Below are 72,089 nucleotides of genomic sequence, written 5' to 3' on the forward strand. Positions count from 1 at the left end.
CGATCATAAAGCGGTTACTGCATCGATGATTTCAGCCGTAAATAGAAATATTAAAAAAGGTAGGAAGATTTTTCTGTTTAGCGAAAGTGACAAAAAGCAGATTACAGAGTACCTGACGGCTCAACATAAAAGTTTTGTCTCAAGTACAGAAAGTGTTGAGGATCAGTGGACAAAGTTCAAAACCATCGTACAATATGCGTTAGATGAGTATGTGCCAAGCGGGATCGTAAGAGATGGAAAAGAGGCACCGTGGTACAACAACCGAGTTAGAAAACTGCTGCGGAAGCAAAGGGAACGTCACAGCAAACATAAACATAGCCAAAGCCTTGCAGACAAACAAAAATTACGCGAAGCGAAATGTAGTATGAGGAGGGCTATGCGAGAGGCGTTCAATGAATTCGAAAGTAAAGTTATATGTACTGACTAGGCAGAAAATCCTAAGAAATTTTGGTCTTATGTCAAAGCGGTAAGTGGATCAAAACAAAATGTCCAGACACTCTGTGACCAAAATGGTACTGAAACAGAGGATGACAGACTATAGGCAGAAATACTAAACGTCTTTTTCCAAAGCTGTTTCACAGAAGAAGACTGCACTGTAGTTCCTTCTCTAGATTGTCGCACAGATGACAAAATGGTAGATATCGAAATAGACGACAGAGGGATAGAGAAGCAATCAAAATCGCTCAAAAAAGGAAAGGCCGCTGGACCTGATGGGATACCAGTTCGATTTTGCGCAGAGTGCGCGAAGGAACTTGCCCCGCTTCTTGCAGCGGTGTACCGTAGGTCACTAGAAGAGCGTAGGATTCCAAAGGATTGGAAAAGGGCACAGGTCATCCCCGTTTTCAAGAAGGGACGTCGAACAGATGTGCAGAACTATAGACCTATATCTCTAACGTCGATCAGTTGTAGAATTTTGGAACACGTATTATGTTCGAGTATAATGACTTTTCTGGAGACTAGAAATCTACTCTGTAGGAATCAGCATGGGTTTCGAAAAAGACGGTCGTGTGAAACCCAGCTGGTGCTATTCGTCCACGAGACTCAGAGGGCCATAGACACGGATTCACAGGTAGATGCCGTGTTTCTTGACTTCCGCAAGGCTTTCGATACAGTTCCCCACAGTCGTTTAATGAACAAAGTAAGAGCATATGGACTATCAGACCAATTGTGTGATTGAAGAGTTCCTAGATAACAGAACGCAGCATGTCATTCTCAATGGAGAGAAGTCTCCCGAAGTAAGAGTGATTTCAGGTGTGCCGCAGGGGAGTGTCATAGGACCGTTGCTATTCACAATATATATAAATGACCTGGTGGATGACATCGGAAGTTCACTGAGGCTTTTTGCAGATGATGCTGTGGTGTATCGAGAGGTTGTAACAATGGAAAATTGTACTGAAATGCAGGAGGATCTGCAGCGAATTGACGCATGGTGCAGGGAATGGCAATTGAACCTCAATGTAGACAAGTGTAATGTGCTGCGAATACATAGAAAGATAGATCCCTTATCATTTAGCTACAAAATAGCAGGTCAGCAACTGGAAGCAGTTAATTCCATAAATTATCTGGGAGTACGCATTAGGAGTGATTTAAAATGGAATGATCATATAAATTTGATCGTCGGTAAAGCAGATGCCAGACTGAGATTCATTGGAAGAATCCTAAGGAAATGCAATCCGAAAACAAAGGAAGTAGGTTGCAGTACGCTTGTTCGCCCACTGCTTGAATAGTGCTCAGCAGTGTGGGATCCGTACCAGATAGGGTTGATAAAAGAGATAGAGAAGATCCAACGGAGAGCAGCGCGCTTCGTTACAGGATCATTTAGTAATCGCGAAAGCGTTACGGAGATGATAGATAAACTCCAGTGGAAGACTCTGCAGGAGAGACGCTCAGTAGGTCGGTACGGGCTTTTGTTAAAGTTTCGAGAACATACCTTCACCGAGGAGTCAAGCAGTATATTGCTCCCGCCTACGTATATCTCGCGAAGAGACAATGAGGATAAAATTAGAGAGATTAGAGCCCACACAGAAGCATACCAACAATCCTTCTTTCCACGAACAATACGAGACTGGAATAGAAGGGAGAACCGATAGAGGCACTCAGGGTACCCTCCGCCACACACCGTCAGGTGGCTTGCGGAGTATGGATGTAGATGTAGATGTAGGTGTAGAATTTCGAATGCCAGAATTTAATTTGAAAAAATTTAGACTGCAAAATAAGACGTTCGTCAGCTCCAAAACGAGCAAAAATTAAAATTTTTTAAATGACTGTAATGACTTCAAAATCACGTGAATATCGTTTGGCAAAGACAAAACAGCAACTTGAAAAAATCCACAAGCGATAGCTTACATTTAAAAGCCACCTGTACCATGGACGCAAAACGTTAAATTGGAATGGAGTGATGTTATTTACCTTAATGGTCACCAGTAGTAACCAATAAATCTCGCGAGTTTATGGAAACTGTATTGTGTTATTAACTCTTGATAATACTGCCTGATTGAAAACATGCTTAATCGTGACAAAAACTGAATATTATTCTTTACTTATCACTCTGAAACTGACTGCTTTTCAAACAGAAGCAGTAAAAACTTCCATACACTGGAACAACTGTTTTTCAGTAATAATGCTATGTGGACAAATGCGCGTAATGTCATTTACAAAACAGAACATAAAATTCTAGAGCTACTATGACTACATGAAAGCCAACTTGCTTTTGTAATGGAATGTGAATTTCACTTCAAATCATTTTTAATTTCAAATGATTGTCTACAGCAGTAGTGTAATACTATACGAGCAATTATAGTTACTATGGATTATATTACAATACTCACTCGATTGAAAATAAACTGAAAATTTAAGTAGATTTCTCTTTTTGTGACTATTTGTTTCTCTTGTGACTTTCTCGGAATTTATGGTGAACCTGCTAATAGTTAGCGATTTGGGTTAATGACGTTTCTCTCGACAGATTCGTTCTTTAACGAAACGCACTATAACGTTCCAAAAAGCTAGTATGACGCTGGTATGCCTATCACGCAGCTACAAAATACTGGCTGGATCTTTGTGATGTGCTGCTTTGGTGCGAAGTAGTACTTATTATGAGATCCATTATTGGCAATAGACTTTTCTTGATTAGTGAGTGGCTTGAATAAATTTGGGGTACATAGTATTCTTCATTACAAAATATTCTTGCGTATATACAGGGTGTTTCAAAAATGACCGGTATATTTGAAACGGCAATAAAAACTAAACGAGCAGCGATAGAAATACACCGTTTGTTGCAATATGCTTGGGACAACAGTACATTTTCAGGCGGACAAACTTTCGAAATTACAGTAGTTACAATTTTCAACAACAGATGGCGCTGCAAGTGATGTGAAAGATATAGAAGACAACGCAGTCTGTGGGTGCGCCATTCTGTACGTCGTCTTTCTGCTGTAAGCGTGTGCTGTTCACAACGTGCAAGTGTGCTGTGGACAACATGGTTTATTCCTTAGAACAGAGGATTTTTCTGGTGTTGGAATTCCACCGCTTAGAACACAGTGTTGTTGCAACAAGACGAAGTTTTCAACGGAGGTTTAATGTAACCAAAGGACCGAAAAGCGATACAATAAAGGATCTGTTTGAAAAATTTCAACGGACTGGGAACGTGACGGATGAACGTGCTGGAAAGGTAGGGCGACCGCGTACGGCAACCACAGAGGGCAACGCGCAGCTAGTGCAGCAGGTGATCCAACAGCGGCCTCGGGTTTCCGTTCGCCGTGTTGCAGCTGCGGTCCAAATGACGCCAACGTCCACGTATCGTCTCATGCGCCAGAGTTTACACCTCTATCCATACAAAATTCAAACGCGGCAACCCCTCAGCGCCGCTACCATTGCTGCACGAGACATTCGCTAACGATATAGTGCACAGGATTGATGACGGCGATATGCATGTGGGCAGCATTTGGTTTACTGACGAAGCTTATTTTTACCTGGACGGCTTCGTCAATAAACAGAACTGGCGCATATGGGGAACCGAAAAGCCCCATGTTGCAGTCCCATCGTCCCTGCATCCTCAAAAAGTACTGGTCTGGGCCACCATTTCTTCCAAAAGAATCATTGGCCCATTTTTCAGATCCGAAACGATTACTGCATCACGCTATCTGGACATTCTTCGTGAATTTGTGACGGTACAAACTGCCTTAGACGACACTGCGAACACCTCGTGGTTTATGCAAGATGGTGCCCGGCCACATCGCACGGCCGACGTCTTTAATTTCCTGAATGAATATTTCGATGATCGTGTGATTGCTTTGGGCTATCCGAAACATACAGGAGGCGGCGTGGATTGGCCTCCCTATTCGCCAGACATGAACCCCTGTGACTTCTTTCTGTGGGGACACTTGAAAGACCAGGTGTACCGCCAGAATCCAGAAACAATTGAACAGCTGAAGCAGTATATCTCATCTGCATGTGAAGCCATTCCGCCAGACACGTTGTCAAAGGTTTCGGGTAATTTCATTCAGAGACTACGCCATATTATTGCTACGCATGGTGGATATGTGGAAAATATCGTACTATAGAGTTTCCCAGACCGCAGCGCCATCTGTTGTTGAAAATTGTAACTACTGTAATTTCGAAAGTTTGTCTGCCTGAAAATGTACTGTTGTCCCAAGCATATTGCAACAAACGGTGTATTTCTATCGCTGCTCGTTTAGTTTTTATTGCCGTTTCAAATATACCGGTCATTTTTGAAACACCCTGTATATTGAGCCCACATACTTGCTTCCCATTTATAATTTGCCTGGCCGTATATTGCAACATTTTCGATGCAAAATACTCTGGCATTTGTCTGTTCCACACCACCGATGCTTCGCAACTGCTTCTCTGCCTTCACCTCTACGATTGCGCGCACTGGCACCAGCGATGTGATTGTTACAGAGAAACGGTCGGCAACATTTATATAAGATAAATGTCTGGTGCAGTTGTTAGATCGGTTAGTGCTGCTACACTGGCAGGTTATCAAGATTTAAGTGAGTCTGAACGTGGTGTTGTAGTCAGCGCACGAGCAATGGGACACAGCATCTCCGAGGTAGCGACGAAGTGGGGATTTTCCCGTACGACCATTTCACGAATGTACCGTGAATATGAATCCGGTAAAACATCAAATCTCAGAAATCGCTGCAGCCGAAACAAGATCCTGCAAGAACGGGACAAACGCCAACTGAAGAGAATCGTTCAACATGACAGAAATGCAACCCTTCCGCAAATTGCTGTTGGCCCATCAACAAGTGCGAACCATTCTACGAAACATCATCGATATGGGCTTTGGGAGCTGAAGGTCCACTCGTGTACCCTTGATGACTGCACGACACAGAGCTTTACGCCTCGCCTGCGCCCGTAAAGACCGATATTGGACTATTGACGACTAGAAACAATAGCCTGGTCGGGTGAGTCTCGTTTCAAACTGTATCGAGCGGATGGACGCGTACGGGTATGGAGACAACCTCATGAATCCATAGACCCTGCACGTCAGCAGGGGTCTGTTGAAGCTGGAGGAGGCTCTGTAATGGTGTGGGGCGTGTGCAGTTGGAGTGATAATGGGACCTCTCATACGTTTAGATACGACTCTCACAGGTGACACGTACGTAAGCATCCCGTCTGATCACCTCCTTCCATTCATGTCCATTGCGCATTCCGACGGATTTGGGCAATTCTACTAGGATAATGCGTCCCGAATAAACACTTCCGCTGGCCACCAAACTCGGAGGGTTCCCCAAGCACGTGAAATAACGCTTTGAGCAGTACCAGAACTCCTGGGCTACACTCATCACACTTCGTCCTTCACCCAGTTTCCCGAATATTCTTCCTCGTGTGAAACCATCCAAATGTTTTCTACAGGCTATGCTGTGATGAAGAATACCACTACAGTGCACCGTAACTGCTCGCTGGTTGACACACCCTGCCTTTTCCGTTCCTTTCTGCCTCCTGTTGCGGGGCGCTACAGTGGGGCCGACCTCACACCATGAGACGAACAGCTTTCTGTGCACGACTGGAACACCTCTGGCAAAATGCTCCTGCTGTTTCATTCATTTCCGCCAAGTTGTCAATATGTTATATTACTTTATCGCGTCCTCAAGTTTTGCAGAGTAGTGTAATATTCGAAAATAAATTACCAGTATGTATGAAACCGAAAGTTTATAAACCACGTGTACTGTAATTTCTAAGATATGCTGTTGAGATGTTGAAATTAATTGCATAATCTAAAGAAAATTAATACATTGATTGACACAAAAATATGAAGCACTCAGGAGAGAACGAAACGAAATGAAACTTCCGGGATCGGGATGATATCTAAAGTAATTTCAGTGACTACAGAATCTATGCAAATTCACAAATAACTTGGCTGTATGACCACCGTTATCAGAGTGACTTTGCATGCCTCTGCCCTGGACACTTCCAATAGGTCGGTTATGAATGACGTCATAAAGTCGTTGTTTTCTCTCCTGAGGGAACTGGCCCACAACTGGTACTTCATATCCTGGAGCTGAGCTGTTTCCAGACACGTTCTGTCGAGGACAGTTCATGAGGTCTTGCTGGCCACAAGAGTACTACATCATCACGCTGATAGCTCATAGAGACACGTGCCATCAGTAGACGTGCATTATCCTGTTGAAAAATGGCACCAGGATACTGTCGCTGGAGAAATAACGCGTGAGGACCCGGGATGTCCGTGAAGTACTGATGTGCCGTCAGAGTACTATCGATAACTACCAGCCTTGACTTGAAGTAATACCTGATGGCTTCCCATACAACGACGCCAGGAGTAACACCGCTGTGCCTCTCCAAAACATCCAGTTTTGTGTTTTGGGTGCTTCACTCTCTTGTCGGGCAGTATATTTGTGTAAGGAGTAATGCAAAGAAATGTCGTGAACGACGAGAAAGAATAGTCTGCTGCAATTAGAACCCGCCTTCCGAGAAACGTGCATTTCTTTCAGCTTTCTTCATACTTATGCTGTATTTTTAGAGCTCTCTGTGCAAAATTTTAACACTTCTGTAGAATTTCGCAAAAAAATTGTCACAATTCTGAATTTCTCCCCAAGATTTCTAAAGAAAACGCCATGACAGTTTTTGTGAAGATAATTGTTTATGAGGTAATTTTAATAACGTGGGACCCATTTCACTGACATGAAGCGTTTCGATCGGAAGCTGAGCTTCGATGCTCTAGTTATGATCGGTGCATGTCGCTACAAGACGACACACTTACTGTCAACTGTCTTACGTAGCCAACTGCTCACAACTTCAGCAATATGCAGTTTGCCATTTTTCGTCTACTTATTGTATTGTACCACAACAACTTTAATTTAATTTTATGTTCTTTGCTGCAGTTAAGTACCGAATTTGAAGATAACTATCTCTATGGTGTTCTTCCGCGAACTCCGATTACTTTAGTGTTCACTGCATACCGGGATTTGACAACATTTAGCAAGAGATACACTAATTCTTTTTCACAGAGGAGCTCAGGTGCGTCATACAACTCAAGCATCTTGTATGCCTTCATACGTTCATTGTCATGGTTGGTAAATGGGAATGGGGGTAGGATCTTCTTCGCTTTGAGGAGGTAGACGAATAACCGACTCACGCAGTTAAATCAATTAGTTTACGTCGGTTCAAAAGACATACATTTACCAGTCATAAATGATCAGAAATGATCTCTTAGATAAGAGGGTGAACGCTGTCCTGCACCCCACTTATGGTGATGCAGCTGCCGGAGACTGTCGTTTGGTGAAGACAACTGTGGACAGGATTTGTTGGAGGCGAAGAGAGAGAGAGAGAGAGAGAGAGAGAGAGAGAGAGCTCGGAGGAAGATGGAGCACTAAGAGCTTGGAACTTGAAGCTGTCTGCTATCTCATTTGCTTAACAGCCTAAAATATAAGTGTATTTTTAGACACAAATAACATTTTAAACGGCTAAATTAATGTATTTAAACATCAGCACAGGAACCTAACGTACAGTGTCACAATTATTGAACTAAATGAAATAAAATCGTCATAACTTCTGAACGGTTTGCGTTAGGACATTGAAACAGCACGGTTGGCCGCGGGGCATGATGGGAATTAGTATGCGCATGTATGGTTTGATTCAGTTACGAAGCCCGCTTTCATTTGGATGGCTTAGTCAGTTACCAAAACTGGCACATTTGGGGGACTGAGAATCCGCATTTCGCTATAGAGAAGTCTCTTCACCCTCGACGGGTGACTGAGTGGTGTGCAATGTCCACTTACGGAATAATTGGTGCGATATCCGTTGATGGCACGGTAACTACCGAACGGTACGTGAAGGTTTTGGAAGATGATTTCATCCCCATTATCCAAAGTGACCCAGATTTCGACAAGATGTGGTTCATGAGAGACGAAGCTCGACCTCATCGAAGCAGGAGAGTGTTTGATGTCCTGGAAGAGCACTTTGGGGACCACATTCTGGTTCTGGGGTACCCAAAGGCCACTGGCATGCGCCTCCATTGGCCGCCATATTCTCCGAATCTAAGCACGTGCGACTCCTTCCTGTGGGGCTATACTAAAGACAAGGTGTGCAACATTGACTCCAAAACCATTGCTGAGCTGAAAACAGCCTTTCAGGAGGTCATCGGCAGCATAGATGTTCCGATACTTCACCGTGTAATGTAAAATTTCGCTTTTTGTCTGCACCACATCATCGCCAATGATGGCAGGCATATCGAACATGTCATAACCTAAATCCGAGTACCAGTAGTTCCGTTTACATGTTGAATAAAGTGTCTGCATGTCGTAGTTTGTAAGTAATTCACGTTTTTTTCATACAGTTCAATAACTGTCATCCTGTAAGATTAATTTGATTGAGATGTGCGTTTAATAAATTCCATGGATGAAAAGCCTTGCATCCACCTGTATGTTGTCTCAAAACTATTTATGCCTAAATAATTATGTTAAAATGTTCTTAGCTCTAGGAAGCTGGTGTGATTTTGTGATGTAGTGAACATGTGTCCCTCGTTATTGCAATAACCTCACGAGCTATTATCCGCACAAAAAATGATATTAGGGTTTTCTGTAGAAATTTTGAGAAGCTATTCAGAAGTGTGTTCACATTTTCTTCCGCAAATTGGCAAATAATTTTTTTAGAAGATGAAAATTTTCCTGAATACTGTCGTTTTCTTCGCGGAATTTCGCAGAACAATTCAAATTTTATAGCATATCTATCAAGAACGCTGAAAAAAGCGTGTTTCACTGATGTTCGATAACAACTTCATATGACTAAAAAGAACAGAAAAATGAATAAGGGGGAAAGACTTGAGAATGCTATATAGAGTGCTGTGAAACTGAAATGGGTGGATATAGCTAGACGGACTAACGGATGATGAGCTGAATATATTCTTTGCTGGAGTTCACGGGGTAGTGAACAATATAGAAGACAGCAGAAAACAGGATTGACAAAATTGTGTGCAACAATATTAAGTCTGAAAAGGGCATAGTCCAGCAGTGGATGTATAATGACAGCCTATTTTTCTTTCGTGTCTTTACCGACGTCGTAGGATGAAATGGTTCAAATGGCTCTGAGGAATATGGGACTTAACATCTGAGGTCATCAGTCCCCTAGAACTTACGGGTCGCTCGGTTCCAGACTGTAGCGCCTAGAACCGCACGGCCACATCGGCCGGCTGCAGTTTTTGTACGTTCTCCTTACTGAAAGCTACGGTGCCAGCAGATCTTATTATTTTGAACTTTCTCTGTATTAATTTTTATTCATTCTACGAGGGCTGTTTCCGTTATCTGTGCCAAAATGTTGTCTTCATAGCCAGCAGAGATAGGGAAAACCAATTACAGGCTGTATTGTGGGTGATCAAACACTTCCCACAGAAAACGCTGCAAGAGCATCGACATTGCCCCTGCAGAGTGCGGGCGAGAATTGCCATGAAGCAGGAAACGGATGACAATTACGTTATGTGGGATGCACGACAACAGGCGTAATCTCTCACGAGGCCCTCATACTTGGCGGGTGACACTATTTTGAAGGCATTTTCAAGTGTTCACTGAGCGCTCAGAACTGAAGAGAGCGACATGACCTGATCCACAGGCACATTAGAGACAGTGTTCAATACATCTGTGCAAAGCTTCATCGGTTTTTCACTGTAGTTTCTATTTCACACCCGATCGCTCCTTACTTTCCGTATAGCTCTCGTATATTATCTTAATATCCCTTTAAGTCTTTCTCAAAATACAGACTGAGCAACACTGACGACAAAATTACATCCGTGTCATACTCCTCTTTATGTGTTTGTATATCGAAAGACTCGAAGAAAATACGCTGGCCGACGGCAAAGAGCAACTCCGCTCGGCGTCTCGGGACAGTAAGGCAGCCCAGCCTCTGCACGTACTCGCGCTTCGCTTCTCCCCACCGCGGCCGACAACCTTTCAGACGGGCCAGGCGGTGGGGTGGCGGGATGGTGGGTTTGGTGTCGCGCGGCTGTGCAAACAAACCTCTGCGGCGCCGCGCGGCTCGGCACAAGGAGCGGCCGAGAGGTTCCTCTTCTGTTTTGAGGTCGTGTTTGTCACGGCTGACATCACGCTCGAAAGCGCGTGCTTACAGACGCAGCACAGGGTGCCGTTCCTCGACCGACGTCACCGGCTTCCAGCCTCTTGTCTGGCGCAGCGCACATCTGCTCCGCAGCGCCCCACCTGCTCATTTGACAGCATTTGCTTAGGGCCTATCACTTCCGGATTCACTAACACCAACTACGTTCTGCAGATACACGCTTTAGCGCCTACTGGCTGATTCAGACAAGATTTTTTTTTAATCTAGAAATCACAAAATAATAAATCAAATTAATATTTATTTAGATAGGTCAAAATAAGAAATGTTTTTCTGCGAAGCTATAAACATACACTGTCTGATCTGAAATATCGGGAAACTTAGTAGCGAACATTAATATGGGGTGTGTTCACGCTTTATCTTCATGACGAGTTGAACTCTGCTGGGACACTTTCAGTGAGGTGTCTCAATGCCTGGAGAGGAATGACAGGCCAGTGTTCCTCAACAGTCGAAATCAGAGAAAAGACAGTGATGCTGCAAGCTGGAATCTGGTGCGAAGTCTTCTAACTTATCACAACTGTCAATGTAAAGACAGCTTTAGACATAAATTTTTACTGCCTTGATCGTGTGTAAGTACACTGGATCTTTAGTTTCGACAGGACTAAGCTGCCATCTTCAGATCTGCAAAGCTACAAAAATTAAAAAAAATATTTACACTGTTGTAGCTGTAATCGTAAATTAACGATTTTACATAAGTTCTTTTAGACGTAGCCACAGAGTACAGCTTATGAAATCACACTGTGCGATAAACCGCACGTTTGTTTTCGTCCCATCGTAACGGACTGCGAATTTGAAATACAAAAAAATTGGCTCTGAGCACTATGCGACTTAACTTCTGAGATCATCAGTTGCTTAGAACTTAGAACTAATTAAACCTAACTAACGTAAAGACATCACACACATCCATACCCGAGGCACGATTCGAACCTCCGACCGTTGCGGTCGCTCGGTTCCAGACTGTAGCGCCTAGAACCGCACGGCCACTCTTGAAATAAAACAAAATTACCTTTACATAAGTTATACAGTAAACGTCCAAATGCAATACATCCTTAAGATAACATTATCTCATAATAAAAACAGAACAGAACATTAAAAATATAACTGTCTCCTCGTGGCAAGACGGAGTCATACAAGCGAGGCACATCAAGAAGTTCCGCATGTGTCTGGCTTGGCTGCTGGCTACACACTGCCAGGTACCAGTCAGGCTGACAGTAATACAGAGGAGTACCACCAGATGGCAGCAATCTCATGAATAATAATAAATGTTTTCTAGGTTTTTTGTAAACGTGTGTATATCAGTATATGAAAGAATGCAATACGAATCATTTAAAATGAAAAATAGTACAATGTCAGTCGTATAAAATAGAAAATACAATAGGTAAAAACATTTTGTCAATTTTTGGGATCGGAAAAATTATTTCGAACAGGACGGTTAACATTAAACAGTTGTTGCAGGCTGACTGAACGAGGTAAATGGGACACATTATAGATAACAGAATAAATATCTTTCATTTAATAGGACTGTTGCACAAAGCTTACTTCTATCGCTTGTACTATCTTTTGCTAAACTTTTCGTCTCACGGAAGACATGATATTAAAATTGCCAATTGATAGCATCGTTTTACAGGATTCTTTAATTGTAACACATTTATCGAACACAAAACGTAGCATAAAAGTAATAGCATCTTGGCAAATTAATGAATATCAGAAGGAACATGCCATAAACCGAGCTCTAGGTTATTAATTTAAGGTGGACACTTGCGTATTTCACAATGAGTGCATACATATACGTTTTCTGATGCAGTGATAATCCTACGAGATCTAGAGTAAGGAAATAGTGGAAGACAATTTTCAACTGGTATTAATTTTATTTGCCGATGACAACATCACTCGATGTCTAACTAACAACTGAACGGTGTGATTTTCGAGATACAGATATACAATGACACTTGCTGGCTTTGTAGGGCCATACGTAGATTAAGTACACAGGGAAGTCAGAAAAATGGCAGGTACAAAACTACTAACATACAATGTATTTTACATACTAGAGTTATGACATCAATATCTTGGTAAAACATAAGGGCATTGTCCAGCGTAGAATACAGTTTTTTATGGATTTAGCTGGAGACAGGCACTTACAGCGGTGGGTTTTATTGAATTCATTGGTCGCTCTCCAGCCAAAAATGTCGGTATTTATAACCTCCCAAAGGTGTTCCATTGGGTTCAGATAGGGACTCTGGGCAACTCAGTACATCTCAGGAATGTTATCGTCTCCAAACCATTGCCTCACAGATGCTGCTTCACGATAGGGTGCATTGTAATGCGGTTACGAACAATCATCTTCTGCTGCAGCAGAAAATGCTGCAAAATATCTTCATATCCCATCGCATTTAGCGTTTCGTTAAGCGCAGTAAGAGAACTACATCCCCATACCGTAACACCACCAACTTTACTGTTGGCATTACACATGATGGTGGGTAAGGTTCACGAGGCATTCGTCAAACCCAAACCCTTCCATTGGGTTACCACATGGTACAGCGTGAGTCATCACCCAAGTTACTCATTTCTAGTGCGGCTATCCACGCTGTGCAAGCCTCTTCGTCTGAACTCGCTTACTGCACTTCCCGGTACCCATCACCTCCGCCCCTCCCTTACCCCTTCCCAACTTCCCTCAATTACAAACTGACGATTTCTTGGTACCACGGGATTTGCTCCATCAACCGAACCCTTGTCTTAGTCAACTACTGCAATGAAATGTTTTCTCCGCAATTCAACTGAACATATCCTTATCGCTTAGCCAATCTAACCATTCATCCTACGCTTCAAAAGCTATTTTCGTGTTACCGTTCGCGAGTGTTACAGGACGACTGTTGCATTTCGAAATACACTACGTGATCAAAAGTATCCGGAAACCTGGATGAAAATGACTTACTAGTTCGTGGCGCCTTCCCTCGGTAATGCTGGAATTCAGTATGGTGTTGACCCACCCTTTGCCTTTCTGACAGCTTCCACTCTCGCAGGCATACGTTCAATCAGCTGGAATGGCAGCCCATCCTTCACGGAGTGCTGCACTGGGGAGAGGTATCGATGGCGGTCGGTGAGGCCTGGTACGAGGTCGGCGTTCGAAAACATCCCAAAGGTTTTCTATAGGATTCAGGTCAGGACTCTGTGTAGGCCAGTCCATAACAGGGATGTCATTGTCGTGTAACCACTCCACCACAGACCGTGCATTATGAACAGGTGCTCGCTATTGTTGAAAGATGCAATCGCCATCCCCGAATTGCTCTTCAACAGTGGGAAGCAAGAAGGTGCAATGTAGGCCTGTGCTGTGATAGCTTCCTTCATGAAAAACACGACCACACCATAAAACCACCGTCTCCGAATTTTACTGTTGGCACTACACACGCTGGCAGATAACTTTCACCGTGCATCGGATCGCCACATTGTGTGATTCGTCACTTCACACAACGTTTTTCCACTGTTCATTCGTCCACTGTCTACGTTCCTTACACCAAGCGAGGTGTCGTTTGGCATTTACCGGCGTGATGTGTGGCTTATGAGCAGCCGCTCGACCATGAAATCCAAGTTCTCTCACCTCCCGCCTAACTGTCGTAGTACTTGCAGTGGAGCCTGATGCAGTTTGGAATTCCTGTGTGATGATCTGGATAGATGTCTGCCTATTACACGTTACGACCCTCTTCAACTGTCGGCGGTCTCTGTCAGTCAACAGACGAGGTGCGCCTGTACGCTTTGGTGCTGTACATGTCCCATCACGTTTCCACTTCACTATCACATCGGAAAAGTGGACCTAGGGATGTTTAGGAGTGTGGAAATCTCGCGTGCAGACGTATGACACAAGTGACACCCAATCACCTGACCACGTTCGAAGTCTATGAGTTCGGCGGAGCGCCCTATTCTGCTCTCTCACGATGTCTAATGACTACTGAGGTTGCTGATATGGAGTACCTGGCAGTAGGTGACAGCGCAATGCCACCTAATATGAAAAAGTATGTTTTTGGGGGTGTCCGGATACTTTTGATGACGTAGTATACATATGAATGACCTAGCGGATAACGTTGATAGCTGCATGAGGCCATTCGAGGATGATGCGGTTGTCTCTTGAGAAATCGTAGTGCTGTGAAATTTTAGTTGATCTCCGTTTGGTGCACAGATTGTCAGGTGACCATATAAATAAACAAATATATCGAATTTTGGAAATACCGATTATCGTTTGGTTACATGTTTGCTGAAAGATCACTGGAAGCAGTCACACCGGTTAAATATCTTGGAGTGTTCGTACAGGACGATTTAAAGTCGAACGACCAAATAAAATCTAATCGTAGGAAAGTCAGGAGCCCGACTGTGATTCACTAGAAGGAGGGGCTGGAGGTATAGTCCATCCGCGACGGAGGTAGTTTAAAAAACCATCGTTTACCGAAACTTGAGTATTGTTCGTCAGTCTGCCACCTTTACCGGAGGATCATAGGTTCAAAGCGCGAAAGAGCTAAATGGAGATGCTTATCTAACTCATGACGCTACGAGAGAGAAATTTTGCAATCATAGAGTGGCTTACTGTTAAAATCTCGAGAGAGTACCTAGAAGAGGAAATCAACATGTTGCTTCCAAATTGTTCAAATGGCTCTGAGCACTATGCGACTTAACTTCTGAGGTCATCAGTCGCCTGGAACTTAGAACTAATTAAACCTAACTAACCTAAGGATATCACACACATCAATGCCCGAAGCAGGGTTCGAACCTGCGACCGTAGCGACGCTCGGTTCCAGACTGCAGCGCCTAGAACCGCATGGCCACTCCGGCCGGCTGTGTTGCTTCCACCTACCTGCATCACACAGAGAAGAAACGGATTACCGACAACTTCTCGAGCACCATTGTGGCTGCAACATGAAAGGGGGGAAGTATAGGTGGTACACAAATTACCCTCCAACACGCACAATAGGGTAGGTTGCCGAGTATGGATGTAGATATGGATGCTTCGTGGAATCTATATCGTTATATTACAGCGTCGCCATCAGGGCGACAGGGGTTGCTACACATTCCTTGGTAGACGTGTGTAGTTCAGTTCCTCGTGAGAGTATGTTTTTCAAGAAGTTATGAGATTCGTGAGCTGTCACTTATAGCGCCGTTACTGTTTACTATTTATATTAAAGATGTATGGATATCGGTGGAGACTTCGTGAAACTATTCGCGGAAGATGCAGTTGTCTACAGGAATGATGACACTAGATGCTAGAAGACTGTAGAAAATCAGAAAAAACGTGCAGAGGGTCGCCATATGGCGTAGAGAATAAGTGTTGACTCGGAATGTTAATAAACGTAACATAAACTGAGGTGACAAAAGTCATTGGAGAGCGCTGTGCACACGTACAGTTGTCGGTGGTATCGCGTACACAGGGTATAAAGCGCCAGTGTCTTGGCAGAACCGTCATTGGCACTCAGATGATTCACGTGAAAAGATTTCTGACGTGATTATCGCTGCACGACATGAATTAACAGACTTTGTAGGCGAAATGGGAGTTGCAGCTAGACGCATGGAGCATTCCATTTCGGAAATTGTTAGCGAATTCAATATTCCGAGATGTACAGTGACAAAAGTGTGCCGAGAATACTAAATTTCAGGCATTTCCTCTCACCATGTACAACGCAATGGTCGACGGCCTTCAGATAAGGACGGCGTTTGTGTAGAGCTGTCAGTGATAACAGACAAGCAGTACTGCGTGAATAGCTATAGAAATCGATGTGGGACGTACGACGAACGTATGCGTTAGGACAGTCCAGCGAAATTTGGCTTTGATAGATTATGGCAGCAGACGACAGACATGAGTGCCTTTGCTAACAGCAAGACATCGCCTAAAGCGCCACTCCTGGGCTCCTGACCATATTGGTTGGGACCTAGACGGTTGGAGACTCGTGGCATTGCCTGATGAGCACCGATTTCAGGTGGTAAGAGCTGACAGTAGGGGTCAGGTCTGGCATAGACCCCATGAAACCAGGGACACACGTTGTGAACAAGGCACTGTGGAAGCTGATGGCGACACCATAATGGCGTGGGCTGTGTTTACATGGAATGGACTGGGTCCTCTTGTCCATCTGAACCAATCATTGATTGGAAATTGTTATGTTCGCCTACTTGCAGGCCATCTACAGCCATTCGTGGACATCATGTTCCCAGACAACGATGGAATTTTATGGATGAAAATGCGCCATGTCACCGGGCCACAATTGTCAGCGACTGGTTTGAACAACATTCTGTACAATTCGAGCAAATGATTTGGCCAACAGATCGCCCGACATCAATCACATCGCTCATTTATGGGACGTAATAGAGAGATTAGTTCGTGTACAAAATCCTGTACCGTGGACTCCTTTGCAATTACGGACGGCTATAGAGGCAACGTGGTTCAATATTATTGTAGGTGACTACCAATGTCTTGTTGGGTCCATGTTGCGTCAAGCTGCGGCACTGTGCCGGATAAAAGGAGGTCCGACACAATATTAGGAAGTATCGCATGACTTTTGTCACCTCACTCTATTCCACATATATAGGCGAAAAGATCCACCACTGTCCTAGACAACTATTAGCCATAATTTACTGTAGAATATCTAGGAGTAACCATCTGGTGCTGCCTGGAAAGGTGTATCAACATAAAAATGAATAGTAGTGAAAACAGATGCTAGAATGAGGTTCAACGGAAATGTACCATGAAGAGCCAAAGAAAGTGGTACACCTGACTAATATCGTGTAGGGTCCGCGCGAGCGCGCAGAAGTGCTGCACCATGGCGAGGCATGGACTCGACTAACGTCTGAGGTAGAGCTGGGGGAATGTACACAATGAATCCTGCAGGGCTGTACATAAATCCGTAAGAGTACGAGGGGTTGGAGATCTATTTTGAATAGCACGTTGCAAGGCATCCCAGATATACTCAATAATGTTCATGTCTGTGGGGTTTGGTGACTGGCGGAAGTGTCTTAACTTAGAGGTGTTCCTGGAGCCACTCTGTAGCAATTCTGGACGTGGGGGGTGTCACATTGTCCTGCTGGAATTGCCCGTCCGTGGGAATGCACCTGGACATGGATGAAGGTGATCCGATAGGAAGCTTACGTACGTGTCACCTGTCAGAGTCGTATCTAGATGTATCAGGGTCCCGTGTGACTCGAACTACAAACGCCCCACATCATTACAGAGCCTCCAGCAGCTTGAACAATCCGCTGCTGACGTGCAGGGTCCATGGATTCATGAGGTTGTCTCCACACCCATACACATCCATCCACTCAAAACAATTTGAAACGAGAGTCGTCGGACCAGGCAACATGTTTCCAGTCATCAACAGCCCAATGTTCGTGTTGGCGGACCCAGGCGAGGCGTAAAGCTGTGTATCGTGTAGTCATCAAGTGTACACGAGTGGACCTTCGGCTCCGAAAGCCGATATTGATGCTGTTTCGTTGAACAGCTCGCACACTGCGCTTTTTGATGGCTCAGCATTGAAATCTGCAGCAATATGTGGAAGGGTTGCACCTCTGTCATCTTCAACGATTCTCTTCAGTCACTGTTGATCTCGTTCCTGCAGGATTTTTCCCCGGTCGCAACTATGTCGGAGATTTGATGGTTTACCTGATTCCTGATATTCACGGTACACTCGTGAAACGCTCGTACTGGAAAATCAACACTTCATCGCTACCTCGGAGATGCTGTGTCCCATCGCTCGTATGTCTGCTATAACATTACGTTCAACCTCACTTAAATCTTTATAGCCTGCCAGTGTATCAGCAGCAACCGATTTAACTACTGCGCCAGATACTTGTTCTCCTATACAGGCGTTACCGACAGCGGCGCCGTATTGTGCCTGTTTATACACTCCTGGAAATGGAAAAAAGAACACATTGACACCGGTGTGTCAGACCCACCATACTTGCTCCGGACACTGCGAGAGGGCTGTACAAGCAATGATCACACGCACGGCACAGCGGACACACCAGGACCCGCGGTGTTGGCCGTCGAATGGCGCTAGCTGCGCAGCATTTGTGCACCGCCGCCGTCAGTGTCAGCCAGTTTGCCGTGGCATACGGAGCTCCATCGCAGTCTTTAACACTGGTAGCATGCCGCGACAGCGTGGACGTGAACCGTATGTGCAGTTGACGGACTTTGAGCGAGGGCGTATAGTGGGCATGCGGGAGGCCGGGTGGACGTACCGCCGAATTGCTCAACACGTGGGGCGTGAGGTCTCCACAGTACATCGATGTTGTCGCCAGTGGTCGGCGGAAGGTGCACGTGCCCGTCGACCTGGGACCGGACCGCAGCGACGCACGGATGCACGTCAAGACCGTAGGATCCTACGCAGTGCCGTAGGGGACCGCACCGCCACTTCCCAGCAAATTAGGGACACTGTTGCTCCTGGGGTATCGGCGAGGACCATTCGCAACCGTCTCCATGAAGCTGGGCTACGGTCCCGCACACCGTTAGGCCGTCATCCGCTCACGCCCCAACATCGTGCAGCCCGCCTCCAGTGGTGTCGCGACAGGCGTGAATGGAGGGACGAATGGAGACGTGTCGTCTTCAGCGATGAGAGTCGCTTCTGCCTTGGTGCCAATGATGGTCGTATGCGTGTTTGGCGCCGTGCAGGTGAGCGCCACAATCAGGACTGCATACGACCGAGGCACACAGGGCCAACACCCGGCATCATGGTGTGGGGAGCGATCTCCTACACTGGCCGTACACCACTGGTGATCGTCGAGGGGACACTGAATAGTGCACGGTACATCCAAACCGTCATCGAACCCATCGTTCTACCATTCCTAGACCGGCAAGGGAACTTGCTGTTCCAACAGGACAATGCACGTCCGCATGTATCCCGTGCCACCCAACGTGCTCTAGAAGGTGTAAGTCAACTACCCTGGCCAGCAAGATCTCCGGATCTGTCCCCCATTGAGCATGTTTGGGACTGGATGAAGCGTCGTCTCACGCGGTCTGCACGTCCAGCACGAACGCTGGTCCAACTGAGGCGCCAGGTGGAAATGGCATGGCAAGCCGTTCCACAGGACTACATCCAGCATCTCTACGATCGTCTCCATGGGAGAATAGCAGCCTGCATTGCTGCGAAAGGTGGATATACACTGTACTAGTGCCGACATTGTGCATGCTCTGTTGCCTGTGTCTATGTGCCTGTGGTTCTGTCAGTGTGATCATGTGATGTATCTGACCCCAGGAATGTGTCAATAAAGTTTCCCCTTCCTGGGACAATGAATTCACGGTGTTCTTATTTCAATTTCCAGGAGTGTATATCTCTGTATTTTAATGTTCACGCCTATACTTTCTTTCGCGCTTCAGTGAATGAAGGAAAATGATTCATCTACGGAAGAAACATACTGCCGGAAAAAAGAAGCCCTCAGAAAGAGAGGGGAAAGGCAATGAAATTTCATGGATTGAGAGAGTATGTTACGTGATTTCAGTGGTTACAGAATGGAGCCATGTTTACAACGAACTTTGCATTGTGTGCATACTCATCAGTATGACGTTGCACGAGCATCTGGCCGGGATGAACGCACTGATTCGGTTGGGAAACGCGTCCTAAAACAGTAGTATCGTGTCCTGAAAGAAGCTGTTCCACAACCGTTGCAACAGTCCTTGATGTCCTGGGTACTGCCACTGGAAGGGAGTTGACCTTCGAAATGGTCTCTTTGTTGTCGCGTACCGTAATATCCAAGCAGAAACTTCACAGTCAAACACGCCATGTGTGGACGAGCATGATCCTGTTGAAAACTGACACCACGATACACATGAGAACGCAGGATGCCCGTGGCTTACCGTTGCGCCCTCAGTCTTCCCCCAATCGCTACCAGCGGTGACCCGATGTCTTGAGCGGTGGCTCCCCACACCATGAGGCCAGGAGTAACACTATTTTGGAAGAATGGGAAAGTTTTGGAAGAATGCGAACTCTCCGCATCTCGCCACCCTACTCACCGCCGATGGCCATCCGCGTTAGTGCTGAATCGTTGGTCATCGCTAAACGCGATGCGGCGCTATTCGTCAGCAGCCCACGTCTCTCAGTCACAGTACTAATCCAAACGCAGCCGTTCGCCTTGTGGTGTTGACGACAGTCTAGTGCGGCTGTTGAATGTCCCCGACCAATGGTCCTGTATGACATAGAACGTTGCAGCGAGTCTGTCACTTGTTCTCGGATGGCGGGCGCAGATGTGAAGGGGCTGCGTCATGCTTAATGCAGAATACAGCTGTCCAACTCCCTTGTGGTGGTCAGACGAGCACATCGGGAATTTTGGCGACAAGGAAGCCTGTTCTCACGTTCCCATGCAGTCTAACATTGTCACAGCCGAATTCCCCAGACATCTGGATACTGGACTATTAACCTAAGCGGCCGAAAGCAGATCCACAATGAAGGCCATCAACATTGTGCTAGGTGCACACAACGCTGTCTCACGAGAGTATGCAGCATCTCCGTATCCTTCACATTCTTCACTCAAGACCTGACGCTGATCACACACTTTATCTACACTGCCAGACCTGTAAGCAACAGTAAACACCAACAACATCGCAGTAAATATGCATAGATCTGTAGCTGAGATGGCTAGGCGGCATAAAAAGTGATAGTGAAGAACGACTTGATTGATCAGGACGTATGCATGATTCGTTTCGGATTTACTTCCGCCTTCAAAAAAGAGACATTCCATGCTACGTGCACACCTAGTAACGCTCATGTCCTTGTGCTGCCTTTGCACCTGGATTTCTTAAGACGGAAATAATTCCGAAACAAAGTGGTTCAAAGTGGTTCAAATTGCTTTGAGCGCAATGGGACTTAACATCTGAGGTCATCAGTCCCCTAGAACTTAGAACTACTTAAACCTAACTAACCTAAGGACATCACACACATCTATGCCCGAGGCAGGATTCGAACCAGCGACCGTAGCGGTCGCGCGGTTCCAGACTGAAGCGCCCAGAACCGCTCTGCCACTCCGGCCGGCAAAAAAAGTGGTTCAAATAGCTGTGAGCACTATGGGACTTAACATCGGAGGTCATCAGTCCACTAGAACTTGTTGTTGTTGTTGTTGTGGTCTTCAGTCCTGAGACTGGTTTGATGCAGCTCTCCATGCTACTCTATCCTGTGCAAGCTTCTTCATCTCTCAGTACCTACTGCAACCTACATCCTTCTGAATCTGCTTAGTGTATTCATCTCTTGGTCTCCCCCTACGATTTTTACCCTCCACGCTGCCCTCCAATACTAAATTGGTGATCCCTTGATGCCTCAGAACATGTCCTACCAACCGATCCCTTCTTCTGGTCAAGTTGTGCCACAAACTCCTCTTCTCCCCAATCCTATTCAGTACCTCCTCATTAGTTATGTGATCTACCCATCTAATCTTGAGCATTCTTCTGTAGCACCACATTTCGAAAGCTTCTATTCTCTTCTTGTCCAAACTATTTACCGTCCATGTTTCACTTCCATACATGGCTACACTCCATACAAATACTTTCAGAAATGACTTCCTGACACTTAAATCTATACTCGATGTTAACAAATTTCTCTTCTTCAGAAACGATTTCCTTGCCATTGCCAGTCTACATTTTATATCCTCTCTACTTCGACCATCATCAGTTATTTTGCTCCCCAAATAGCAAAACTCCTTTACTACTTTAAGTGTCTCATTTCCTAATCTAATACCCTCAACATCACCCGACTTAATTCGACTACATTCCATTATCCTCGTTTTGCTTTTGTTGATGTTCATCTTATATCCTCCCTTCAAGACACCATCCATTCCGTTCAACTGCTCTTCCAAGTCCTTTGCTGTCTCTGACAGAATTACAATGTCATCGGCGAACCTCAAAGTTTTTATTTCTTCTCCATGGATTTTAATACCTACTCCAAATTTTTCTTTTGTTTCCTTTACTGCTTGCTCAATATACAGATTGAATAACATCGGGGAGAGGCTACAACCCTGTCTTACTCCCTTCCCAACCGCTGCTTCTCTTTCATGTCCCTCAACTCTTATAACTGCCATCTGGTTTCTGTACAAATTGTAAATAGCGTTTCGCTCCCTGTATTTTACCCCTGCCACCTTTAGAATTTGAAAGAGAGTATTCCAGTCAACATTGTCAAAAGCTTTCTCTAAGTCTACAAATGCTAGAAACGTAGGTTTGCCTTTCCTTAATCTTTCTTCTAAGATAAGTCGTAAGGTCAGTATTGCCTCACGTGTTCCAGTATTTCTACGGCATCCAAACTGATCTTCCCCGAGGCCGGCTTCTACTAGTTTTTCCATTCGTCTGTAAAGAATTCGTGTTAGTATTTTGCAGCTGTGGCTTATTAAACTGATTGTCCGGTAATTTTCACATCTGTCAACACCTGCTTTCTTTGGGACTGGAATTATTATATTCTTCTTGAAGTCTGAGGGTATTTCACCTGTTTCATACATCTTGCTCACCAGATGGTAGAGTTTTGTCAGGACTGGCTCTCCCAAGGCCGTCAGTAGTTCCAATGGAATGTTGTCTACTCCGGGGGCCTTGTTTCGACTCAGGTCTTTCAGTGCTCTGTCGAACTCTTCACGCAGTATCGTATCTCCCATTTCATCTTCATCTACATCCTCTTCCATTTCCATAATATTGTCCTCAAGTACATCGCCCTTGTATAGACCCTTTATATACTCCTTCCACCTTTCTGCCTTCCCTTCTTTGCTTAGAACTGGGTTGCCATCTGAGCTCTTGATATTCATACAAGTGGTTCTCTTCTCTCCAAAGGTCTCTTTAATTTTCCTGTAGGCAGTATCTATCTTACCTCTAGCGAGACAAGCCTCTACATCCTTACATTTGTCCTCTAGCCATCCCTGCTTAGCCATTTTGCACTTCCTGTCGATCTCATTTTTGAGACGTTTGTATTCCTTTTTGCCTGCTTCGTTTACTGCATTTTTATATTTTCTCCTTTCATCAATTAAATTAAATATTTCTTCTGTTACCCAAGGATTTCTACTAGCCCTCGTCTTTTTACCTATTTGATCCTCTGCTGCTTTCACTACTTCATCCCTCAAAGCTACCCATTCCTCTTCTACTGTATTTCTTTCCCCCATTCCTGTCAATTGTTCCCTTATGCTCTCCCTGAAACTCTCTACAACCTCTGGTTCTTTCAGTTTATCCAGGTCCCATCTCCTTAAATTCCCACCTTTTTGCAGTTTCTTCAGTTTTAATCTACAGGTCATAACCAATAGATTGTGGTCAGAGTCCACATCTGCCCCTGGAAATGTCTTACAATTTAAAACCTGGTTCCTAAATCTCTGTCTTACCATTATATAATCTATCTGATACCTTTTAGTATCTCCAGGGTTCTTCCATGTATACAACCTTCTATCATGATTCTTAAACCAAGTGTTAGCTATGATTAAGTTGTGCTCTGTGCAAAATTCTACCAGGCGGCTTCCTCTTTCATTTCTTAGCCCCAATCCATATTCACCTACTACGTTTCCTTCTCTCCCTTTTCCTACACTCGAATTCCAGTCACCCATGACTATTAAATTTTCGTCTCCCTTCACTATCTGAATAATTTCTTTTATTTCATCGTACATTTCTTCAATTTCTTCGTCATCTGCAGAGCTAGTTGGCATATAAACTTGTACTACTGTAGTAGGTGTGGGCTTCGTATCTATCTTGGTCACAATAATGCGTTCACTATGCTGTTTGTAGTAGCTTACCCGCATTCCTATTTTCCTATTCATTATTAAACCTACTCCTGCATTACCCCTATTTGACTTTGTGTTGATAACCCTGTAGTCACCTGACCAGAAGTCTTGTTCCTCCTGCCACCGAACTTCACTAATTCCCACTATATCTAACTTTAACCTATCCATTTCCCTTTTTAAATTTTCTAACCTGTCTGCCCCATTAAGGGATCTGACATTCCACGCTCCGATCCGTAGAACGCCAGTTTTCTTTCTCCTGATAACGACATCCTCTTGAGTAGTCCCCGCCCGGAGATCCGAATGGGGGACTATTTTACCTCCGGAATATTTTACCCAAGAGGACGCCATCATCATTTAATCATACAGTAAAGCTGCATGCCCTCGGGAAAAATTACGGCCGTAGTTTCCCCTTGCTTTCAGCCGTTCGCAGTACCAGCACAGCAAGGCCGTTTTGGTTAATGTTACAAGGCCAGATCAGTCAATCATCCAGACTGTTGCCCTTGCAACTACTGAAAAGGCTGCTGCCCCTCTTCAGGAACCACACGTTTGTCTGGCCTCTCAACAGATACCCCTCCGTTGTGGTTGTACCTACGGTACGGCTATCTGTATCGCTGAGGCACGCAAGCCTCCCCACCAACGGCAAGGTCCATGGTTCATGGGGGGAGGCACTAGAACTTAGAACTACTTAAACCTAACTAACCTAAGGACATCACACACATCCATGCCCGAGGCAGGATTCGAACCTGCGACCGTAGCAGTCGCGCGGTTCCGGACTGAAGCGCCTAGAACCGCTCGGCCACCGCCATTGGCAATTCCGAAACACGTCATACATACTTTGTGATCTGTAAAGTCATTTTTGACGTGCTGTATGAGCTGCTTCGGAGATCTGTCGGCAGTTATGCTTCCCCCGTTGCATTTCTGAATGCAAGGTGGGAGGAGGTGGTGGTGGTGCCAGAAGTGTTCTCGGCACGTACCATAAAGTGGTTTGCGGGGTATGGATGTAGACACAAATGCAGAAGTAAAGCTACGAGAGCTCGGCTTGAGTTGTATCTGGATAGTTTAGTCAGTAAGAACGTTACACACGAAAAGGAAGCCTACTGGTTCCAGTCTCCGTCAGGCACACAAATCTGCCACGAACGTTTTGAAACAACAAAGTCAGAAGAATAGGATATTAAGAAATCTCGTGCATCGCGGACAATGTAGTGCCATTTTCCTTCAAAATGAGTTAAGTTACTCATGAACAGTTACAGAGGAACGGACGAACGAATTTAGATACAGTTTCTGTCATCAAAGGCAGATGAACAAAAAGGAGCCATTGTTGCCTGGTATGGTGTTACCACGAAAGAGAAGTATCTTGAGAAAGCTGTCTTACGTGCTGGGAGCCTTGATGCGTGTGTTAGAGCGCCATTGAAGGAGCTGTTACTGGCGAAGGGCGCTCTTAGGCGGCCCCGTCGCCTTGCACCGTGCTCGTAAACAGGTGAATACGAGGCGCACTGCACTGAACGTCGTGCGCCGGCCTTTCAGCCCTGTAATAGCGCCTTTACTGCACTGTTTAATGCGACGCCACGGGCCGCTTGCTGCACACGCTCACCCATCGTAGCGACGTAGTGCGCTCGACCTCTTAATACCTCATAACGCTACATACTCTTCCTCGCTGTATCTCACAAGTGCAACGCAACATGCGGCGCACCCTCTCTCTCTCTCTCTCTCTCTCACACACACACACACACACACACACAGACTGTGAGCTTCCACCTGCTTCCTTTGCTGTTAGTATTTACAAAAGTTCTTGAGAAAAGCACTGCATAAGACTGGTGGCACATTTCAGTACACATAATCCGTTGGCAGAGTCGCTGGCTGGATTCAGGAGCTCAGGAAAGGAGAGTCAGCAGAGTAATTAATGTGTGGAGCCCTGTCAGAGCTAAATTGTAGGTTGAGGACAGTAGGTATTTTATTTGATTTAACAAAATCATTTTATTGTGTGGGCCATAAACACTTCCGCGTAAGTTAAAACATTATGGGATTAAGGAAAAAGCTCGACAATGGTCCACTTCATATCGGAAAAGTAGGAAACACAAGTGATTCCTCCAGTGACAACAAACAGCGAAAGGGTATGAATCTGGTCATGTAAAGTGAGTGGTGTCACAGAGATGGGTCCATCGTTTTTCTTGGTACACATCAATGATCTGCCACTGAACATGACGGAAAACACAAAAAAAAATTCTATTTTTAGATGGCACAAGCGTTATTTTGGAAGATGTGCTACATAATAAAAATGGAATAGATAACTGGGTAGTCAGTAACATCAATAGTGGCTTTCAGATTACATATTAACACTTAACTGCAACAAAACGTACTGCATATGGTTTCTGACACGAAACCCTTGTCAAAGCTAACTTTTATTCGAATGAAACAACACGTTTCTTTGCATGTAGGGATGTTATCTTCCTCTATGCTATTGCGTCATCTAATAGTCTAACAGATACTGTTAAGAACAATGCTCGCCAAAGGCTAGGCTTCTGTTTTGTGCTATGGTCCTGCACCCAATTTATTTTTGTACCTCTGTACAGACTTTCTATAACGTTTATTACATGCTGAAGAAATCCATTCTTGTGTGATACGCCCATTTCTCCGGATAATCTGCTTGCCCAACGACTAACTATACAGCGGTCATATCTATTCTTCAAATTCTTCTGAAGTTTGCCACTGTTTTGTTCTGACAACATGGGTACTCTACATCAAAACGTTGCTTCAAATGGTTCAAATGGCTCTGAGCACTATGGGACTTAACTTCTGAGGTCATCAGTCCACTAGAACTTAGAACTACTTAAACCTAACTAACCTAAGGACATCACACACACCCATGCCCGAGGCAGGATTCGAACCTGCTACCGTAGCGGTCACGCGGTTCCAGACTGTAGCTCCTAGAACCGCTCAGCCACCCCGGCCGGCAAACGTTGCTTCAGACAAGCATCAAGTGCACCAGCCATCTTGTCGGAATGCTACGACAGCTTGACTCACATAAACAGATGTTAAATTTGAACAAAAACCGGAAGTATGTTTCTATGACCTCCGTTAATAGGAAAGTTGCATTTTGGAAAAAAGTATTGTGCCTTTCTTTTGGACTGACTCTCCTATATCTGCAAGTGTAACTCTCTTGAGGGTCTGATTGTCAAGTGTGCGAAAGATGACGTAACAAGTGGAGTAATTCGCAACATAATTATTTCTTACGCCTATAACTCCAGCAATAAATGTGTAATTTAATACTTAAAAGACGAGCACAATGGTTAAGTGCCAGACTAAGGATCCAATGGTCCTGGGTTCGACTGCTGCTAAGACTAGAATTTTTATGCGCTTTTTCCCCTTTGGCAGTGTTGGTTGACGTGAAAAATGCCGAAATGCTGTGTTGTTTGGAGACGAAATTGAACTGTAGCTCCGCCTGTAATTGGCTGTGTAAGTTAATTCAGGGGACGGACGAAGGCAACAGCGTACCACCTGCAATATCACCATCCCTAATAAAGCACTGGTGTTCCCACTAACCTTCAGGTTGATTACAGCATTACCGTATTGCGACCTACACAGGTTGCAGGTAACTGAATCATGCAGCTATTCTAGTGAATACTAGTTTTGAGTAGAAAGACCGTAAACAAACACGCGAGACCATAATAAAGCAATCTACGTACTACCCCGATGTTAGATAAACGAATTACTTCTGTTCCATGTCACTCACTTTCCAAGCTGAGGTCCTAATGTTACCTTATGTTTCGGCATGGCGTACTGGATAGCGCAATGGATTCAGATTCGGGAGCAGTGGGCTAAAGTCTCCGCTCTGGCATGTTAGTTTAATTTACTGAGGTCCCTCCGCTCTAGAAGGACGTCGACCTGGTTTCATCGACAAGTCCTCTACCCATTTTTCACCGAATATCTTGTTTCTCTGGACCGCAGTATCGACAGGTTCAAAAATGGTTCAAATGGCTCTGAGCACTATGGGACTTAACTTCTGAGGGCATCAGTCCCCTAGAACTTAGAACTACTTAAACCTACCTAACCTAAGGATATCACACAGATCCATGCCCGAGGCAGGATTCGAACCTGCGACCGTATCGGTCGCGCGGTTCCAGACTGTAGCGCCTAGAACCGCTCGACCATACCGGCCGGCTATCGACAGGTACTCAATCCCTTAATTTAGTTTCTATATTTGGCAGATACCATATGTTGATAGCTGACGTAGAAGCACTTCCGCGCTAGGAATTTGACAGTCTTCACTGTACTCGACATAGTAGTCTTGAGAGGTTCAGCAACTATATAGATAACTAAGATAATTCTCATTTATTGTTCCGTCTCAGTTGTAAACTTTTAATTAGATTAAATGTTTCGATCACTCTGGATCATCTTCAGATCTAAGCAGTTGCGTCAGTTGTATGCTCAGAACCACATATCATAGCACTCTGACATGTGGTTCTGAATAGAGAAGACAGGTTGCTGACGCAACTACTTAGATTGGTTGGTTGGTTGGTTTTGGGGAAGGAGACCAGACAGCGTGGTCATCGGTCTCATCGGATTAGGGAAGGATGGGGAAGGAAGTCGGCCGTGCCCTTTCAGAGGAACCATCCCGGCATTTGCCTGGAGTGATTTAGGGAAATCACGGAAAACCTAAATCAGGATGGCCGGACGCGGGATTGAACCGTCGTCCTCCCGAATGCGAGTCCAGTGTCTGAAACTACTTAGATCTAAAGTGGTTCTGAGAAGACAGAACGAGCTGCTGGTTCAACTGCTTGCATCTGAAGATGGTCCAGAATGACTGAAACATGTAATCTAATTAAAAATATGCAACTAAAATGGAACAATAAATGAGAATGAAACCTGGTAGTCAAGGGTAGGCACGATTCGGTTACGATTGTGGACGGGGCCGTAATCAGTTACTATTGGTTGCCTTTTACAGTTACACACAATTTATTTTAAATCAGTAATTCCAGACTCAAGAATAAATAAATAAAACAATACCACACGTTATTAATGAAGGAATAAACAAGTGTAAAAAATAATGTTTTCAGTGGGTTACAATTTAGCGAATCACCATTAAATACAGATACAACAGGTAATGTTTTAAAAGCAAGCCACTGTGATCTGGGCAGAAGGCCTTACACGCCAGGAATGGCAATAAATTAAGAATTGTTTAAAACTCGCTGCAACTTACAATTTACAGGTATTGAAATATTAAAGGTAAGTCGCCACAAACACAGCAGAAGGCATCAGACCCCAGGAATGGCAGTAAATAAGGTTTTAAAGGCTTACAGCGTAAATACAAATACCAAATCAGAATTTTAAGGCAAGCGACCACAATCACGGCTGAAGGCCTTACACGCCAAGAATGGCAATAAATTAAGAATTGTTTAATAACTCGCTGCAATTTACAACTTACAGGTATTAAAATATTAAGGTAAGTCGCCACAAACACAGCAGATAGCATCAGACGCCAGGAATGGCAGTAAATAAGATTTTAAGGCTTACTGCTAAAATACAAATACCAAATTAGAATTTTAAAGCGAATGGCCACAATCACGGCTGAAGGCCTTACACGCCAGGAACGGCAATAATATAAAAATTTTTGAAACCTGCTGTAAAACAGTAAATACAATAGTAAAAGTTAATTAAAAAACACAACTGATCCAGATGGTGCTCCAGGAATCGACCACTGAGAAGGTCCAGCAACAAACACTTTCGCGAGCGATGAGATAGGCAGCCAAGAGTTGCATTCACTTCACAAGGTGGTGACTCAGACTAGTGGTAGTCTAACGAATAACTAATGATAATCTTGCTGAAGATACCTGACTTCCGATAAACCAAATGAAACGATGGAACAATACGCCAAAGCCGGAACTGGCGGTCTGCACTGCGTACAGAATACTGTGTTTAGAACCCCCGGAACGAGAAAGGAGTCATTACCACCAGAGTAGAAGAATCACCAACCGGTCTACAATCAAGAAAGCTGTCAAAACTACACGCCTTATCGGACAGCAGCGGCAAGGTGAGGAAATGTACACTACCGTTACATACATTAACCCCCAGGGCAGGCAACTGGGGCGTTGGCAGCCACCAGCCAAGAAAAATTACCGCTGGTTGAAATTAACAAATTGTAACAAGTTGAACGCAGTAAATAGTAATAAGAACTCTAGGAAAGCTAATGAGATTCGCCTTCCCCAAGCACTCGCTGCTCTTCGCGACACTACGAACAGCAACACGAACCCAAGTCACTGGAGAATTGCGAGATATCACAATGGCGGAGGTTTCTCTACTTGAATTGAAATGCACGTATCTTAAAGCTTGCTGGATCCGGTTTACGACGAGGTCGTGCACCCTCGTGACCACAGCCCTTCCATCCGGCAGTCCAAGCGTACCGCAAGCGGTCTTAGCGTGTTCTCGCACTGCGAGGACCTGGGTTCTCCTCGGTCCCGAACCGAACTCGCACACTCACACTGCCCGGCAAAACAAATACGTCGCCCCAAAGATAGGGCAATAGTTACTACATATCGATAACTGTCGATGCTGCCACTAGCGGACAGACAACGCTTCCGAAACCGAGTGGCGCCAGTCAACACGAGAAGAAAACAAACAACTGCAACCATGCCAACTAAACAATACCGTCTGGCCTCCAACAGAGGGCGGAAACCTACAAACAGCACCAAAGCGAGACGCAGCACGGCTCAGAGAATGATCTTGAAGCTTGACAATAATTGCCAATGACCCGAAAATCCTTCTGCGTCTCGGCGGGGAAAAAAAAGAAAAAACGTAATATACCTTTTCATCTGGATTGGAGCTGCATGTGGATACTAAGTCTGCACTATGAAGTGACTTCAGAGGAGACAATGCAGTACCGAGCGACGCTGCAAGAAATAACACGAGCTAATTTAGGAAAGTTCGCTAAAGAATATTCCCTCGAGTTTCTGTACCATTAGGTGACAAGTGAAACTTATTGGCTGGCGATTTAAATTTATTTTTTTCTCAAAAAAAGTCATGAAATAACTCATGGCGCACCATTACCGCATTAGTGAATAAATTTAAACTACAACAAACCTTGCAGCAATGGCACCACAGCAATCTTCGTTGCATTCCATATCGGAAAGCTATCGCAATGGATATTACGAATTATTACAATGTACTATCCAGCAGAATTATCTGTCTGTGAAAATTGCAACATGTAGGAATAATCGTCACAATGAATATAAACTTGAAGGATGTGGAGAACAGTGTACCACCAACAAGTAACTTACAATTAGACTGTCGACAGAGAATGATCAGCTTTCACAGCATTACGATTTTCAGTTTTCTTGTGTTGTTTATTTGTACTCCACTACTACCACTCGACAATAGATTCTGTCGGAAGCTAATAAAACTTCCGCTCTCACACATGCGAAAAATTCTTCAATTGCTCCCAACTGCTCCGGGGTTACCCTTCTCGCATGTGCTGCTTTGGCTGCACTCCCGGAACTTTCGACTTAGGCCTGTAGGGAAAAGACAAGCAGAAAGCTTCCGGATGGAGCAATTATGTAGATTCTGCTCTGGTGGGTGCAGGAGGAAGCAGAGAATGAATCACTGCTCTGATGCCTTCTAACATTTCATGACTGATTATCTGTGATGGTTCACAAAGGAAAACAATGTAATAACCATCAACGTTAGCTGTACCGTAACACAGTGACCTCTGTCAACATTGCAGTGTGTAGAAGTAGTAGCCCCATGAATTAAAGTAAAAGGATGTGTACAACAGTGAACCAGCAATAGGTAACTTGTAACTGGACTGTCGAGATGGCGCAAACGTAGATCCAGAAGCGCCCCGTCTTGTGTGTTCCGAAGCGTCTACGTGACAAGTGAAGACTCGTCACCGAAGTAAGAAACTAAGTGGCAGTATGCCTTATCGACGTCAAAGGGAAAGGGATCATATCTGTGAGTTCGAACTAGAGAACAGGGTTTGCTGTACTGAGACTGTTAGGCTTATGCTGCAAATACTGCTATGACAGCAATGCGTGGATGCAACAGGGGGTGGATGAGGAGAGTATGCAGGAATAAGAGTGTGCTGTGTCACTGAATGTGAGCACAGTACCATGCTTCCTCCATGTTGCATGCGTGGCCGTAGCGGCCGGTACAGCTTCCGTCCAAAATGTCGTCTGGAGCACAGCAACTGATATGTAGAAGTCTGCGTCGACGGTTCGACACTGTCTGTTCCGCATCGAATTGATGTCGCCGAAGACACTGTCTCAGGTTCCATTGGCAAAAGTTACAAATGCCTCAGACAGCACTGGGTATGTGAATCCCATCGCTGACAAGTAGAGCCACAAAACGTGTTTTTCTTTTTCTTTTTTTTACAAGCCTTGCTTCAGCGTGCTCTACTTTGACAGCCACGCGTATCTAGCGTCTAGATCGGGTACAACAAGCGATTTCGAGTCCTTCGTATTGAGAGAAATTATAGGAGCACACGTTACAACAACGAGGCAGTGCAGACCAAGATACTGCTCCTTCTTTACATAACTCCAAACGTTATATTTCAGAACAGAACTCTGGTTAAATGTTGTGCGGCATAAAGACAGGTATCACCGTTTTCTGATCTGTACGTTCATATGTCACTGATAGAACACTTCTAGCATATTACTGAGCGTTAATTTGTTTTCTCGAAGTGCTCCAGCAAGCATTGCCGATGTAATACGGAGTCGCATACAAACCATGTGGAGGGTGTGCAGTGGCGATTGGAGACAATCTCTCATGAGGCTTATTCGTGAGTACTGCTGGAGTATTTGAAACTGGATTAATGGAAAGATCAAAGCAGATCAGAGGCATGGCACTGTATTTGAAAGCATCCATTTCAGCTAGTACGAAAGTGTTTCAGGGGTACTCAGAGATCTTACATAGGAATCATGGGAGAAAGAAGATGTGGTCTTCAGAAAACGCTGTTTGATAGAGTAAAGCAATTCTGTTGTGTCCACGATACACCTCGCATAAAGACCGTAAAAACAAGGTCAGGGAAGTGCAGGAATGTTCGGTGAAAACAAGATTCGGAGAAAGAGAAAATACACTCCTGGAAATGGAAAAAAGAACACATTGACACCGGTGTGTCAGACCCACCATACTTGCTCCGGACACTGCGAGAGGGCTGTACAAGCAATGATCACACGCACGGCACAGCGGACACACCAGGAACCGCGGTGTTGGCCGTCGAATGACGCTAGCTGCGCAGCATTTGTGCACCGCTGCCGTCAGTGTCAGCCAGTTTGCCGTGGCATACGGAGCTCCATCGCAGTCTTTAACACTGGTAGCATGCCGCGACAGCGTGGACGTGAACCGTATGTGCAGTTGACGGACTTTGAGCGAGGGCGTATAGTGGGCATGCGGGAGGCCGGGTGGACGTACCGCCGAATTGCTCAACACGTGGGGCGTGAGGTCTCCACAGTACATCGATGTTGTGGCCAGTGGTCGGCGGAAGGTGCACGTGCCCGTCGACCTGGGACCGGACCGCAGCGACGCACGGATGCACGCCAAGACCGTAGGATCCTACGCAGTGCCGTAGGGGACCGCACCGCCACTTCCCAGCAAATTAGGGACACTGTTGCTCCTGGGGTATCGGCGAGGACCATTCGCAACCGTCTCCATGAAGCTGGGCTACGGTCCCACACACCGTTAGGCCGTCTTCCGCTCACGCCCCAACATCGTGCAGCCCGCCTCCAGTGGTGTCGCGACAGGCGTGAATGGAGGGACGAATGGAGACGTGTCGTCTTCAGCGATGAGAGTCGCTTCTGCCTTGGTGCCAATGATGGTCGTATGCGTGTTTGGCGCCGTGCAGGTGAGCGCCACAATCAGGACTGCATACGACCGAGGCACACAGGGCCAACACCCGGCATCATGGTGTGGGGAGCGATCTCCTACACTGGCCGTACACCACTAGTGATCGTTGAGGGGACACTGAATAGTGCACGGTACATCCAAACCGTCATCGAACCCATCGTTCTACCATTCCTAGACCGGCAAGGGAACTTGCTGTTCCAACAGGACAATGCACGTCCGCATGTATCCCGTGCCACCCAACGTGCTCTAGAAGGTGTAAGTCAACTACCCTGGCCAGCAAGATCTCCGGATCTGTCCCCCATTGAGCATGTTTGGGACTGGATGAAGCGTCGTCTCACGCGGTCTGCACGTCCAGCACGAACGCTGGTCCAACTGAGGCGCCAGGTGGAAATGGCATGGCAAGCCGTTCCACAGGACTACATCCAGCATCTCTACGATCGTCTCCATGGGAGAATAGCAGCCTGCATTGCTGCGAAAGGTGGATATACACTGTACTAGTGCCGACATTGTGCATGCTCTGTTGCCTGTGTCTATGTGCCTGTGGTTCTGTCAGTGTGATCATGTGATGTATCTGACCCCAGGAATGTGTCAATAAAGTTTCCCCTTCCTGGGACAATGAATTCACGGTGTTCTTATTTCAATTTCCAGGAGTGTAGTTGTACGTAGCTTTAGGGCAGTGTTTTGCTGATTACAGAGTTTACGTAAATGTAGAAAATAATCAAATCCGTCCGCACTTACCCTGTGCTAAACAACAATAAGAGAGCTATCAGCTTTCTCGCTGTCTCTAGAATTTTGAACTAACTAACTGTGCAGAGTGTGACCTTCCAGAGAATGAGTCGGGCCGGAAAATCTAATGAGTTCATACGGTGAAGAGCAACTCTACCGCTGGGTGACTTAATTAAGTGTTAACGTCAGTCGCCAATTAAATCAGCGAGCAGATTATAACAACCCCCGAACAACAGAGCCCAACAAGCAATTATTTTTTCGAGCAGCACTGGGTAATGGAAATTCAAAGTGGCTGTTGCTGAAGCATCCTTACAGCTATAAATGAGAGTGCGAGGGATAATAAATGAAAATGGCTTACTAAGTAAGCTTCATTGGTTTTCTGACTCACTTCGTTCCAGTTTCACAAGCGGGGTACCCAGAGTACGTTCGGTGTCGCTCAACCACAGGTGGCCTTGTTAGAATTATATGGACATCAAATGGGATGGGGTGATCCAAAGCTCATGACTGTTGTAAATGCACCAAGGTCTTGCTTTCAAGCGTAAACGTCTTCATAGAGTCTTATGAGACACCACTGGTGACGGTTCAGCCATGGCATGATGATTTAAGGGGAGGTTTACTATCTTTGGCCCGAAAAAAGCATGTTCTCTGAGAATTTTTTTCTCTGCATTTGTTATAGATATCAATGTAAAATCTGTTCAAAATGTTTACTGACATTTCCTCTGCAAACTGGATTTTTTTCGACCGGAGGAGGAGGAGGAAATTAATGTTTAACGTCCCGTCGACAACGAGGTCATTAGAGACGGAGCGCAAGCTCGGGTGAGGGAAGGATGGGGAAGGAAATCGGCCGTGTCCTTTCAAAGGAACCATCCCGGCATTTGCCTGAAGCGATTTAGGGAAATCACGGAAAACCTAAATCAGGATGGCCGGAGACGGGATTGAACCGTCGTCCTCCCGAATGCGAGTCCAGTGTGCTAACCACTGCGCCACCTCGCTCGGTTTTTTCGACCGGAAATGTCGAAGAGCAAAGACGGAAGTGCCGTCGGAACGAAACAAAATTTCGATATAGACCTCCACGCGTGGTATGCCACAGGTCATCCGACTCGTCTGAAATCAAAATTGAGTTGCCGTTAGCGAAGTATATAAGATTCTTTAGGAGTTGTACCTCGCTTAAGTTATTTGGACTATAGGAAACAAAATGGCGGCCATTAAAAAAAATAGGGTTGTTTTCATCGATTTTTCGACTTCTTCGTCCAAGTAAAAATATTTATAGTTGATGGATCGGAATAAAAGTGGTACATATCCTAGACAATTAGTTATCTTCCTCGGAAACAAGGAATCATGCCGATCGGTTCAGTAGATTTGAAGTTACCCCACCGCACGGTAAAAAAAAAGTCATTCGAGAAAAAAGCGTTTGAAGTTTTGACAACATATAAATGCAATATTATGCAACGTACGTTCAATCTGCTATTCCGGGTCCATAAACTAGCCCTTCCTCTTAGAGGGTGTTGTGCTCGATCTGGGCCATTCTGCGCTGCTCCAGAGCTGCTCGTAAGGCCAGTGACAAGCGGTAGAGTCCCAGGGTGACGTCCATCGTTGTCAAGGTCTTCAGAATTTCTGAATACCCTTCGTTGAAGCTGCTCACTGCCAGGAAAGTCGCAATTTCCACAGTCTTCGCATCAGAATGCAAATGCTTGGGGGCTAACTTCGAAACACATGCGTTCAAACTTTCATTTGAATTTTGTGTGTTTCCTCTCAAGCACCGGTACAATAACTCGTCCTCCGAAAGAAAAAAACTGGTGCGTGAAAAACGCGGATTTCAGGCAGGTGCATTTTGTGTTCAACCGCGAATAAAAAACATTTCCATTCCGTATTTGGAAAAACCGTTTCAGGGGTGGATTCTAAACACTTTTATGGATCCAAAAACGCAATTTAAAATAATCGATTTTTTGAACTAAAAGATAGTAAACCTCCCTTTAAGCTTAGCACACCCCTTAGTGCTATAAAAGAAATGTAAGCCACGTGGCTATACAAAGTTATGACCTTCCCCGGTTTTTACTCAAACACGTATACAATAGGACGTTGCGGACGCAGTCGTCAAAGTGATTTTTTTTTCTCAGAATGAAGGACGGGGCTAGAAAATCGTCGTTCTGGTCAAGTACAAGCTTGTACTTCGCTTTCTGAGAGATCGGCATGTGCTGCGGTTTTTCGTCGCGTTGATGATCTTGTATGGAATGTAATAAATATCTTATCCTTGAGTATTTGCAGATTACAAAGATCGCTAACTGTTGGGGTCTTTTTTTACACCGAAGGTGATCAGAGGAAAACAATGGGGAGGAGGCAGTGCATCTGTTGTTAGAAGGACTCAATTTGTGTTGTAGTTGCATCTGTACGGCTTGTGTACCGTCTCTGACTTTGTCGTCTTCGAGTCATTAAAAATTTCTTTTCATATCGTCATCATCCTCAGAACAAGGACAGAGGTAATCAGTTTTTTGTCAGTCTGGGGAAGAGCGACTAGATGGTAATGTGCGTCGTGAAACAACATGTATTAATGTTTTCATATTATCATGCCAAGGGTGAATCATTACTGAAGTTGAAACTCTGACCGCATGCAGCGCCCATAGATAAACTCCTATAACTATAAATGTTTTGCAGGTGTGTATGGTACATACCATTTTTTGTGACTGCCGGCTATTACATGATTTAAAATGTGTTCTTACTATTAACAGAAAGTCATTATAGATTACAGAGTCAGTATGGTGTTTTATACTTGCCGGTTCTTAGCGTACTTTATCTGTCACGCAGAGAGCCAGAGATCAGCCCTAATGGCCTCTTTTTCTTAGAAAAGGGGCCAACTCTGGCTATCCATGCTTCTTTACCATAATCGACTTGGAAAACATTGCACCATCTCAAAGAAGAAAAACCTCTGGAGCTACGTTGCAGGAATTCCCATTCACTATATAAGATTTGCGGATGACTGATGCTGCTGCCTTGACAGCTGATTGTGAGAGACATATACGGAGCGCAAGTTTCTAAATTTGCAACACTAATGAAAAAGTCTTAACTTTAAATTCGCAGTAAAAGAAAACGAAAATTACGGCCGTAATCAAATAAATAGTAATAAAAAACTAAAACTAAACTCCATTCGAACAGGCCTCGAAAGCCCCTTACGGTACTGACCGATCGCCGTGTCATCCTTAGCCTATAGACGTCATTGGATGCGGATATGGAGTGGAGTGTGGTCAGCACACCACCCTCCCGGTCGTTGTCAGTTTTCGTCACCGCAGCCGCTACTTCTCAATCAAGTAGCTCCTCAATTTGCCTCACAAGGCCTTCTAACATTCTGCGTGGTGTCTGTTGTTCTATGTCGTGTCTCCCTACCACTTTCGCGCAACGACGCTCTTAGCGTGTTTTTTAGGGAATTGACTAGTTTGAACCTGGACCTGTTGCTGGTAAGGAGACGCCAGACCACACATGACATGTAGAGTTCAGTGAGACTAGCGATGATATAACCAAATACTTAATGATTTCAGCGTCAGCTCCACTGCACCCCCTGTAAAAGAATCTTGATATTAACTAAATTTAGTGGAAGCGGTTCAAGGCTTTCCTATTTTTAGTTATCTGGTAAAATAACGTCGAAAAAGCAGTTAAGTTTACCACTGGAAATTTTATTCTACTCACAAAACATTATTTATAAATTGCACTATTGATAAAAGGAAATGTTTTAATACAGGATGATAAAAACCAACTGCGTTCAACAAAAATGTGAACGAATATTCCCTGAATGGGTTTCCAAGTTCTACAATGGATCGAAGGATGACCTATGCCATATCACATCCATAATCTAGGTTTAAATTAAGTTTCACAAAAGAGAAAACTATCAAAATGGTCTACAGTGACCCTCAATTATCTTTAATTACTTATCTAACTTGTCGTAAATTACAGTGGCTGATGTGGCTTCTCGATAATTATATAACAGAAAAATCATCGCGTTTCAGATTTTAACTTACGTAGCAAATGTGAATACCATGAGCTTTAATTGACGATCGACACTAGTATTACGCAAAACAGGGATGTAACAGATGAGACTTCTGCAGTTCTGAGTGAAGCCTTATGCGCTCAGATATTCGGCATCGCGTGCGTTCATTACCTTGTCGTTGGTTATGCAGCGGCAGAGGGCGGCGGGCGACGCAGCTCCATACAGCTCGCCGTCTCGGGAGCAACTCTCTCCTAACTTCCCTTACTACAATTTACCGAAGTTGGTTAAAAAAAAACTATCTGGCTGTGTTTCCATCTGACCAATCAGGGTCTCAATGTTAACCTTAAGCTCCGCCTACAAAAATTCTGTCTATCCAATGAGAAACGTTATAATTTTCGTGGTGGGGCAATGTTTTTAAAGTTTGCAAGGTAACAGAGGCGCGAAAAAGTCTCACGCTAAAACTTGCAGCTGGTGTGGCCCTTTTAGTGTTATCGTAAGATCTATACTGTTCTTCTGGAGGGCTCTATCTTTTAACATGGGCTGGGGGTGGTCCTGGCGGTTACTTTTCGTGGTGGGGCAATGTTTTTAATGTTTGCAAAGTAACAGAGACGCGAAAAAGTCTCACGCTAAAACTTGCGGCTGGTGTGGCCCTTTTAGTGTTATCGTAAGATCTATACTGTTCTTCTGGAGGGCTCTAGCTTTTAACATGGGCTGGGGGGTGGTCCTGGCGGTTAGCTGGCGACGTGGGTGTCCGTCCCTTATTGTAGGGCCTTCTAGCTTAACACGGTTCTGCTCTCGGCTTCTGTTCTCGTTTCTCCCCTCGGAACTGCGTCTGTCTCATGGTGGGAAGGTATGACATGCATGTAGGCATTTTTGTGTTAGTCTGTGGTATTCCATTTGCTCACTCGTTACTCGTGTTACTTTGGTTAATTTAATGTCACGATTTATTCGGAGCTATGTGACTTACTACTGGATTGGCTTATCATGTCAGTGTTTTCATGGAAGGTGTTGGATTTGCCTGACACCTTACATATCACCACCCTTCGAACTTAATTTTTGCACTGAAGTTAGGCAATGATTGAATTGTTGTCAAAGTCAGTCAAAAATTATTCCTTTATCTAAATTTGTTGCCTACTGTTCAGCCACGTTATTCTGGTTCTATGCTAGTTTGTATTACTAATTTATATTTTTATATTCTTCCACATTATTCTCAAAAATATGTTTATATTAACAAGATAAGAATATTTTTATGCTGTTATTATTAATATTAATTTTTAATTATTTTCTTTCTTTATTTAAGTGTGAAGTTTGTTTTTTAAGAAGTTTGTTATCGAAAGTGAAAAGTCTTTCACATCGATTTTCTTAGAAATATTTTTTTTTATAAATGTAGTAATTAAGTAAAATCTATTCCTAACACATTTTCTAAATATCATGTACAAATAAAATGTTTTTGTTTCTAGACACTCATTTCAACATTGTTACACTAACAAATAAGAATTATTTCCAAGAATTGCTTTGACAAAGAAATATACATACACACGTATTGAGATATTATCCTAACAAATAGTACAAATGTTAAAAAAAGGGAAAACATCCAACAAGATAATTTTTTATTCTTTGTTTTTATAAGGAGAAAATGAATAAAATATAGTTACTCTTTAATTCTTATGTGGAGAAAATCAGTGGCATATAGTTTTAGTGTTTATTATGCATTACTTTTGTTCTTTATATACTGCCCATTTCAGAACTAATGACTTATTTTTGCCGATAGTCTATTTTTTACTTAAGTCCGTAGTCAATGACTGTTATTTTGTAGTTTATTAGCTGTCTGGTGTGCTTAACTTACTTAGTTTTTCACATGTTTCTTTTTGTACAATTCCTACATCACATAATTTGATTTCACACATTCACACAATCCTATGAATGTTTAAGCATGAGGTTGGCGAATGTTTTTGCACAAAGGTGATGGACTTGAGCGAGATGGACGTGGGCAAGTATTTGATGTACAGATTCGTTCGTCGTTCCTTGTTGGCTTTGCAAGTGTGTGTTGCTGTTGTGGAGGTCCCATAATGGAAAGGAGCTGTGAGTGCAGAATCTCGTGGTTTACTGGCTTTGTATGCATGAAATTCATCGTTATGTGTCGCTGAAAGCTAGTCGTTTTTCGTTGTAATACTTCGCAGAAGACTAGTTTACAACAGGATAGAGATTTGGAAAGGCATGTCGTCTATTCTTCACCCATCTTCTTTCTTGGTCTCAATCCTGCGCATCTTCAACTTCTAATCTTCCTGCTTTTTCTCTGCTTCTTACTTGCTTCTTGGTTCCTCTCTGGGCAGGATATGGAAATATTTATTGATAACTAGTCGCTTTGAAGTTCTCCTCTTAGTAACAGTTTGATAAATTGTTTGGGTGTGTCATTTTTACTTTGTGGAAGTTTTCTTCAGTTTCATGCATCAGCGTGCTGTTTAATAGCAGTAGTGTGACTTTTACACATATTTTTTGCCAGTGGTGGCTTGTCCAAGCGGTCTTCTCGTCGGGCCGTTTTTTGCTCGCTCCACTGAGTCAGGGCATTCCAAGACCCTCTTGGCCTTCCGTGTTCTGTCCCAGCAGAGTTCCGCCACTCTGTGGTTCTGTGTTCTGTCCCAGCAGGGTTCTGCCACCCTGTGGTTCAGCTTGGCAGCAGATTTATTTACTGCCCACTTTGGCTACACCGGCCTTCTGTTGGTCTCGCTGTCCTTTCCCTTCTCTCGACACTTCTGCCTTGTAGGAATCGTGTCTTGCTAATTACGTCCTTTCCTTTCTTGATACTTCTCGTGTTGCAACTTGTGGGTCGTTGCATCTCATCCTTGCTGGAGTTTTTACAATGGTTCTTACAAAAAGTTTTACTTATAATCATCTAACATATGTCTAGTACCTACATTGTTTTATGCCTTCTTAAAAGCTTTACAAATTTCGGCGCCCTTTCCATGTTACAATTCTAAGATATTTTGAGTCTTAACGTCTACAAGAATCCTCAAATTAGTTTTTTATTTTTGTGTAGTGTCGTGGTGTATAGCATTTTAGTATTTCATGCTGTTAGACTATCTACACTTTATCCCTTCACCTTAATCTATGGTACTATTGGTGTTATTTTTGTTTTTGTTTTTATTGAAACCACTTTCTTTTCCCCATCTTCCTCTTGCTTCATTCTTCTTTCTACTGACGATCTTATCTGCAACATAATCTTCAAATATTGTTCTGATTATTTACCAGTAATAAAATTAATCTTCAAACTTTTTGATATGGCTCACATGGTGAAGTCTTAAGGTTTTGCCTGTTTTTGGGTTCATTAGTTCCACAGCATTATCATGAGCAATTCGGCTAATTATGACAGGTCCTTTGTATGCAGCGTAAAACTTATGTATTTGTGTTTCTGTTTGCTGGAGAGATGGTATGTTTTTACAAATACTTTATGGACTGCTGCGAATGTTCTTTTAATTGCTGTTCTATCTCCTCTTTCTTTTCTTTTAATGGCTGCCTTTCTGATGTTGGAGAGTGCTGTTGCTATGACTTTTTTGTGCTGTCTACATGGTACAATAGGAAATCTAACATTTTCTCTGGTTATGTTTGGGGGTTCAATATTTTTAAGTACAGTAACTGGAGGTAGTAGTGTAGTGCTATGTGGCATTTCATTTATTACTTCTTGAAAATCTTTAAGGTATATATCCCAAGTGTTGTGTCTTTTGCCTGCATATAATCTGCATGAAGTGCCTATGTCCTTCATAGATCGGTCTGCTGGATTTACGCTGGGTTTGTACTTAGATATGTAAATGGGTTTTATTTTGTGTTGTTTTAACGTGTTCTGCCATGGCACTGATTTGTATTGTGGGCCATTATCTGAAATTATTCGTTCCACTCGACCTACTTGTCTGAGAAAATCGTGTCTAAATGCTTTACTTATGGTAAGACCTGTTGCCTGTTTTAATGGTGTCAAGGTAACATATTTAGAAGTAAGTTCCAAAACGACAAATATGAAAATATATCCATTTTTTGTGTGTGGGAGGGACCCCATCAAATCTGTTGCAGCTATTTGTTTTAATTTTTTAGGGATTATTGGAAACATAGGTGGTTTGGTTTGGAAAGTGACGTGTTTAGCCCACATACATTTTTTGCGTTTGACTAATACTGTTCTAATTAGTCTTTCCATATTAGGAAAATGGCTTGTTTGTTTTATTTTTATAAAGCATTTCTTTGGTCCAAAGTGGCCATTACTTAAATGTGTATACCATATGTACTTATTAACTAGTTCATCTGGGATATAAATTAACCATTCATTCGTTGCAACATTTCGTCTAAAAAATAAAACATTGTTTTTTACGAGATAGTGCTGTCGAATGTCTGGAAAATCCTTACTTCTCCACTTGTGTTTGATTCCTAGTATTTCGGGATCCTTGTCCTGTTCTTTGCCTATGTTTTTCAATGCTGTCGTAATGTAGTTTTCGAAAGGTACTTGTTTCATATAGTACATTGTAAACTGGTCTTCTGCTGCTTCCAAACCTATGTTATTGGATGCACCCTGTGGACATCGTGATAAAGCATCTGCTAATACATTCGCTGGTCCTGGTATGTGTGTAATAGTGAAGTCAAATTCTTGTAGTATTAACATCCATCTGGCTAACCTCCCATGAGTTAGTTTGTCGGATATCAGAAATTCTAATGCTTTGTTGTCAGTGTATACTTTTGTTTTTCTTCCGAATAGGAAGTGTCGAAAACGTTGGAAGCCCCATACAATGGCCAATGGTTCCAGCTCCGTGACTGAATAGTTTCTCTCGCTTTTTGTGAGTACCCGACTGGCAAATGCAAGTGTTCTATATGATCTTAGCCCTGCCTGTTCGTAGTCTTGGAATAAAACAACTCCTAACCTGTTTTCGCGCTATCAGTGGCCATACAAAAATTTTGTGTTAGATCAGGATGTGCTAAAATCGGTGCTGTTGTTAGTGCGTTTTTCACTTTTCTAAATTCTTCATTGGCTTGTTGATCCCATACCCATGGCGTGTTTTTTTCCGGTCAATGCACATAGGCGTGGTGTTGAGAGAGAGTCGATCCAAATAATTTTTTTATAGAATCGAGTGAGACCTAGAAATCCTCTGAGAGTTTTCTTATTATATGGAGTACAGAATTCTCTGCCGGCCGCGGTGGTCTCGCGGTTAAGGCGCTCAGTCCGGAACCGCGCTACTGCTACGGTCGCAGGTTCGAATCCTGCCTCGGGCATGGATGTGTGTGATGTCCTTAGGTTAGTTAGGTTTAAGTCGTTCTAAGTTCTAGGGGACTGATGACCATCGATGTTAAGTCCCATAGTGCTCAGAGCCATTTGAACCATTTTTGAATTCTTTGATTGCCGTTAGTTTTTCTGGGTCGGGCATTACCCCTTTCTCTGAAATTATGTGTCCTAGAAATTTGACCTCTCGCCTTCCAAATTTGGATTTTGTTACTCGTATTTACTGTGACCCCATGCTCTTTCATGATCTGTAAAAACTGATTTAATGTGTCGTTGTGATGTTCCCAAGAAGGTGCTGCTATAATCACATCATCAACATAACAAGTAATTTTTTGTAAAATTTCAGGACTGAGTACAGTATTAAATCCCCTAATAAACGCTGCTGATGATATGTTTAAACCAAATGGCAATCGTTTAAACTGGTAACATCTACCGAATACGATAAATGCTGTAAATTTTCTACATTCTGGGGCCAATTCTATTTGCCAGAAACTACTCTGTAAATCAACTGATGAAAATATCTTAGCACCGTGGAAGTTTTGCATCAATTCCTGTAATTTTTCTGGGCGATCTGTCTCAGTGATTATGATTGATTGTGTTGATCTGTCTGGAATTAAGCACTAACCTGATGCTCCCATCTCGTTGTTGTACAATATGGAGTGGGCTGTTATATGTGGAGGTAGCTGGTTCCATAATATCATCATCTAACATTTTAGATATCTCCTGGAATACTTTATTCCTGTAGCTTAATGGGATTGTATAGGGTGACACTCTAAATGGTTTGTGCTGTTTTACTTCAAACTTGTACTGAAAGTCGCGGGACTGCTACGGTCGCAGGTTCGAATCCTGCCTCGGGCATGGATGTGTGTGATGTCCTTAGGTTAGTTAGGTTTAAGTAGTTCTAAGTTCTAGGGGACTGATGACCTAAGATGTTAAGTCCCATAGTGCTCAGAGCCATTTTTGTACTGAAAGTGTTTAATACTGCCAGTCTTAGGTAATAATACCTCTGCTTTATCTCGTAAAATACCCTCTAATTCTCTTTTACTGTGTTCCGAAATACCTTGAACTTATTGCAATTTTTCGTCGATTTCTTTATGGACTTCTAACATGAGTTGAGGCGATTCCCCCTTTTGTGCATACCATTCTAATTCTTCATCCTCTTTATCTCGCGTCATTCTTAATTGTTTGTTTATAACTGGTATTTCTTCTAATTTTAGCTTTTGCTCAAAGAGAAGTGTGAGATTCCCGAATGTTACGCTACCTTTCCCCATATCTATTATCGCTCGTCTCTCATTTAAAAAATCTGCACCTATAATCAAATCTACAGTTAGTTTAGGTATAATCACGAAGTTGGCTTCGATCTTTCGACCTTGACACGAAACAGTTAACCTTGTTTGTCTCATAACATCCGCAGCACTGTTTCTAATAGGACCTCTTACTTGAATCTTACGTGTTTTCAGAACTGGCAATTCCTCATTGGCATTACACTGCATGAATAAATTTTCTGAGATCGCAGTCAGTTCACTTCCGCTATCAATTACAATATTGACTGGGATATGATTTACCATGGCCTTCACAATTGGTTGAATTTGAAAGGGTTGGTTCTGTTCTTCTTCTTCTTCTTGCATCAACGAATCCTCCACTGAATCATACATGAGTCTTTTCAGGAATTTCCCTTGTGAATTCGAACTTTCTGTAGGATAAGCTTCGACTGCTACTTCTCTCTCTTTTATTTCCTCTTCTCTATTTCTTCCTTCATTTACGTTTTCTTCAACATCCTCTACTTTTTCCTCATCCTCGTCAATCTTCTCCTTCTTCGTCGCTACTTCCACATAATCGCATCTAAATGCTCTAATTATAGCTTCATAACTTCCTTCATTATATACGTTGGGTTGTGCGCCCACTAGTAACTTATTTTCAACTTCTGTCAACTGCGCATTATCCTCATTGAATTCGCTTTCCCTGGTTCCCATCTCAAATAGCTCTGCAATACTCATTACTTCGTCCTTTCCTCCTACATTCGTTGTGCATGCCTCTGGTAATTCATCTTCCTCGTCAGTATTCTCCCAATTAATTACGTTTCAACACGATATTGTTATTTTCCTGTCTTCGTTTTCATCTGGTCCCTGCGGATTTGTTTCTTCCTTCTTATCTTCTCGTGATAAAGTATTTACTTCTCTGTTCAAGGTGCTGCAATTGTCCTGGGTCGGTGCGTCATTCCCTTTGGCATGGGCGCTTAGCTGTCAATTCGAACGTTTTTCGGGGTTTGGTGGTCCTACCTCCACCTCTTCTATCTGTATTCTCTTTTCTTGCTCCGCTTGTTGATATTGGTTTCTTTGTTGATAATTTGTCGGTCTATTGGCGCTCCAATACCCGTTCCGGTTGTCGTTATTCCCTCTGTAATAGTTGTTGCCGTTCCTGGGTGAATTATAGTTATTGCCATATTCTCTTCTAAATCCATAACCGGTTCTTTGTTGAAATCTATTGTCGTTTCTTGGTGCGAAGTTATCACGTGGTTCGTAATTATTGTTTCTTCGTACTGTGTCTTGTGGATTTCACTGCTTTTTGCTTTCGTTTTCACGTGCGCTTCGTCTTTTTCTTACGTCATCTTCCGAAAATATGAACTGTAGTTCCCTTAGAATACCTTTAAATGCTTCGACGTCATTGCTGGTATTTCAATGGTAACTTCATCGCACACAATTTATTCAACTCTGCGTCACTGTATGGTACATCTAAGCATTGATTTTTCTTTGCCATTAATTCGAAAAATTTCACGGGACTCTTCTCTCCTGAATTTTCAAAATATGGGTTCTGTAATAATTCGTACTTCACTCTGTTCTGTGCTTTGCTGGGCCAATATCGTGAGAGAAACTTCTCTCTGAAATCTTCGTAAGATCGGCATGTGGCTGCAACATTTTGCATGGTTTCTGCGACTGTTCCTGACATGTGTGCACATATAAAGTCTAATTTGTGTGCTAGCGTCCAGTGTTCTGGTAATCCTACTCGGAATTGATCAATAAAATTTCGTGGATGTAATGAGTTTCCTTCTCGAAGGTGTTGAAATTTTCTGACTGTGAGGAAATGATCGTTGTCGTACTTCGTCATAGTTCCATATGAAATTCCCGAGTCTTCGCCACTTTTTTTTCTGATCATTTCTCCCGTCGTTCTTTCTGGTTGTGGTAGATCCATTGGATATTGTCCACTGTAACTTTCGCGTACCCTTGCGTAGTATCGTTGGAATGGTACGCAATAATTTTCTTCCATCGGTTGTGAACGTGTAGCTGAATGCATTGCACTGTACTCTTCGCGACCTGGCTTTCCATTGTCAGGTATTGGTTCGGTATCTTGTGAGGCTAACCTTGTTGCATCATTGCACGATCCAAACTGTCTTGAAACATACATTTGTGGTTCCGCATGTGTTTGTGATGACGTTTGTTCATCAAGAATTTCGAAACGTGTTTGTTGCAGTGCAGGCTGTCTGATTTCACGTATGCCGGCCGAAGTGGCCGTGCGGTTAAAGGCGCTGCAGTCTGGAACCACAAGACCGCTACGGTCGCAGGTTCGAATCCTGCCTCGGGCATGGATGTTTGTGATGTCCTTAGCTTAGTTAGGTTTAACTAGTTCTAAGTTCTAGGGGACTAATAACCTCAGCAGTTGAGTCCCATAGTGCTCAGAGCCATTTGAACCGTTTTGATTTCACGTATGTTACTTTCCGCCTGTGACTGGAATCGCAAATGCGTAATATCTTCGTTAATTGCTTGTTTTTCCGGTGCTGTTACAGATACGGACGTGGATGCAGACTCTGTGCTTGTTCGATCCTGTTCACTACGCTCTTCAATGGTTTGCAACAACTCTGTTCGCAATTTCTGAAGTTGTCGCTTCGTTTGCGCTTCTATTTTGACTATGCGGTTATCATATCTTTTCAGCGCTGCTTTTGTGATACGTTTGTGTAACACACTGTTTTCAACAACTTCACGCGCTGTACCTGCTGCTTGTCTAGTAATTTCGCTTATCTGTTTCTCTAGTTTCTTGACTTCTCCCTGGGTGTTGTTACGTAATGCCTTGATCTCGTCCTGAGTGTCATTACGCAATGTTTGTACGTCCGCTTGTACCTTGTCAATGTCTGTTCGCATAGCTGATAATTTCGACTGCAGGCGTTACAGTTATGACGTGCACAGTCCATTGTTTGTACCCTAACTTCGTTACTACCGTAACGTTTCCTTTCAACAGGATAACACAAGACAGCATGTTGTCCATGCTGTCTTGACCTTGCCCATAAAAGGCAAGCAGCAAACACCTTCCCCTTACAATCGCACAAGTGCAAACTTAGCGCAAAATTTCTGTGCATGGACATGAGATTATTAGGAATTATCGATAGACGAAATTTATATACTGCTTCTCAAACAACCATACCCAGCAGATCGCCAAACAATTTAACGTAGTTACAAGTTACGGTCGTGATGACGATATGGTGCTTTCTTATTGACAAAACTCAAAATGTTCAAATGTATGTGAATTCCTAAGGACCAAACTGCTTAGGTCATCGGTCCCTAGACTTAAACACTACTTAAACTAACTTATGGTAAGTTCTTACCATACACACACACACCCATGCCCGAAGGAGGACTCGAAACTCCGGCACGAGGGGACAAAACTCAATTACATAGTGCCGCAATCTATTTTTACCGAGTGGCGGCATAAAGAAAGGGGAATATGAAACGCTGAACGTGTACAGTTGTTGCAGGCTGGTTGCAAACAAGGCAAGATACACAGTGCAACAAAAAATAAAGGGAATATAAAAATAAAAAGCGAATCCGCACGATCATATGGATTAGAATGGGAGGGGATAAAATACAGAAGACGGGTTGCAGCTATAATGCATACCGTTGTGGTGACGCCATTTTACAGAAAATCCACAGTCGAGAAAGATTTGTAGTGTGCCAATATAATATGGAAGAACGTAATTGGAATTAGATGGTTTCCAGATGGTGGAGATGTGACGTCAAAGCTGCGCTTGGAGGGCATGGGTGCGCGCCCGTGACCGCCGTAATGAAAAGGGCAGGGCAGCCAACACAACAGAACGCACGGGGCAGCGCGAGCGGCGGCACGGTTTCATTTTCGGTCGAGTAAACAGCTGCTCAGGCAGCAATTAATAACAAGCCAATTTGGAGAATTGTGCCCGCCTGCCGGCCGCTGTCTGCCGTCACGGTTACTGGCTGCGCTTGTTTTTGCTTTTCCAGGTTTTGTTTCCGCTTTCAGCCTGCGAAGCGAGGCACATTCCCCACGAGGCAGCGTCAATATCGAGTGAGCCTATTGTTTACGTATTTATGCAGGACGTGTGATTCCTGTACCTTGGCGTGTAGTGTAAAATATTTGGTCGTCTTCTTTATCAGCTAAGTTTCACTCGTTTCTTCACCTGGCACCTCTTTACAGTATGCGTGTATTGATGCCAGACGGGTTTCCTTCGCGCTAAGATGTATGGCAACAGTGGCACTAACGTCTTTGAGGTGAGGGCCACACTATGGCCGAGGAACGTTAGATGACGTGTTTCTAGCTGTGGCCGAAGGGGAAACTGGGATCGTTCTGAGATGACTGGCTAGACATCACACATAATGCACAGAGCAAGGAAGTTGCAAGTATATCCCGGAAAGCGATTTTACTTTGTTCATGTTACTGTTTCACTGCTAGCGCAAAGCAATTTATTCAGTCATAATATTTTGGACTAATCGGCCCTTTAGTGAAATCTGACAAATCTTAAACATCAGTTTGGTTTATTGGGAAACAGTCATTCCAGCCAAATGATTCGGTGTCTGGATACTAATGTTGTGTCACATGGAATGAACTCAACTGGGCGACAGCTATTGCGTAGTGATCAAGTATTGAATACGTGGGCCCGTCTGAACAATAAGTTTCTCGTACCTCGTTCGCTGTCACGAGCACGCCCTCATAAGGAAGCGTTCCTTTCCTGGCATCTGATTGGCTGGCATTCGAGATTAGAGACTCCAGAATAAGTTGACGCCAAGCGATGGCTGGTCAGTACGAAGCTGAAAGTGCGTGGAGGAAGATGTACATAATGCAGGCTTGTGCTGTAAATACACTCATGCTCATAAATTAAGGATAACTGCAGAATGTGGTGCCACACAAGGTGGCACTACACAAAACTGGCGCTGTTAGCATAGGCACAGAGGGAACACACATGACACGGATCTGTAAGTCCACGGTATTGGTGTTAAGTTGAGAAAACCGTCCCGAAACACATGTGCTACAAAACGCCACTGTTTCCTGCGTATGTATCCCGACATCAATATGGGATGTGATCACCATGTACAGGTACACAGGCCGCACAACGGGTTGGCATACTCTGGATCAGGTGGTCGAGCGGCTGCTGGGGTATAGCTTCCCATTCTTGCACCAGTACCTGTCAGAGCTCCTGCAGTGTCGTAGGGGTTTGGAGACGTGCAGCGATACGTCGACCGAGAGCATCCCAGACGTGCTCAACGGAGTTTAGATCTGTAGAACATGCAGGCTACTCCATTCGCCTGATATGGTCTGCTTCAAGGTACTCCTCCACGATGGCAACTCGGTGGGACGGTGCGTTATCATCCATCAGGAGGAGGATGGGAACCACTGCATCCCTGAACATGCGGACATACTGGTGCAAAACGACGTCCCGATACACCTGACCTGTTAGAGTTACCCTGTCAAAGACATGCAGGGGTGTACGTGCACCAATCATAATCCCACCCCACACCATGAAACCACGACCTCCATACAGGTCCCCTTCAAGGACATTAAGGGGTTGGTATCTGGTTCCTGGTTCACGCCAGATGGAAACCTGTTGAGAATCACTGTTCAGACTATACCTGGACTCGTCTGGTACCACTGTTCCAATGACCATGTACTGTGTTCTTGACACCAGTCTTTACGGGCTCTCCTGTGACCAGGCGTCAGTGGAATGCACCTTGCAGGTCTCCGGGCGAATAAACCATGTCTGTTCAGTCGTCTGTAAACTGTGAGTCTGGAGTCAACTGTTCCAGTGGTTGCAGTAAGGTCCCGAGCAAGGCTACCTGCAGGACTCCGTGTTCGTCTGCGGGCACTGATAGTGACAAATCGGTCTTCTTGTGGTGTTGTACACTGTGGAATTCCCGTACTGTAGCGCCTGGACACGTTTCCTGTCTGCTGGAATCGTTGCCATAATCTTGAGATCACACTATGTGGCACTCGGAGGGCCCGTGCTACGACCTGCTGTATTTGACCAGCCTCCAGTCGCCCTAGTATTCTACCCCTCATAACGTCATCAATATGTGTTCTTGGAGCCATTTTCATCACACAGTCACCATTAGCACGTGTGAAAACGTCTGCACACTTGCTGGCTGCACCGTACTCTGACATGCAGCAACACACCTTGTAACCTCCTAGCAAAAATTACGTTAAATGAATAATGTGAAATGGAGCCAAGCGTAAACTCCCCACACAAAAAATTAATGAATGAAAATTGTCCATGAACCACACAATAATATTGATTAAATAATGAACCATGAACAAAATGTAACCTCCCAACGGAAATAATAATATCTGGTAAATGTTATAAGGACAGCAGCGCTGACCTTCGGCCCTGTATTCTGAATAAAACAAGCAAAAATTCTTACCTCAATAAAACTGCAATTATATATCTGCTCTTATGTATACATTCTTCGACACAGCTTCGTGCAATGCTGGACCATATATATATATATATATTTTGGATTCTTGGAAGCAATGATAATGCATTGGAAAAATTCTTTAAATTGAAATGATTACTTTTCTTTAAAAGAGATGGCCTATATATATATATATACATATTTTTTTTGGATTCTTGAAAGGAGTGACGATCCATTGGAAATGTTCTTTAAATTGAAATGAATGTTTTTCTTTAAAAGAGTTACTTTATAAAAAAATTATTATTGGGACATTTTTTCTGAACAAATTAAATTACAATTAACATACATTATTAAATATGCGCAATGCTGCTTCTTTACCTTCTACAACAATACTCATCCTCCAGAGTCCTGACCAGAGTCGCGAGCAGAGCACACAGCCGACGCATGTCGACTCCCGCAGACTACTACCGTCCACTCGCTACTGTATCCGACCGACTACTACTGTATCCGACTGACTACTACTGTATCCGACTGACTACTACTGCAGACTCGTGCAGACAAGCGCAGACACGCGACAAGCAACAACTAACAATAAACTACTCTCTGGTCAGAGATTCTGTCATGCCTCGCCCATCGCCGGCAAAGCATACACCTTACATAACCCTCCACTGGGGGGGGGGGGGGGGGGGGGGAAATTTGGCAGCGATGGTGAGTCAATTGGACTTGCCATGAGCAACAAATTTTTCTCAATTAATTAACTTTACAATCACAGAATATTTAAAGACATATAAGTGCAGAACATGAAATAAAATATAGTGCACACGCACTGAGTACAGAACATATCAGCAAATCACAAAATGTATACGGAATGAGTAGAAGTCACATTAACAAATGGCATAAAGGGCACACGTACTGTAGTACAGAACATATCCGGAAATCACAAAATGTATACGCAATGGATACAAATCATATTAACAAATGACATAAGTGCACACGCACTGTAGTTCAGAATATATCAGCAAATCACAAAATGTATATGCAATGAATACAAATCATGTTAACAAAATGACGAAAGTGCACACGCACTGTAATACAGAACATATCTGGGAATCACAAAATGTATACGTAATGAGTACAAATCATATTAACAAATGGCATAGAGTGCACACGCACTGTAAAACTCTCTAGCATTTTTTTACAACAAATAAACATAACAAGGAGTGAAATAAAGTGCACATGCACTATAGAAGTCTTTAGTATTTTTAGGAAAACTGATCGTGTTAACAAATGAAAGGAAGTGCACACGCACTGTATATGTCTTTATCATTTTACAAGAATTAGGAAAGGAATGGGAAGGATTGCGTCATGGTTGTAGCACTTTAGGTTGTACGCAGCTGCACTGAAAGTCCATATCTTTCTACAGAAGCACAACACCAAGTGAGACAATCCGAAGCTCTTTTCCTTGAAGTATTAATCAGTGTAGCCAAGACACTGAAATGTCGTAATAATATTCCATGCTATCATTTTGGTAGTACACTACGTACACCAAACAGTGGGACCATAATAACATCTCCATCGCTCAAGGTGGTGGACAGCATGTCGTGTCAACACCATGTTCTTGTAAAGTAGACCAACGTAGAATTAGTGCAAAAACCAAATATAGTGCTCCATGATCATGAGGATAGACAGGACAAATGGATATTGCAGTAATTTCTGGTAATTAGGTCAGCAGGTGAAGGACATTAAGTCACATAGTAGTCTTCATTGAGAATTACACTAGTCTAACAACTGATTTGAGTAATTGGTGGCACTCATCGCCCAGTTACTGAACATTTCAGTACCATGTATGTAGTATTACAGAATAATGTTCATAAAATTATCTGAATATAGTAATTATTGGCACTCATTGCCCAGTTACAAACCGTCAGAAGTCATCATTCAAAACAGAAGCTAATGAATGGCATAGTATTAACACAATTTCACTTAATTATAGTAATCATTGGCATCATAGGTAATCTTATTACAATAAACAGTGGCATTCATTGGCCAGTTACAAAGCATTTTTTTGTATTATTCAGAAGTCATTACTCAAAATGAGTTAATTATTTGCATAGCACTTATACATAATTAATCTAATTATAGTAATCATTGGCATCATAGGTAATCTTATTACAATAAACAGTGGCATTCATTGGCCAGTTACAAAGCATTTTTTTTTGTATTATTCAGAAGTCATTATTGAAGTGACATACTATTCAGAACTGATCAGTATTATTCAGAACTCTCTTAAACTAGTAGCATTATTTGGGACTGGTAATTAATTTGTTTGCTTTTGAGTTATTGCTGCAAATGAAGATGTCTAACGTCATTCGTCATGAGTCAGCTGTAGCAAGGTTATGAAACAAGTAGAGTATATGTGATCACATTAATAAACGACATAGGTTTAATAAACAACTATTTATACCACATTAATTACATGAATAATTTCTCCTGCAAAATATACAAAATGGATTATGAAACTGAAAGAAGAAACGCATATTATGCTGAAAAGTAGTGAACTTCGAATTAACAGGTAGTGAAATGTGTATAAAAATATATATGTTCTCTAGCTGTCCTTTCCAAAACCTTCAGTCATCATACCATGCGATATAAGACATACTGTCAAAACGAACTGCAACAAATACTTAAATAACTACATAGCATCTCTTAACTAACAGCAAATATATAAACTTCATCATTATTTTCATCTGCAAAGAAAAACTTCATTATCCATATCACCATAACTCCATTATTATCATCACCTGTAAAGAAAAACTTCATTACCCATAGTAGCATATTCTTCATCATTATTCATCACCATTCATTATCATCTGCAAAAGAGTCACTTCATTATTCATTATACAACTATTCCTTATTTCTATCATATTTCATCATTAAAACTAAGATGTGTAGTTCTGTCTGACAGCCTGCATCAATCGCCTCGTATTCTGAAAGAAAAAATTAGTTAAGACTGCTGTTCTACGATGTGTACAGTATATTCATGTTAATGCTTGTTAATTCTGATCCATTTACTCTTCATCACGAGGTATTGCATCCACTTTCGTTCATTCCGAAGGTGAAATTTCCATTTCTGTTTAATTTATTTCGTTTACACGTTATTTCTTTCTGAAAATGATGAACAAGGATTAATGTCTTGCATTTAATTCATATACCCATTAGATAAAAATTGGTTTATAGTAACATAATTGAGCATACAGCATAGCATGACAGAAAACGTAATATGTCAAAAACATCGACAGTGTTCAGAAGCAAAAATGTACACAGTGTATCACAATGTAGCAGCAAAAAAAAGTAAAGTAGTCACGATGTTGAGATATCATAAGGCAAAATGTTAAAGTCAACTGGTGTTTGTTATATCTTAAATATTTAATAGAGCATACAAACAAAACAGGAAAACAATCATACATACATAAAAAATGGAAAATATGCACGGTCTGATGTGTAACGACAACAAAAGAGACCTGCTAACCTTACGTTGCCGGGCACTTGCCAAAAAAAAAAAAATGCGATAATCATCAGTAAGTAGTCACATAACTATAATTGCATAAGTGGTCATAAAATGTGTAAGTTCATCTGGAAAAATATGCACGGTCTGATGTGTAACGACAAGAAAAGCGACCTACTAACCTTACCTTGCCGGGCACTTGCCAAGAAAAAATGCGATAATCATCAGTAAGTAGTCACATAAATATAATTGCATAAGTGGTCATAAAATGTGTAAGTTCATCTGGAAAAATATGCACGGTCTGATGTGTAGCGACAAGGAAAGCGAACTGCTAACCTTACCTTGCCGGGCACTTGCCAAGAAAAAATTACGATAATCATCAGTGGGTGTTCATGGGAATATAATTGCATAAGCGGTCATAAAAAAATTAGGAAAATCCATTATAGTGTGATAAATCATAAAGTATCTTCATTCAATAAAAGGTTTGACGTTCGACACGTGGTGGTCCCCTTTGGTTTTTCTGGCTCTCAAAGTTTCGACGTGTACTACATTGGGGTGAGGAATGCTGCGAATAGAAGTTCAAATTTACTGCACCTACCTTTTCCTCTATTCGATAAATAGTGTGTACGTACTAATATCTTCTGTCCAATGTGAAAGTCACGGCGTGTACAAACTTGTTTTTGCTGTCTTCTCCGGCGCTCTGCGGCACGTTTGATGTTGTTCAGCGCAATGTCAATTATTTCATGGTGTCGTAGTCGACGAGATATAGGAAATGTTACTAATTCTTTAATTTTGTTAGGTGGTTCAACAATTTTCAGTATAACAGACGGAGATAGCATAGTAGATTCATTCGGTATGGAATTAATTACGTCTTGGAATGAGAGTATGTGTGTGTCCCAATCAATATGTTTTTTATTGCAGTAAATTCTACACAGTTTACCAATTTCTTTCATTAATCGTTCACAAGGGTTCAAAGAAGCATGGTACCTGGATATAGATATCGGAGAAATGTTTCTAGCTCGTAACATACGTGTCCATATAGCAGATCGAAACTGTGGTCCATTGTCGGAAATTACTTTCGACACATGCCCTACATGAAATAGAAAATGTTTTACAAATGCTTTCGAAACAGTTTTAGCAGTAGCTTTGCGTAACGGAGTGAAGGTAACAAGTTTTGAAGTGAGTTCAACAGCGACAAAGATGTAGCAAAAACGTCTATTAGTTCTGGGAATCGGACCAAAAATGTCTACAGCGGCCATATGTCTCAATTTAACAGGAACAATGGGATGTAATGGAGGAATATGTGAAGTCGTATCTGATTTAGCTTTCTGGCAGATTTTACATGACGCTAAAACTCGTCGAATATGCTTCTCCATGTTGGTAAAATAACAGTTCTGTCTCAGTATAAGAAAACATTTTCTAGCTCCGTAATGTGCGTAACTTAAATGAGTATACCAGATTAATTTGTTAACAAGTTCGTCAGGAACGCATAATAACCAATTGTTGCTGTCAGGATGAGAGCGGCGAAACAGAATGTCATTGCGTACAGTGTAATGGTTTCTAATGGTAACATTATTCCTATCTTGCCAAAGGTGTTTAATCTCTTTCCATACGTTGTCTTTATTCTGCTCTTGTGCTATGTCTTGTAATGACGACGAAATGAAATTTTCAAATGCAACTTGTTGAATGTACATGACGCTGAAATTTGCTTTGCAGAAGTTGGTTGCAATGTCTTGCTGATTGTTGCTGAGAGAACGGGATAGTGCGTCTGCTACAATATTTTGTGTGCCGGGAATGTGAACAATTGTAAAATTAAATTCCTGTAGATAAAGTTTCCATCTGCTTAATCTGTCGTGTGTAAATTTAGCCGAAAATAAAAATTGTATCGCTCTATGGTCTGTATAAACGGTAGTGTGTCTTCCATAAAGAAAATGCCTAAATCTGGTAAAAGCCCATACAACACATAATGTTTCAAGTTCTGTAACAGAATAATTTCGTTCAGCAGGTGACAGAATGCGACTCGCAAAAGCGATGTTTTTAATTACTGTACAACCATCTTCTTCAATTTCCTGAAAAATATGTACGCCTAAAGCGGTGTTAGAACTGTCGGTGGCAATAGAAAAATTTCTGGTAAGATCTGGGTGCGATAAAAGTGGTGCATTCAACAAAGCATGTTTCAAATAACATTCTCGTGAACAAGATTCTGCGTGTCAAAAGTATTGCTTGCGTTACTGGAATATGCAACCTGTACTGTATTTAATCAAATTCTATCTGGCGTGTTATTATTTTCAGGAGGATGCTGTGGCATTTCAACTATTTGTACTGTTCTATTATTTCTTCCTGACGTATTACGTTCTGGATGATACCTACTGTCTGGTTCATTCATGATTATTTGTTGTTGCTGATGTTGTTGCTGCTGATAAGACCTACTGTTATTAAATGTACGCTGAAAATTGTGCGCATTATTTTTACGTCTGTCGTGATAGTCATTTCTATACGGCGCATTGCGATAGGAATTGAAATAGTATGTTTTCTGTACGTACTGATTCCCTTGTTGCTGTGCGTTACTATTTGTTGGGGCCGACGCTATACGTGTACGCGGCGAAACATTAGGGGTTGGTTGACCTTGTAGACTGCATTGTTGGTTAGGTATGCTAACCGGCTGGTTTTGTTGCTATTGCGGTGAAAAACCTCTATTATTACTAAAATGTGGTTCCCGTTGCTGATAATTTTTTTACACATACTGATGATTAAAATTTTCTCTGATATTAAAGTTCTCGTGGTTGTCATTTCTTGAGCGTGTAATAAAAAATTGTCACTTTCGGTAAAATTTGTCATATCGGGTTTTCTTTACACTTTTCTTAATCCTAGGTAGAGCAATAGTTAAAGGGCTGTTTTGATAGATATAAAGGATAGTAGAAGAGAAGGCAGCAGTGCAGAAAACTAAAGATGAAACAGCACTACTACGGCTCGGGGCCCTGTGCATGCTACGGCACATATTCATTAAAGCGTAATGAATCCCCTGAGGTCTATTACGCGCTGCAAATTAACTTTAGCTTTTGCGTTCCAGGCAATGCCAGTGAAAAATCAAAAGTAAATTGTTGTATCCATGCTAATTCCAGTTTCTGCATTACAGGTAATGGCGGTGAAAGTGCAAAAATAAATCGACGTATCCAGTTCAAAGCGTGTACCTGTGTTCTGTCATTATTAAGTACCTTAGATTTTCTTACGGATAAAAATTGCTCGTAATCAACGTTATCGTCTCTGAATGTGTGAACGGGTTCAGGATTGCATAAGAATCTATTTATCTGTGTCTCTTCGGATTTTAAGTCGCGTGGTCTCTGTAAATTACTTAAATTATACTGGCTGTACGAGTGTGAGAAATGTTTGGAATGTGGCGTATGCTGTGCCGTGTTATTGACTGAAACATTTTTCATTTCTGTCACTTTAATACGCTCGTCAGTTTGCTTGTTCTGTTGTTCACATTTCTTAACGACTTCCGTATCCACAATGTGTGAAAGTTCTGGTGACTTTAAATTAAACTCGTCGCGTATCTGTGTTGCGTTTTCTGAACATTGTTCGGTGACTGCATTACTTTCATTTCTAAGTGATTCTGTTGTGCCTGCATGTCTATTACTTAATTCTTGTGCAACAGATCTAGTTTCTTCACTATCGTTCTTAACACAAACCTCAATTTCGTCACGTAATTGTTCTTTAGTATCATCACGTTGCACGGTAACGGCTGTAATCTGTTCACTAAGTTATTTGTTCTGTTCGTTAAGGTTGTCGTGTTTTTCATTCGACAGTTTGAAACTTTCATTAAGTTGTTCATTAAGTTGTTTCAAATGGTTGTCGAAATTTTCATTCCGCTGTTTGAAACTTTCATTTAATTGTTTGCACGATTCATTAAGTTTGTCGTATTGTTCATTGATTTGTAGTAATAATGCCATAACTTGATCCAAGCCAATATTACCTACGCTATTCTCTGTGCTGCTTGATGGTGTATCTGCAGTTATCACATTTTGTGTATCCATTTGGATATTCTGTGATTCTCGAAAAGGTTTCCCAATCGGATGTGCACTGTTAGTCACTATCTCGGAATTAAATAAATCTGTCGTATTTTGAGTATACTGTTCATTTTCGTTAGAAAAATTTGTCTGTTCATTACGTAATTTTTGCAAACCGGGTGTATCAAGCTGGGCAGCGTTCATTGTAACAGAACGTCCCGCGTCATCAATTGTCGTCAAATTAACAGAGGACACAATTGGATTCATTTGTTCATCATTAGGATCAAAATCGTTACTAGCGGTCGGTACGCACAGATTGTCTGTAAACGGAAGATTGTCATCATTACACTGAGTGTCGCAAGTACTATCGGTCAAATTATTCGAGTCGGCTACTTCACTCATTGCGCATCGCGATGTACTGTTTTTCGCGGCATTTTTACACAAATCAAAATTATTCACAAATGAAACACAGACAATGCAAAATGCAACAAACACAAATACAACAGAGAGCAACAAATTGCCGATGATCTGTGGAAGAAAGAGTGACAAATTAGTAAATGCGTTGCGCCAGATGCAAACTACATTTAAGTAAATAAGAGCAGATATATGACTACTTCTCAGAAGTTTCACAAAGAAATACGATCCTGGCCGGATGTCGCCAAGTGTAACCTCCCAGCAAAAATTATGTTAAATGAATAATGTGAAATGGAGCCAAGCGTAAACTCCCCACACAAAAAATTAATGAATGAAAATTGTCCATGAACCACACAATAATATTGATTAAATAATGAACCATGAACGAAATGTAACCTCCCAACAGAAATAATAATATCTGGTAAATGTTATAAGGACAGCAGCGCTGACCTTCGGCCCTGTATTCTGAATAAAACAAGCAAAAATTCTTACCTCAATAAAACTGCAATTATATATCTGCTCTTATGTATACATTCTTCGACACAGCTTCGTGCAATGCTGGACCATATATATATATATTTTTTGGATTCTTGGAAGCAATGATAATGCATTGGAAAAATTCTTTAAATTGAAATGATTACTTTTCTTTAAAAGAGATGGCCTATATATATATATATATATATATATATATATATATATATATATATATATATATATTTTGGATTCTTGAAAGGAGTGACGATCCATTGGAAATGTTCTTTAAATTGAAATGAATGTTTTTCTTTAAAAGAGTTACTTTATAAAAAAATTATTATTGGGACATTTTTTCTGAACAAATTAAATTACAATTAACATACATTATTAAATATGCGCAATGCTGCTTCTTTACCTTCTACAACAATACTCATCCTCCAGAGTCCTGACCAGAGTCGCGAGCAGAGCACACAGCCGACGCATGTCGACTCCCGCAGACTACTACCGTCCACTCGCTACTGTATCCGACTGACTACTACTGCAGACTCGCGCAGACTAGCGCAGACACGCGACAAGCAACAACTAACAATAAACTACTCTCTGGTCAGAGATTCTGTCATGCCTCGCCCATCGCCGGCGAAGCATACACCTTACAACCTCTGCGTATGTGGGCTGCTGCCAGTTCCACCGTGCGACGACCGCAGGTCAAATGCACCGCATGGTCATACACCGAGATGATTTAAACCCGCAAACCGCCCACCAGAGCGTTGTTTCACCATGTATCAGCATTATCCTTAATTTGTGAGCATGAGTGTAGTACTGATTTTAATTATGTTTTGCAGCGACTGTTTATGACGGCTCTTCAAAGTTATGGCCGTACACATTCCGTAAGGACAGTTCTCGTGATAAATAAAGTGTGTGTTGTCATCCTCAAAAAATATTGAAGTAGTCATTGTCAGTAGCGAAGTAGCCTATTAACCGCAGTAACAATCATCATCGCAGTCAAGACCAATGCTGTCAACGGACCTACGACCTCGCGATAACTTCTGCAGAAGAAGGACACATCTAATAGAAGATGCAACGAAAGAACATTCGCAACATGCACCGAATTGTAAATGTGAGGTTTCAGGATCCTCACAAGTCTAGTTATGCGAGTTTTAATTTGATTTTTTTATTTTATATTTTCGGTTATTTGCAACTCAGGTGATTTCAGTGCCGTATCTCGCAGATCATTGTCTAACAATAATGGAGTGTAGGTCGACAATGACGCGCGGAAGTGGCGACAGAATGGCAGCGTCTCGCAGTGCAATTCAGTAGCAGGCTGCTCGAGCAAGTGATAGGGTTCACTATGGACTGACGATGATTACTGATATGTCGATAACGAAGTACATGAATATGTTCTGATGTATTACTAGCTTTATGCGGATACATTGTAAGTGCATCATCTGTAAAACCACTTTGAATTGAAACAAAATAAGTCTATCATTTGTCGAATCTTAGAGGAGAAGGGTTACAATAATGAATGGTAAATGGAGTCACTCTCGTTAGCTGTGAAAGGGAAGGAGTTAATATGGCTCTATTCAGCTTGTAATAAGGACGTACAATGCCCATCTGCAACGCTGGCGTGAAATACCTGTGTCATCACGCTTACGGCAATATCGAGTGGATATGTTGTAGCAGCTTTGCTAAAACAACTGAAACAAATGACATTATCTATGTACCTAACTAGGGAATGAAGAGGGCTACACAGTATTAAGGAGAAACCTGTAGGCATCGAGCCGTATTGGGCTTAGAGCTTTTCTGATTGGGTCTGATGTTTTTATATGAATCATTACTGGCACCTCACACTACATTTGCACACAATAGTCTGTGACTACTCTTTTTTTTTCTTTTTTTTTTTTTTTCAGGCAGAGTGGCACGTTGCACGAACACGTATACTCGAGCTGTGTTTGCGCCAGCTGCTGTAGTTATAGATTTAATCTACATGTACATTTTCGGTAATACTGAGACATAGGCTTGTCCGATAAGTAATTTTTTCTCACTGTCGTCAGTTACTCCTCGCAAACTCATGGTTGCTACGTCCTTCTGTAAGATAATGCAATAAACATATCTTCAACGTATTTTGGGATTCAGATCATCTGACGATCCGAATTGCATGTTTGCCATCAGCTGTAAAAATTTGTTATTTATTCTCTAAGAGTTTAGGTGGTAGCGGCCATCGTCACATAACGAAAACCACTTGTAAGCTAGGTGGATATGCAATTCATCTTCCTACTGAATAAATTGAAAACCATCGGAGTCATAAAATGTTTACAGAATCACGTATAACAGGCCGTGATTTCGATACCAGCAGAAAATTGACGTCAGTATGATTAAACAGAACGAACATTAAGGCGGTAACACGAGGAATTACCTCCGTTAATCATTGAGAGAGGTCAGTCCTATTGTTAACATCTTAATGGTCGTTCTGTTTAATGATTGTCCTGTTAATGATTAACAGAGGTCAGCCCTCGTGACATTACTTTAGTGAACGTTCTGTTTATCACAGTGAATTTCGTACTGGTATGGAAATCACGGTCTCTTGTAGGAGATTCTGTAAACATTTTATGACTCTGATGGCTTTCAATTTCTCCAAAGCAACGTTGATTTGCACATCCACAGAACGTACAGACTTTTTCCATGCTGTGATGAAGGTCGCTATGATGGATATCAATAGAAAATAAATAACAAATTTATACAATTGATGGAAACAAACTATTCTTCAAATTACTGACAGCTATATCAAGCAGCCTCATTAAACCAATCCACTATATGTTCGTATTTTTACTTATTCACTCAACTTTTCGTTCTGTCCATTTGAGGAGTCTAGGGGAGAATAACCAAAAGTAGAGGGTGTATCCTGATTAACAGTTTAAATTGATAGCCAGCCGGGGTGGCCGAGCGGTTCTAGGCGCTATAGTCTGGAACCGCGCGACCGCTACGGTCGCATGTTCGAATCCTGCCTCGGGCATGGATGTGTGTGATGTCCTTATATTAGTTAGGTTTAAGTAGTTCTAAGATCTAGGGGACTGATGATCTTAGAAGTTAAGTCCCATAGTGCACAGAGACATTTGAACCATTTTTTAAATTCACACGTATGAAAGTACACGATAATAAAAACAAAAATTTTCCCGGAAGCATGGTTCCAAAAATGATTCATTTGTGAGATAATTGAGAATATTTGGATATGAGCAGTTAGTGAATTCATTATCAAGTACTATCATAGTCAGTAGAAAAGTATTTAAAATGGGTGAAATCTGAGCCCAGTTAGATTAAACGGAAAGCTTACACTTGAAATACACTTCTCGTATCCACGGCAATTCTTCTTACTGAAGTCAGTGGCGACTAATAACCGGAAATTCCATATTGTCTCGAAAACAGCTCGACTGCAGAACCGTGTCTACTGAAACGTTTTGAGTTATAATATCGTACACTCTCACCCATGCCAGTTTCTGCCTATCTCTAGAATACTAAAGGGACGAAAATGTTAAATTGTTACTAAACCATCGTAAATTTTAATATTCTATATTTTATTCAATGGAAGTCATAGTTTATAGTTTATGCATTAGATATTTACAAGGTCTCCAACGGTATGTCACACACCAAATTAGTACAAACTGTCCTGTTTCATACTCTATACTGATAATATCAGATTTCCGGGAATCGCGAATTGGTACCAACTGCAATCGTACATTTTACGAGAGTTTAGTTACCTGGGGTTAGTAATGAAACCTTCTGCTTAACTGAGCAGAGTATAGCGCAAAGGTCCCTACAACATAACAAGCAGGGCCTAAATAGCCACAGAGATAATCTTTCAAGTGCACTGGAATATTTTAAGCCAACACGCATCAGAGGTAAATATACCTGTCCAGAATCATCAGTGTCGAAACTCGCGAACGTAACTGAGGTTGTTGATGCTACTAATGCCTCACGCTGTAGTAGCCGTGCCAAATTATAGCTGCTATGTTGAAGAAAGAATGCTCCATTCGTCGTGAGAAATTGAATAGTTCGTTGGATCTCGTGATGGGACGTCGCTAGAGCAGACAAACGTCACGTGAAGAGGAGAGCTGAAGCTCGGCAGGTCGTGGGAACACGTCGCATTCCGCCTCCGAGGCTGTACGGTAACAGCGGTCTGCCTGCGCCTTCGTGTCGAGCGGAAGCTGAGAGGATCGCGTCTCGGATAAATGACGCTCCAACAATAGCAGATTGCCATGACCAATTACGTAGTCATGACAAAAAATGGTTCAAATGGCTCTGAGCACTATGGGAGTTAACGTCTAAGGTCATCAGTCCCCTAGAATTTAGAACTACTTAAACCTAACTAACCTAAGGACATCACACACATCCATGCCCGAGGCAGAATTCGAACCTGCGACCGTAGCGGTCGCTCGGTTCCAGACTGTAGCGCCTAGAACCGCTCGGCCACCCCGGCCGACCTAATCATGACAGGGGCTGCCGTCGACTAATACACTATGTGATCAAAAGTACCCGCACACCTGGCTGAAAATGACTTACAAGTTCGTGGCGACCTCCCTCGTTAATGCTGCAATTCAATATGGTGCTGGCGTACCCTTAGCCTTGATGACAACTTCCACTCTCGCAGACATACGTTCAGTCAGGTGCTGGAAGGTTTCTTGGGGAATGGCAGCCCATTCTTCATGGAGTGCTGCACTGAGGAGAGGTATCGATGTCGGTCGGTAGGGCCTGCCACGAAGTCGGCGTTCGAAAACGTCCCAGAGGTTTTCTATAGGATTCACGTCAGGACTCTTTGCAGGCTAGTTCATTACAGGGATACTATTGTTGTGTAACTACTCCGCCACAGACCGTGCATTACTAACAGGTGTTCGATCGTGTTGAAAGATGCAATCGCCATCTCCGAATTGCTCTTCAACAGTGGGAAGCAGAAGGTGCAATGTAGGCCTGCGGTGTGATAGTGCCACACAAAACAACAAGGGGTGCTAGCCTCCTCCATGAAAAGCACGACCACACCATAACACGACCACCTCCGAATTTTACTGTTGGCACTGCACATGCTGGAACATGACGTTCACTGGTCGTTCCCCAAACCCACACCTTGCCATCGGATCGCCACATTGTGTACCGTGATTCGTCACTCCACACAACGTTTTTCTACAGTTGAATCGTCGAATGTTTACGCTCCTTACACCAAGCGAGGTTCTTTAGGCATTTACCGGCGTGATGTGTGGCTTATGAACAGCCGCCCGACCATGAAATCCCAGTTTTGTCACCTCCCGCCTAATTGTCATAGTACTTGCAGTGGATCGTGATGCAGCTTGGAATTCCTGTGTCACGGTCGGGATAGATGTCTGACTATTACACATTATGACCCTCTTCAACTGTCGGCGGTCTTGTCAGTCAGCAGACGAGGTCGGCCTGTACGCTTATGTGCTGTACGTGTTCCTTCATGTTTCCACTTCACTATCACATCGGAAATAGTGGACCTAGGTATGTTTAGCAGTGTGGAAATCTCGTGTACAGATGTATGACACAAGTAACACCTAATCACCTGACCACGTTCGAAGTCCGTGAGTTTCGCGGTACGCCCCATTCTGTTCTCTCACTGTGTCTAATGACTACCGAGGTCGCGAATATGGAACACCTTTCACTAGGTGGCAGCACATTGCACCTAATATGAAAAACGTATATTTTTGGTGCTGTCCGGATACTTTTGATCATATAATGCAGTTGCCACAGTGTACAATATGGTACTTCCTCAATAGAGCAGAGGAACGGGTCAACAAACATGCCGTCCAGAAGAATCTCCTGAAACGTTTACCTCTGCACAGAGGTCAGTATAAGTTCAGGAACACTGTCATTGAAGGCACGAAGTTTATAGTATCCTTCATACTGTATGAACTATACCTTCAGCAGCACAGTGCGCGTCCCTATGGCTCACAAACTGTCTCACAAACGTTTGAAAACACTCTACGGCCATTAGGACGATCAGTCAAATATTGTGTTGTTGTTCTGATCTTCAGCTCCATGACTGATTTGATCGAGCTCTCCCAGATAGTCTGTCCTGTGCAAACCTTTTTATTCGTAACAGCTGCAACCTACATTCATCTGGTCCCGCTTGCTGTATTCACGCATACATCTTCCTCCACGATTCTTACCCCAAACTTCCCGGCATTACTGGAATGACAGTTCCGTAATGCCCCAGGATGCGTCCTGTCAACCGATCCATTCTTGTAGTCAAGTCGTGCGACAAAATAGTTTTTTCCTAACTTCGATTCAGTACCTCCGCATTAGTTACGCGATCTACCCACATAATCTTCAGCATTCTTCTGTATCATCACACTTCAGAAGTCTGTTATCTTCTTGTCTGAAAATAGGGTTGGTAGACGAGTGCGGAATAATATGGTGTGTTGGAATCCTAATTAAAACCAACCTGTTTTCAGAAACAAATTGTGCTGCGTTACCCATTGAACTCCCGTCGTATTAGGAAGCGCCGTGGCTCACTGTCGATTCAATACCACAACTGCCCATTCACTGTTGTCTGTGCAGATCCGAATTAAACGAGAATACAGCGCAGGGAACGCGATGCGAATAATTACATTGAACTGTAACTTCTCAAAACTCTCATTTCCCTCGGGCACATGTAGCGAGGTCGTATGTCGATTGCAGGCTCACTCGCCTTGTCCGTACTGAACAGCCAATCTGCAACGTCAAGTGTACGCTCAAAGCAGCAATCAGTAACATTGTCTGCAGGCTACGATGCTGGGCAGGAGAAACCTAGTGGTAGCTGCAGTCACATAATCGGAAGATGAAGCCCAACTATAAATTTACGACACATGTCGCAAAGAATAGCAAATCTATCGATGTGGGAGGCTACAGACTCCTCATAAGGTCCTACTCTAATTCCTTTAACATCACATGATCTATTTCTACTACATTCCATTATCTTTGTTTTACTTTTAATGATATTCTTCTCCCTGAGCTTTGTTTCTCTTTCCAATTTTCGCCTTTGTTTCCTTTAACGCTTGCTCATTGTACAGACTGAATAAAATGGGTGATAAGCAACAACTTTGTCTCACTCCCTTTTTAACTACTGCCTTCTTTATACGCACTTCGACTCTTATAATAGTAATCTCGTTTCTGTACAAGTTGTAAATGTTAGCTTCCAGTTTTTGTCTCTGGTGTCTTCAAAATTTCAAAACATGTGTTGCAGTGAACACTACCAAATGGTATGAACATGAGTTTATGTTTTTCCATTCTATCTTCTAAGATAAATCTTAGGGTTAGAAATGACGGCGTGTTCCTGCATTTTTTCGGAATCCAAACTGACTTCGCTCGATATCGACCTCCACCAGTGTTTCCATTCTTACGTAAATAATTCGTGTCAGAATTTTACAAGTATGATTTATTAAACTGAAGGGTAGGTATTATTCGCACCCGTCACCACCAGCCTTCTTTGGAATTGCAATTACCACGTTAATCCCGAAGTCTGAGGGTATTTCGCCTGTCTCACGAATCTTGCACACTAAGTGGAATAGGTTTGCCATGATTGGTTCTCCGAAGGATTTCAATTATTCAATAAGTCAGGTGTAGTAACTGTAAAACGTTTTTGTGACTTTGATCGAAAATAAAACTGCCGTAATAATCGAAAAATTGCTGACGCCCCGAAATCAAATGGGTAATTCAAGTGGACTATCTTAGGGTGGTTTCTGACGCAATGGAAATATATTATCACTCGACCGACATGGTATACATCATAAACACACACACACACAGACAGAGAGAGAGAGAGAGAGAGAGAGAGAGAGAGAGAGAGAGCGAGAGAGCGAGATATTTGGAAAATCAGTGGTCCTTTGAGTATACGAACGTAACCTAGAGGTTAATCAACCATTTTTGCCTTGGACAGGGAGTGGCTAATCTGATGCTCACTAATTTACTCATGAACACTGAAAATGGTGGTAGTGTAATGCGCAAGAAAACAGGTTCACGTTCTTGGGTGCACATCTGCTTCTACACTCCACAAACTATTGGTAGAATCTTCTTATATCTGTACCGCGTGTTAGAGTTTCTTGTTATCCATCCGCAAATTGAGAGACGGAAGAATGGCTGGTTAAAGGCCTTTTGCTTGCTGTAATGAATCTACTCTTCGCGGCACTGAGAACGAATGTTATTATGCTGTACTGCATTTGTTGTAAGCTGTGTGAGAAGTTAAAACTGTGTGCTGGACCAGATTCAAACCTGCAATCAGACCTTTTGCATGTGGTATACCACCAGTTACGACATCGGAGCACGGCTGACGAACCAAGTTAAAGATCACCTCATTTGGTGTCTCCAGAGAGCGCAAACAGTAGAGGCAGCAAAGCTTAACGCACGGAACAACATTCGAGTCTCTGCTCGGTACTCATACTGCCATGTATCGGACTGATGTTGCAGACTGCATGAAATTTTCTTCGAAGTGATTCCATGTCGACTTATTCGCCGGACTGAGTTTCAAGTGGTGTAGTGGTTTACAAGGCTACTAAACTGAGAAATAATAATGAAAAAATTTTCTGTCAAGTTTTTTATTTCTGAAGCCTCCGCGCCCCGTAGCGGACGTCGCTAATGGCTCGCAGGTTCCCGCATCGAATCCTGATGGCGGATTATTTTTCACACCAGTATCTGGCTGGTGGAAGCAAGTTCCTTATTACCAGACTCCGCGCCACTCTCTTGGATTACATTCTGAAGCTACTCGTAGGGCCATGGTAAGTCATGGTCTGTGACATTGTTGATGGTCATTCGACCTTCGCATGGGGACGCTTAACTGGATGTGTTCCACGGTGCTATTCCGGAGGAGTGAACTGTGTTTCGTTACCGGGTTTTAGTCTCTCTCGTCTCATCATGCAGCAAAAATATGACACCATGCTACATAGACACCCATTAAAGACATAAAATGCCTGATTAAAAGTATCAGGACGCTTGTTAGTGGACATTAATGTGGGGTGTGTGTGTGTGTTCTCTCTTAACCTTTATGAGAAGTTGAACTTTCTGTGAGGTAATCATCTTCGGGTTGAAGTTCTTTTTTCCGTGTTTGATTTAACAATACATATGTTTCTGGATAGGGTCCACCTTTAGCAAAACACAGTTTTGTTTTTTAACCCAAACATGTTTCACTGCAGTTGCAGCATCTTCACTGGACTTTTATTTTATGGCTGTTAAAGATAAAGAATGTTCTTTACTGTTTGTATACTTGTAACTACTAGTTTTTAAATCGTAATTTCAGATATTTGAAAAAACACATAAAATTATGAATTCATGCCTTTTTAGCACATGGTGTAGTTTTTCTGATGTACTGTGTTTCTACAGTGACTGTTTTGTTTCCCAGTTTGTCATCTGCAACCACTTATACCTTAAAGTAGATAAATTGTTTAAGCCAAAATTACGATTTGAAAATTGTTATTTCTGTGCCTCAAATTAATTAATTCTATGTGTGTGTGTGTGTGTGTGTGTGTGTGTGTATGTGTGTGTGTGAGAGAGAGAGAGAGAGAGAGAGAGTAGGTTTGAGGATTTTGTGTGTGTGTGTGCGTGTGTGTGTGTGTGTGAGAGAGAGAGAGAGAGAGAGAGAGAGAGAGAGAGACAGTAGGTTTGAGGATTTTGTGTGTGTGTGTGTGTGTGTGTGTGTGTGTGTGGGCGGGAGGGGGGGGGGTGAGAGCTCTATAGGTTGGTCTTGTCTAATAATTCTTTGAGGGCAGAGAACAGAGTTCCATTGCAGAGAGCTGTGTATTCATTTATCACTTCCATTATTGCTTTTTGAATCTGATAATTTTCTTCAATTATTAGTTTTTGTGGGGGGCTGTTGCTGCCTTTGAGAATTTTCAAATCAGTATTGATGTTTGTTGGGTTATGTTTCTTGTCCATAAGGTGTTCAGCAAATGTGGAATGACTGCTGTTTCTATGAGGTGTCTGTATGTCTGTCAAGGAACGGCAGCACATTCTCCCTCAAGAACTGAAATCGGAGAAGGTAGTGATGTCGGACGGTGGAGTCTGGAGCGAAGTGGACTTTGTAAGTGATTCCAAAGGCGTTCCGTTAGGTTCAGACTTGGAATCTGGACTTGACAGAGCATTTCACGGATATGCCTTACACATGCTGCTTTGTGACAGGGTGCATTGTCGTGTTGATAACAACGATCACCATTTCCGAACTTTTCATCTGCTATACGCATTACACAATGGCGTAAAAATGTGATCATATTCTTCCACATTTAACCTTTTCTTAAGCTCATTAAAGGGATCACACTCTATCTACAAAAAACAACCGTACACATTAACGCCACCTCCTCCACACTTCACTGTTGAGATTAGACGTGGTGGCGGTAACGTTTCACAGGTATTCTGCAAACCCAAACCCTTCCATCAGGCTGCCACAGGGTAAAGCGTGATTACTCACTCCAAATCACTCGTTTCCAATCATCTACTGTCAAGGGGCATCGCTCTTTGCACCAAGTCAAGCGTCGCTTAGAATTGTCTAAAGGCATGCGTGGCTTATGAGATGCAGCTCGACAACTGTCCACATTCTATTTAACTCCCTACGCTCAGTCATTTTGCTACCTGGACTTTGTAACTCACGAGTAATTCCTTTGGTTGATTTCATGCGTTTTCTCACAATCGAACTATGCGGTGCCTGCCGGTCTCTGTCAGTGCAAGGAATCTCCCTGGTCTTGGTTTCGTGTGCTTGTTCCTCCGCATTGCCACTTCACAGTCACATCATTAACGGTGGACTCGGGTAGCTTTAAAAGTATTGAAATGTGTTTGACAGATTTGTTACAAATGTCATATCCAGTGATTAGTTCACGTTCGAATCAATGACTTTTTCTGACCGACCCATTTCACTATTACCTGCTTTACTACTGACAGCACAATAGTCCTCACCTTCCTTTATACTGGTGGGTCTGCCTCTCGTGACATATGGCATTCAATTCTGCATTACTTAGTGGTGTGCGAAACGTGGGGACAAGCTTTGTGCACTTAACACATAGCTCTCGCACGCCTCGAGGAAACTGGCCATTGAACGCGCAGGAAGAAAAACCTTTACAGAAGGAAGGGAGATCAGGGTTTAACGCGCCGTTGACATCGACGTCATTAAAGATCGAGCACAAGCTCGGAACGTTTCAAGCATGGGGAAGGAAATTGACCGTGCCTTTCAAAGGAACCATCCCGGAATTTACCTGGAGCGATTTAGGAAAATCACGAAAAATATAAATAAGAACAGCTTGAAGAGGTGATGAAATCTTCTCGGGCTTCCATCCGGGTAGCTGCGTCGAAAATCCACGACGTTTCGATGAGTGTCATTCTCATCACTTCGCCAGAAGATGATGAAAATGACACTGATCGATACGTCGCGGATTTTCGACGCAGCTACCCGGATGGAAGTCCGAGATGATTTCATCAGTAGAATACACCGGGAAAGCTTATATTCACAGCATGAAGAGGATTTGAACCGTCGTCCTTCCGAATGTACAGTGTGCTAATCACTGCGCCACCTAGCTCGAAAAAAAAAATTCTCGGTTAGGTGACTAGACTCGTCCCTCGCGGTCTCCCTAACTAACAGTGTCACATGGCTCTTTCGTTATTCTTTGTCCAGCTGAGAATTTTTACAACGTCTCTTTTATTGACCTGGATTTGAAGTTCTTAGCACTCTTGAAATCATACTGACCGAGGTGGCGCAGTGTTAAGACACTGGTTTCGAATTCGGGAGGATAGAGATTCAAAACCACGTCGGTCCTTCATATTCCATGCTTCCCGTAAATCGCTTAAGGCAAGTGCGGGAATCGTTTCTTTGTAGATGACACGGCCGATATGTTAGCCCTTTCTTCCAGAATTGACGCCTGTGGTCCCTCTCTAACAAGCTTTCCGTCGACAAGGCGTTAAACTCTAATGTTCTTTCCCTTTCATTATCTTGGCCATTCTTCCCCAA

The sequence above is a fragment of the Schistocerca nitens genome, chromosome 1 (assembly GCF_023898315.1).
Source record: "Schistocerca nitens isolate TAMUIC-IGC-003100 chromosome 1, iqSchNite1.1, whole genome shotgun sequence".
Taxonomy (NCBI): Eukaryota; Metazoa; Arthropoda; class Insecta; order Orthoptera; family Acrididae; genus Schistocerca; species Schistocerca nitens.